The sequence below is a fragment of the Agelaius phoeniceus genome, chromosome 13 (genome assembly GCF_051311805.1).
Source record: "Agelaius phoeniceus isolate bAgePho1 chromosome 13, bAgePho1.hap1, whole genome shotgun sequence".
In the NCBI taxonomy this organism is placed as follows: domain Eukaryota; kingdom Metazoa; phylum Chordata; class Aves; order Passeriformes; family Icteridae; genus Agelaius; species Agelaius phoeniceus.
In genome coordinates, this window is record NC_135277.1 from 1,003,810 (window position 1) to 1,073,436 (window position 69,627).

Here is a 69,627-nt window from a genome sequence, read left to right on the forward strand (position 1 = left end):
CCAATAGCGTTGGAGCGGCGGCCCGCTCCGCGCCGTGATTGGCGGAGCCGCGCTGAGCGGCGCGCGGCCCCACGTGGGGCGGAGGCTCCGTCTGACGCGCGGGCGAGCGGCCATTTTGTGCGCTGGGCCGGGCCCGGCCCGCCCGTGGGACCGCCGGTGCTGCGGCCCCGCTCCCCCCGGCCCGCCGGGACCGGGGCTGCTCCCGCTCCGCTGCGGCGGGCGTGGATTCCCCCCCGGAGGCGCAGCCGGGTGTCCCGCGGGCGCGGCGGGAGGGTCTGACGTTAACGCCATTACCCGTGTTCCTCGTTAAAGCCCCTCAGGCGTGAGGGGAGGCGCGGAGGGGGAGCAGCGCGGCCCTCACGACACATCAAAGGGGCCGCGCGGCCGCCGGGGGAGGCTGGGCGGCCTTGCCGCCGCCCGCCGGTGGGGGGAACTCGTACCGAGCGCTTTCCCGGTGCGGAGCGGAGGCGCTCCGCTGCCAAAGCGCCCGTGTTTGTTTTACCGCCCGAACCGGGCCGCCGGAGCGGGGTTACGGCAGCGCCGGGCCCGAGTCACGGCCGGGCCGGGGGGCGCGGGGCGGGGCGGGGCCTGCGCGGGGCGGGGCCCGCGGTGGGCGTGGCTGGCGGCCGCCCCTCCGTCAGACACAAGCTGCCATTGTGACGTTACGCCAGCGCCGCCCAATCAGCACCCGCCGGCGGCGGCCCCACGTGGGCGCGGCGCTCTCCGATTGGCTATCGGCGGCGAGGCCGCCCGGGTTTTGTCCCCCGCCCGCCGCCCCGCTCCGCCCGGGCGCTGTGGCGGCACCGCGTGCTCGGGCGCCGCTGCCCCGCTCCGCGCCCGCTCCGCGATGGCTCCCGGAGTTACGGCGATCCCGGCTGGACGCAGCTGAACGGCCGCCCCCGGGCGGGGGACCCGCTCGCACCTCGCATGTCCGCGGCGCCCGGGAAGTCGGATGTGTACGGCCTTCCTCCCCCTCCTCCTCTCCTCCATGGCCGTCGTGCTCCGGCGTTAGTTCCTGGCTTTGCTTCCCCTTCTCCCGGCCGCAGGAATACCGCGGGACCCTCCTCCCGCCGCCGCGTTGTTGTTGTTGTCGCTGTGGCTTTTTGATCTATTTTTTTTTTCTTTTTTTTTTTTTTTCGGGGAGGGGGGGGGATTGATTTTTCGCCTTTTTTTTTTTTTTTTTTTATTTTCCGCCAGCGAGTGCCGGAAGGAGGGGGGGGGGTGAGGAAGCGGAGGCCCGCGGAGCGCGGCGGCCGGGGGGGTCGGCACCTGGCCCCGGCGCTGCTGCGGGGCTGGGCTCGGCTCCGCGGGCGCCTCCCCGGCGGTGCGGGGCCGGGCCGGGCTGGGGGGGGGGAACGTGCGGGGGGGAACCGGCCGGGCCCGCTCCCCCCCCCCCCCCCCCCCCCCCCCACCACCCCCTCCGCCCTCCCTCCTCCGCCCCCCGCACGGACTTTCCTCTCGTCCCTTTGTTCAGTTCTCGGCCTCTCCGGGAGCGCTCCGAGGCCGGCGGGCAGCAGCGGCAGCTCCGCACGTCGCGATCGCCGTAGCGAGGCTCGGCGCGGCTGCTCCCAGTGACCGCGCCCCAGCCCGGCCATGTACCCCCAGGGCCGGCACCCGGTGAGTCCCGGTACCCCCCGCCGCCCCCCCACCCCCCCGCTCCCCTCCCTCCGGCTGCCCCCCCCCTCCCCGGTAACCCCCCCCCGCCTCCCCGGTAACCCCCGCGGCCGCTTCCCGCAGGCTCCGCACCAGCCGGGCCAACCGGGCTTCAAATTCACCGTGGCCGAGTCCTGCGACCGGATCAAGGACGAGTTCCAGTTCCTGCAGGCCCAGTACCACAGGTGAGCCCGGGGGGACCCCCGGCCGCCCCCCCCCTGCCCCGAGCCCCCCCGGTTCCGCGGGGTCTCACCGTGCGCTCTCACCCCCCCCCAGCCTCAAAGTGGAGTATGACAAGCTGGCGAACGAGAAGACCGAAATGCAGCGCCATTACGTTATGGTGAGAGACTTTAATCAGATTTCGGATCAGCCTGCAAATGTCATTAGCTGCGAGCCTGCGAACGGGGGGGACCGGGGGACCACCCCCGGTACGGGCACCGCCTGCCCGGGGACCCCCGTGCCGGGGGGGCGGCGGTGCGGGGCGCTCCGAGCCCCGGCCGGCTGGAAGCGCCATCCCAAGTTTCCTGTTAACCCCTTTGGAGCGGGCCCGTGGCCGCGGGGGGGTCGGGGGGGGGCTGGAGCGGCGACCCCGAGCTCTGGGGGGGGATCCCCGGTGCTGCTGCGGGTCCCCCCCGTGCTTGCTCCGAGGCCACCCGGGAGCCATCGCAGCTCCTCCTCCCGCCCCCCCTCCCGTTCATCCTTCCCGAGGGAAATGGGCACTTTTGTTGCCACAAAACGCTCTTTTTAAAGCTAAATTAGCATGGCGGGGCCCCGGGTGGGCTCGTTGGGGGTTCTGGTGGGTTCGGCCGGGCCCTGCGCCCCCTTTCCCGGCCGCTGCCCTGGTCCCTGGGGGGAACAATCACCCCCCCCCCCGGTGAGAAGCTGGGTTTTTGGCCAGACTCCGGGCTGTACCTGTTCTGCCAGGGCTGAGCAGACGCCTGTCACCCAGCTCTGCGCCTCTTTGTTTTTCTAAGTAGCTTAGGAGGAGAAAACAGGAGTCAAAAGGAGTGTCCCCTCGTTAAGTGCCTGCCAGTTAAACCCATAAACATCTGCTTATTATAAGGTGTAATTTCCTTGGCTACCCGTGCTTTAAGCCCAGTTTTGCCCAGGATGCTTTTTGGTAATGACCTTATGCAAATGCCTTCTGTGAATTGAATTCAAATTCTCCTTGGCTCTCGTGTTTAATTGAATTTATTTCTTTTTTTTTTCCCCTCTCCTTCCCCAGTACTACGAAATGTCGTACGGTTTGAATATTGAAATGCACAAACAGGTGAGTAATTTCGAGGGGGGAAGTTGTGATTGATTGATCTCCTGTTGCCCTTTTCCTCCACCTGAGGTAAAATCGGCCCTGATTGCACTAAATAGGGAATAAGTGCTGGAGGCAGGGATGTGACTCCAGGTGGGATCCCGTGGCCCGGCTGTTAAATCGGCAGCCGCAGGTTGATGGCACTCGGTGGGGTTATTTGTCGATATTCACGGGGAATTTCGGTTTTAGGCAGAGTGTTTATGCAAAGAGGTGAGAACAGCCTCGCCTCCCGTGCTGGGAGGTCAATACCTGGAATAGCGCGTTCCCAAGGCTTGGAAAACACTGATAGGGGCTGCGCTGGCCTCTGCTCGTGTTGTGGGTACGGCAGGGCTGTTTGTAAGGTCATCCCCTGCTCCCGGCCCTGCCGGAGCGTGAGACCGAGCCGGGAATTATCTCCAGAGCTCACCGTGTGTTGCTCAATGGCACGGAGTTGTCTTTGCATCTGGGAAGTGAAGCAATGTTTGGGGCTGGTTGGGGTTTTGGTTTTGTTGGTTGGTTTTTTGTTTTTTTTTTTCCCTCCCTCCCCTCCCTTCCAGTCTTCTCTAATGTGTAACTTGCCTGAAGGAAAAAATAGAGAAGGCCCCAGCAGAATGTGGTGTGCTACCTTGATAAGATTATCGGTAAAGAGCCTAAAGGCTGCGCACATGATGGTAAAACTTAAAGGAATAAAGTTATTATTGAGATTAGACCTGATTATTTGTGCTGCTGCTGCTTACTGGTTTTAGAAGGAGTTCTAATTAAGAACTTAGGGCAGATAGAAGTTGACATCAACTTTGCCGCTCGCAAATCAGCCCCATTCAACTCCAAAGTGGTTTGGCTTAATAGCGGCATCGCCCTCCTCCTCCTCCTCCTCCTCCTCCTCCTCGGAGGCTCGCAGGGCGCTGATGAGATGCAAAGCAGCGTCTCTGAATGCGCCTCTCTCTTCCTCCCCTCGCCTTGCTGCGCCGTAGTCACGGGGCAGCGAAAATAATTCCTGCTTAGTCTTCAGTTTTTTATAAATATCTCCTTCCACGCAGATAATCCCCACTGCCCGCTCGGGGGCCGCTGCCCGGCCCCGGGGTCCTTGTGTGGGGGCTGTGGGGACCCCCGAGCTCGAGGGAGCTCGGCCAGCTTTGAGCTGGGGTGCTCGGGAACGCCCCAAAATTCGGGATTGGGGGTAGGCCCAGCCTCCTGCGAGGAGGGCATGGCTCTGGTGCGGCCAGAGGGACACGGAGCCCTCAGCAACGCCCAGGGGACTTTGGGGTCGCCTGGAGGGACCCCAGCCCAGGCTCTTGGGGCAGAGGAGACCTCTGCCCACCCTCCTCCTACCTGGGTGCTGGACGGCTCTGCTCAGTGCTGGGAGATGCTGGGTTGGTTCCCTCGCTGGGAGATGCTGGAATGACACCCCAGGATGCCCGGTTGGTTCCCTCACCAGGAGATACTGGGTTGGTTCCCTCGGTGGGAGATGCTGGAACGATGGCCTGGGATGCTAGGGGACATGCTGGGATGACACCCCAGGATGCTGGCTTGGTTCTGTCACTGGGAGATGCTGGAATGATGGCCTGGGAGATGCTGGGTTGGTTCCCTCATGAGGAGATGCTGGAATGATGGCCTGGGAGATGCTGGGTTGGTTCCCTCATGAGGAGATGCTGGAAGGACACTCTGGGATGCTGTGTCGGTTCCCTTGCTGGGAGATGCTGGAATGATGGCCTGGGAGATGCTGGAATGATGGCCTAGGAGATGCTGGGTTGGTTCCCTTGCTGGGAGATGCTGGAATGGCACTCTGGGATGCTGGCTTGGTTCTCTTGCTGGGAGATGCTGGAATGATGGCCTGGGAGATGCTGGAATGGCACTCTGGGATGCTGGCTTGGTTCTCTCTCTGGGAGATGCTGGAATGGCACTCTGGGATGCTGGGTTGGTTCCCTCACGAGGAGATGTTGGAATGGCACTCTGGGATGCTGGCTCGGTTCCCTCGCTGGGAGATGCCATTCCCAAGACGTTCCCCAGTGTTTTCCCCCGGTCCGTGGGTGCATCCCGAGGTTTGGCGGCGCTGGGAGGTGTGGATGGAGCATCCCCTGTGCCGTGTGCCGCGGGGGTCTGGGGGCTGGCCCCGGAGCCGCAGCGTTCCCGGTTCGGCTCGGTCCCCGCCTGTCCTGGCCGTTCCCGGTGCCGGCAGCCCAGGAGGCCCGGCACGGTCGCCTCCTCGCTGGGAGCCGTGCGAGCGATTCCCGCAGCATCCCGTGCCCGCCCGGGCGCTTCCCGCTGCCGGGAACCGGGGGAAGCCGGAGCCGTCTCCTCCTCTAATTGACAGGCAGCGCGGAGCAAACAAACAAAGCAGCCCGGGCTGCTGCTTCCAGGCGAAAATGGGGCGAGCGGGGAGCGCCGGACCGCAGCGGGAGCCCGGGGAGGGCTTTTCCCCCCTCTCCGGGGCCGCAGCATCCCCTGAAAGGCATGGCTGGCGCAGCATCCCCCCGGCAGGCAGGCAGGCAGGCATCCCGCAAGGCATCCCGCTAATTGCGGCGTGGTCCTGCCGGCATCTGGCTGAGGGTGGCTGGTCCTGAACAAACAAGTTTATCAGCTGACCTGTTTAGCGGTTGACTTGTGTTTATCTGCACACAATCAAGTAGACTGAAGTGCTTGAATTATTCATGCAGTGTCCTGCCCTCCAGACTTGACTGCTTGTGATTACATCTGCTCCAGACAAACATTGATGGATACTTCATCTTTAAGCAAAAGGGGATTGTCTGTCTGTGGGCTTATATAACAGATTATCTCTTCCACGCTGAATATTAAGTGTGTGCATATGTGGCTGCGTGTGGGGTTGGGGTTTTTTTTTTTTTTTTGCCTTCCCCCCCCCCTCTTTCTTCTCATTTTGTTTCTCGTTAGGAAAAAAATGGAGTTTCATAAACAACTCCATATGCAAGGAAATATTTAGGAAGTGATTCCCCAGTCGGTTGCAGTGAATTGCTCCTTACATCAGTCTTCCTGCTGAACTCCACTCCTTCCCCGGGCTCAGCTCTCCTAAACCCGGCTCCAATCAGGAGTTTTCTTTTGAAACCCCGACAAAACTTTTTTTCCCTTTTTTTCTTTTTTTCTTTTTTTTTTTTTTTCGGTCGGGTTAATTGATTTTTCCAAAAGAAACTTCCCTTCCCCTGTCGGCCGTGCATTGTTTCTGTGCAGATCTCCGTGGATAATCGCCGAGGGCAATAACCATTCCAAAAGGAAAACTCATTTTGCGTGGGGAAACGGGACACCTCGGAGGACAGAACCTTTGTGCTGCCTTTGATTCCTTGTTATGGCTGAGAACGCTCCACAGAAGCACTTCTTGTTTCCCTGCCTAATGCTTGGAACAAGCCTAAAGCCCCCAACACTTCCAGGGGAGAGAGGCAGCTTTTTGTATGTGTGTTTCTAGAATATTCTAGGAACACAATATCCTTTCTGTCGTGCTCGTTAGCAAGGAGTGCCAGGTAATAATTTGCTAAATACTTCAGAAGCCGAGTAATTTGTGAGCTGTGCTCTCAGCACTCCCAAGGCAGAAGGGAATTCTGTCTTCCCTGGCTGAGTTTTGGGGGCTCCTGGCTGAATTCTGGGGGCTCCTGGCTGAGTTTTGGGGGTCCCTGCGAGCTTTACCCCATTGCTGGTGGTAATTCCCTAATGAGGGGCTGTGTCCTGCCCCTCCACACCCCCGCCCTGAATTTAATTCTCATCAGCCAGGCTCTCCACTTTGCTAATAACGATAGCAGCCACAAATAGCTTTCAACATGCCATTGACAGCCCGCTTGGAGAGAGCACTTGAAATAGTGGTAGACAGCTGAAAGTACCCATAATTGTGCGCCCGAGTGAGAACCACACTGCTCAAGGGCCTGATTTTCATGTGCTTAAAGAGACAATATCCTGGTTTCAACAAATGCTGCTGGTGCTTCACGCCTCGTGTGATTTACTCCTCCTCCTGCCGGGGGAGGAGGGTTTGGGGGGTCTGCAGGGGGCTGTGGGGCGCAGAGCCTTCGCAGAATCACCACGGGGTGTTTGCCGTGCGGTGGAGATGAGGAGAAGGTCGGGGCTCTGCCGGGGGGGCTGTGGGGTGGTGCTGGTGCTGTGCTCCCGCAGCCCCTGCAGGGCTTTGGGGTGCCCTGTGGGTGTAGGGATGGGTTTGTTATTCCCCAGGGGATGGTTGCATTCTCCAGGCTGCCAGAGCTCCAGCAGCGTTGGGACAAATCTCTGGGCACAGGGTGGGATTGGTGGGGTGTCTGTGCAGGGCCTTGGGTAATGCTGGTGCTCCCTCCCACCTCTGGAGATTCCTGGATTTGAGGATATAAGTATGTTATAGATGTTTTGGGGTGTTTTGCAGTGTTCTGTGTTCAGCACCCACCCCTGGAGATTCCTGGATTTGAGGATATATAAGTAGGGATGTTTTGGGGTGTTTTGCAGTGTTCTGTGTTCAGCACCCACCTCTGGAGATTTCCTTATTTGAGGATATATGTATGTTATATATATTTTGGGGTGTTTTGCAGTGTTCTGTGTTCAGCAAGCACCCACCTCTGGAGATTCCTGGATTTGAGGATATAAGTATGTTACATATGTTTGGGGTGTTTTGCAGTGTTCTGTGTTCAGCACCTCCCCATCCTTCATCCCACAGCATAAACCCAGCAGCAAGGGCAGGCTGGACGTGGGGCTGGTGTGGCCCAAAATCTGTCCTGGGGCTCCACCTGCCCTGGCCTGCTGGGATTCCCTTCCCCATGGAGAACATTTTCCATTTCGTGTAGAGGTTGAGGTCTGTGTGATGTGTGCAGGGTGTTTTGGGGTGTTCTCTGCAGGTTTGGGGTTTTTTGGGATGCTGAGCAATGCCCGTGGGGCTGTTTCCTGCAGGCAGCTCCATCCTCCCAGGAGCAGGGAGCCCAGGAGGGATCTGTGTCCTGCCCTGTGCCATGGGGGGGGATGCTGGGATGTGTCTGGGGGGGTCACCCGGCTCTGGCACATCCCTGCAGCTCCCATTTGCCTCCTGGGCATCCCAAGCTGAGACAATTTGGCACCAGGAGCGTCCCCAGTGCCCAGAGCCCTGTCTGGGGTGTCCCCCCTGAGCCTGGATCCAGCCTGGAGCTCTGCACTTCCATCTTTTGGGTCAGTTTTAAGGCTGCTCTGCCTCTGCCATGACTGACATCCCGGGGGGGTTATTTTTACATTCCCTCTGCCCCATCCAGGTGTAGGGATGGCAGTGCAGGAGCTGCAGGGCAGAGCCAGCCCCAGCTATTTAACACCGAGCTGCCACCTCTCCGAGGCAGTGCCAGCAGCAGCTCCCCGTGTCCCCAAGTGCTTGGGATGCTGCTGGTGGCTCTGGCCATTTTGAGAGCAGGTGACAGGAGCCCCAGCCGGGGCCAAGTGGGCCCGGGGTGATTTATCACCGGTGCAGATGTTTTCTCTGGTTTCGCTGAAACCCCACGCCGGGAGGCTCCGGGCAGGGAGCGGGGCAGATTCCTGGCAGGGGCACACAGCGAGGGGGGATTAGCTGGGATTTCAGCTTCTCCCGACTCCTTGCCCTTTTTAACAGCCAGGAGGTGTTTGGGAGCCTCTCCCCGCGCCCCCGCCGGGCGTTTGATCCGCCCTGGTCCAGGGAGGATGCAGGGCAGCGGAAGGGGATGCGGAGCTGGGATTGCCATGGCAACCCGCGGTGGGAACGGAGGCTTTCCTTGGCAGGAGCGGCTCGAGGTGGGGCTCAGGGGCTCTGGGCAAGGTGAGGGATGAGCCCTGTGAAGGGGAAGGTGTCGGGCAGGGAGCCCTCCCCCTGTTCCCGGCGTTCCAGAGAATCCCCTTCACTCCCAGTTAAAGTTTTAATGGGGACAACTGGAGTTTAATGTGCCGGGGAATGGGAAAAGGGAAAGTGAGCAAATATTTAAAGACCATTGAATCTCGTGTTCACAGGAAACCTCACGGTTGTAAACACAATATTTTGGACATCCAATATCTCTGTGCTGGGTCCCACGTGGGAAGCCTCTTTCTGTGTGGAATGGGGAGTTTGGCTTCGCATCTCGCTTGGAAATTTTGCATTTCAAGGTGGAAGCATCACGTGTGCTGCTGGTCAGGGCTGTCTGGGGAAAACCCAGCTCCTTCCCTTCCTGCTCCATGGAATCAGCCTGGCTGGATGCTGTGTTTCTCCAGGGTGCAGCCGAGGGAGGCTGGCTGGTGTTCTCCCCTCAAATGTGGATCAGATTTGTTCTAGAACCCGGGAGCTGCCAGGGCAGAGCTCCTGGAGCAGCGGCTGTGCTCGCTGCATCCCAATCCAAGGGCTGGAGCTGGAGGAATAAATCTTTAATGTAGCTGCAGCTAAATATAATCTGATCAAAGTGCCAGTGCCAAAGAGCCTGGAAGGAGCTTTTCCCATGGCAGGGCACGGCGGTGGCACCGCGGGGGCTGGTGGCACTCGCGGTGCCAGCCTGGCTGCTCCAGCCACGGCGCCAGGGCTGGGTTGGGTTTGGCACCTGGAGCTTCCAGCCCGGCTGTTGTGGGAGTGTTGGGTGCTGAAAACCCTGTGCTGGCCAGAGCCTGGGGCTGGGGACAGGGGTCACCATGGCAAAGTGTCCCTGCAGTGATGGGACACAGGGAGTGGCTTCCCCCTGCCGAGGGCAGGGACAGGTGGGGGATACTGGCAAGGGATCCTTCCCTAAAAGGGGGCTGGGACACTGGTGCCTGTGACTGCCCCATTCCTGGAAGAGTCCAAAGCCAGGTTGGAGCAACCTGGGCTCCTAGAAGGTGCAGGGAGTGGAACTGGATGAGCTTTAAAATCCCTTCTGACCAAACTGTTCCAGGAGTCCATGATCCCCGGCTGCCTGCTGGATCCGTGCATCCTCACGCCCGGGGCCATGATGATCCCAGTGACTTGGTGGCTGTGGCCAGGGTACCTGAGTCCAAGCTGTGGTCACTTCCAGCCGTCCCTGCCTTGGCACGGTGTGCCAGCACGTTCCCTGCCTCTGGAATTGCTAAGAAAAGCATCAGGTGTAACCCAATCACCGGGAGTGCTTCTGGAGAACAGGATGGCCAGGAGTGTTCCTGTGGCTTTGCAGCCCATGGGGAGCTCTGTGGGGACCCCTGGGAGCAGGACCCAGAGCTCTGGGCTCTGTGGGGCTGTTCCCTCCATGGGGGTGACTCCAGGCTGGGGCAGGTCAGGGCTTTCCCAGTGTCTCCTTGCTCATGGTGCCACTGGAAATGTTGATGGTGCTTGTTGGGTTGTTTGTGTAGCAGGAGCAGCGTATCGCAGCCATCCCCAGCAAGGGCTGGGTGTCCCCTTTGGGGTTTCTCCCCCAAATCAGGATATTTAGGGATCCTCCTTGGGGTGCTTGAGAGCAGGTGGAGCTGAGGGCTCCTTTGGTTTGGCTGGGCTAAAAACCCAGCGGTGCTGTAGGAGCTGTTGCAGGGAGCTGAGCCGTGGGGTCAGCAGGGTGAGGCTTTGGGGTGATGTGGGGAGCAGGAGGTGCCTGTGGCTGTCCTGGGAAGCGGCTCCCTGCCAGCAGGAGGCCGGAGCTCTCCCGGGTAATCACTTGTGCTGTTGATAAGGAGCTGCCGGGGCTGGCGGAAGGAATTTCGGGGCGTTTGATTCCCTGCCAGCGCTCGGCCCCGGCCATTGTTGTGGCGCTGCATCCTCGCGGCCGCTCCGCCGTGTTTGACTTGGAGCTGGAGCTGTTTTCACAGCTGCCTCGGCCAGGAGCAGCCTGGGTTAACCCCTGGGAGCCAGGACACGGCCGTCCTGCTGGGAGCATCCCTGGAGAGGGACACAGGCAACCTGCTGGGAGCATCCCTGGAGAGGGACACGGGCATCCCTGGAGAGGGACACGGGCATCCCTGGAGAGGGACACGGGCATCCCTGGAGAGGGACACGGGCATCCTGCTGGGAGCATCCCTGGAGAGGGACACGGGCATCCCACCAGGAGCACACCTGGAGAGGGACACGGCTGTCCTGGTGGGAACATCCCTGGAGAGGGACATGGGACACGGCCATCCCACCAGGAGCATCCCTGAGAGGGACACTGCCATCCCACCTGGAGCACACCTGGATGCTGTTCCCTTGCACAGCGCTAATTCCTAAGGAAAGCATCAGGTGTACCCCAATCTCCAGGAGTGTTTCTGGGGAACAGCATGGCCAGAAGTGTTCCTGTGGCTTTGCAGCCCACGGGGAGCTCTGTGGGGACCCCTGGGAGCAGGACCCGGAGCTCTGGGCTCTGTGGGGCTGTTCCCTCCATACTGGGGCAGGTCAGGGTTTTCCCGGTGTCTCCTTGCTCATGGTGGTGCTGGGAATGTTGATGGTGCTTGTTGGGTTGTTTGTGTAGCAGGAGCAGCGTGTCCCAGCCATCCCCAGAAGGGCTGGGTGTCCCCTTTGGGGTTTCTGCCCCAGTAGAGCTCCCCCAGGGTGCAGCTGGCAGGTGTTGGTGCATCCAGGCTGTTCCAGGGCGGGATGTGAGGCTGGCAAAGGGAATCCCACCTGTAGACAGGGAGCAGAGCAGAACCCCCAGCCCTGGTGGGGACTCAGCTCCCTGCACGGGGCAGGTAGCCTTGCCAAGGAGTGTTTTGGGGAAATCAAACCCTCACTGCAGCCTTGGCAGCAGGAGGAGACAGAAGGGCCACCAAACCCTGGATTTCCTGGGATGCAGCAGCTGCTCCCAGGATGGGCCTGGCTGTTTGCTCAGAGCCAGGGCAGTCCAGGCTGGTGTGACTCTGCCAGGACACTCACCCTGTGCTGGGAGGGGCATGGAAGAGTCCCAGGGAAGCAGGGAAGTGTCTCTGGGCTGGGGAGCTTGAGAGGGCTCCCAGTGCCTCTGCTGGGAAGGGACAGGGAGAGGGGACTTTGGAAAGGGACAGGGAGAGGGGACTGGGAGGGGACTTCGGGAAGGGACAGGGAGAGGGGACAGAGAGGGGACTTTGGGAAGGGACAGGGAGAGGGGACAGAGAAGGGATTTTGGGAGGGGATTTTGGGACGGGACAGGGAGGGCATCTGTGGCAGGGGACAGAGAGGGGATTTTGGGAGGGGACGGGCAGGGGACACAGCTCTGCTGCCAGGAAGCCTCGTGCCACCCGTGGGAGGCTGCTGCCGGGTGCTGACTGCTGCTGCTTTTCCTTCTTCCCTTTTTTCAGACAGAAATTGCTAAAAGACTGAACACGATTTTAGCCCAGATCATGCCTTTTCTGTCACAAGAGGTAAGGACTTTTTCCACACCTTCTTTGAGGGGGTGCAGCCTCTCCCAGGGGTTTCCCCTCCCTCGCAGGCAGTGCTGGGCCCCTGGGTGGGGGCTGGATGTGAGAAATGGGATTTAAATCCTGCCTGAATGCTGGAGGACCCTTGGGATGGGCAGAGCTGGGCCCTGCAGGGGCTCTGCTCAGCTTGGGGGGCTGCACTGAGCCCAAAAGGCTGCGAGGGGCTTCCCCTTTTCCCCAAGGAGCTGGGAGGTGCCCCCGGGCTGCTGCACACAAAATAGGGCAAAAAATAGGGAAAAACGGGCAAAACAGGGCCCAAAAAGCAGGGGGAGCCATGGCTGGTGGGGTCCTGCACCTGGGCTGTGGCTGACCCAGGCCCTGTGTCCCTGCAGCACCAACAGCAGGTGGCCCAGGCTGTTGAACGTGCCAAGCAAGTGACAATGACGGAGTTGAATGCTATCATCGGGGTACGTGGACTTCCCAATCTGCCTCTCACCGTGTGTATTCCCCTTTTATTCCTATCATTTACCATATCCAGAGGCAACCCTGCGCTCAGGAGGGCACTCAGGGCGGCTCCCAGGCCCCAGACATCCCAAAACCCCAAAAGTGCCCCAGTCCCACAGCTCCTGGCTGTCCCAAAACCCCAAAACTGCTCCAGTCCCACAGCTCCTGGCTGTTCCAAAACCCCAAAACTGCCCCAATCTGGCCCCCATCAGGACAGGGCTGGGAGCTGCTGCCTCCCTGGCAGCTCCAGGATTCCAGTGGGGTGTTCCTGTTCCTGGGGGGATTTGGGACGGGAGCCTCCCCAGCCCCTGAGGCCAGGCTTGTCTCTGCCGGGCTGTTGGTGTGGAATGTGCTGTGCCATTGACCCTTTCCCCACACAGATTGAGGGGTTCTGATTGAAAATTAACAATTCTAATCATTTCTGTGGTTGCTGTCACTGCCTCGGTCCTGCAGCAAACCCCGGGACATCGGAATTCCCAATCCACATCCTGGGCAGCTGGCTCCAGTGCACCTCTGGCTTTGTTTCCCAGAAAATACTCATTTATAACTGTTTCTATTTTTTAATAGCTATTTACACTTTGTAGGCTTCAAGGATCTCTTATGATTCTGTGTCTAACTTGCTCTTCCATCCGTTTTCCTGTATTTTATGGGTGTCACCCGCTGTGGAATCGTGCTCTGGGCTCCTGCAGTTTTTGGGGATGAGGAAGCAGCTGGATCCCTCGTGGTGTGGGAAGTGCCCCAGGAATGGGAGCTGAGTTTTGGGGTGACACTGCACCCTCCTGCTGCTCCTCACCCGTTCGGGGTGGGCTGGGGATGGAGCAGGAGCTGCTGGAAGTGGCAGATATTGGAATTCAATTAAGGTGGATGAGGAGGCCCGTGACCCCCATTCCCTGGATAATTGCTTCCCTGGGCCACAGCAAGGCCCTGCTGTCATTAGCAGCCAGCCCAGCCCTTTAATCACCTCCCTGATGAGGAATCACAGGCATCTCCCCTGGGCTGGCCCAGCAGGGAGGGACACGCTGCTGCCCAGTGATCCCACAGCCTCCCATGGCTTGTCCAGAGATGGGGAGTGGGTTTAGGTGCTGGGTCCGTGCTCCTGCACCTGCTCCAGAGCTTCCCAGAGCAGAAAACCCAGAGGATTTTGCCTTTTTTCCTCCCCTCTGTGCAGGGAATGGTTGGTTGCTGTAGGCTTGCTGCTGGCAGGAGGGGATGGTGGCTCCATGGCTTTCAGAGATGGTTCCGGGCTCATCCCAGAGCATGGCACTGGTTTGGGTGCAGGATTTGTGCCCACAAAGACACAAAATCCACAGGATTTGGTTTTTTTTCCCTCCCCTCTGTGCATGGAGTGGTTTGTTATTATAGGGTTGCTGCTGGCAGGAGGGGATGGTTACTCCATGGCCTTCCATGGCTTGAGGGGATGGTGGTTCCTTGGCCTCCCATGGTTTTTGGAGATGGTTCCGGGCTCCTCCTGGAGCATGGGGCTGGTTTGGGTGGCAGCTCCAGCCCGAGTCCCCCAAATGCAGAGGGTTTGGTGTTTTGCCCTGCCCTCAGCAGGTTGTTTCTGTCTTTCCCTGGCTTGGTTTGCTCAGCACTGGGCTGTCCTGGTGTCCCTGGGCTCCAGCCCTGGGTGGCCCCTCTGTCCCCAGCCTGCCCCAACACCCCGGTGCAGATGCTGCAACACCCAAACTCCCCCCAAAATGGTGCAAAGCTCCTTTTTTGCCCCTTTTGAGGTCAAGATCTGTTAATTTTATGCATCTGGGCCATTGTCTCGCAGCTCCTGCGCTCGAGGCTGGGCTGAAATGGAGCCTTGATTTGGTTGTAGCCCTGGAAATGATTAAACCCCGTCACTAAATTTAACGCCGGCGCTGAACTGAAGTGCTGAACCATTAAATCGGGAACAAAGGCATGGAGCGTGATGGACATAATCCAATTAAAGCCACTCCACCAGCAGACACTCCCTGCCAGCCTTCCTCCCAAATTTGGAACCTCTTCCCATGCCCCCATGTCTGTGTGACACGGCTGGGGAGCTCCCTGGGCGCTGCCCCGGGCTGGGTGTGCAGGGATTGTTACCTGGGATTGTCATCTGGGATTGTCATCCCTCCCCAGCCCCTGTTTCCTGGGACACTGGGGACACCACTCCCTGCCGGGCTCCTGCTGCACAGGAGGAGCCCAAACTGCTGCTGGAATCCAGCTGGAGCCCCAGGGCAGCATCCTGAGGGATCTGATTGTGGATGGGCTCAGTCACTCCACCATCCTGGAATGCTGCTCCAAAGCCTTGTCCTTGTGTGTGTCACTTGTCCAGCAGGAGCTCAGTGCCTGGGCAGGGGGATCTGGGCTTCCCAAAGAGCCTCCCCATCCCTGGAATGCTGCAGGAAACCCTCACCCTGTGGTGCTGTTGGAACTCAGCATTTCCAGGGTTGGGATAAGGGATGGGAAGGGAGGGATGGGCCCTTTCCAGCAGGGGACACTGGGGGTGAGCAGGACCTCGGTGCCACCCAGTGCCAGGTGGGCTGTGTGCCCCTCCTGGGAGCCTCCAGGACGGTGTTCCTGAGGGATGTGCAAGAGGGATTGTGCACTGGGAACTCTGCAGCACCACCCTGGGCTGAGCCCCAGGCTCCCTGGCTCCTCATCCTGCTCTCCTTGCCACGGGAATGGCCTGCCTGGGACACGGATGGAGCTCTGCAGCCCCGCTTGGGGACCTTGGCTACCCCAGGACACAGGGACAAGGCTTCAGGACATCCCACACGGATTCTGCTCTCCACTGCCAGAGGGGAGGAGGCCAAACCCACCTGGAGATGTTGCTGTGGGCCACCAGGGATGCTGTGTCCTGGCCTTGGTCCCACATCCTGTGAGGGGCTGTTCCTCACCGAGCCCATGGATGGATTTACCTGTTGGCAGCCTAAAAGCCAGGAAGAAATCCCAGTTTGTTCTTTGCTGGAGCAGCTCCAGGTGCTGATTCTACTCCCCATGGTGCTGCTGCCTCACTGGTGGTGGGGCTGTGCTGTCCCCTGGGCTGTTCCAGGCTGGGAATTGCCATCCACACCCTGGGAATTGGAGTGCTGCTGTTCTCCCTTTTTTGGGTGGAAAGCTGCTGGGATGAGTTACAGCCTGCAGATGTTTCTGGAAGCTGGAGATTGCCGAGGATAAACCACTGGATCTTGGTGTGTTCCAGGGATGGGATATGGAAATACCAATGGAGAGCTCCCAGGAGAGGAATGTGGGAATGGTTGGAGGCGCTGGAAAAACACCCGGGGCCGTTCTCTGGGATGGTGCTCTGCTACAATGGCCCTGCTTCTCCCTCCAATGGGTGGAAATCCTGTGAAATGGGGATTGGGAAGAGCCCCAGGGATCTGTTCCATTTGCTTGGGTGCCAGAGGATTGATCCTGGCACTGAGGAGCTGCCAAGGGACCGACCTTGTGCCCCGCACCCCCAGCTCTGCTCCGTGCCCTGGTTTGGGGACGCTCTGGAATGTCCATCCTGAGGATGCTTCCCATCCTGCTGGCAGAACCAGCTCCTGCTTCTGGAGGGCTCAGGGATTTGTGGATTTCCTGCAGCAGAGGCCTGGTGGCCTTCTCTGTGTGGCTCCTGCTGCAGCTGGGATATCAGAGCTGCTTCCATGGATCTCCTGTGCCTGGGGCTGCCCTCAGCTCCCACCTGGAATCTTCTTCTGCATGGGGATTTCCCCCTCCATCCCACAGGGATGAGAAGGCAGCTCTGGAAGGGGTGGGTGGCCCAGCCAGGGCCTGCTCCATCTGCTGTGTCCATGGAGTGGGACAGGACGTCACCTTCTGCTGCCCAGAATGGGTCCTTCCATCAGGAGTGGGCCGGGGCTGTTCCCCCAAAACCTGGCCTTGATGTGGGGATACTTCTCATGGAATCATGGAATGGTTTGGGGTTAAAGCCCACCCAGTGCCACCCCTGCCATGGCAGGGACACCTTCTGCTGTCCCAGGCTGCTCCAACCCTGTCCAGCCTGGCCTGGGGCACTGGCAGGGATCCAGGGGCACCTGGGTGCACCTCCTGCAGCTCTGGACAAGATGTGCTGGAAATTTCCGTGATGGAACTGTTGGGAGCATGGGCAGAGCCCTCCATCCCCAGGGCTGTGGTTTTGGGGAGCCCTCCATCCCCAGGGCTGTGGTTTTGGGGAGCCCTCCATCCCCAGGGCTGTTGTTTTGGGGAGCCCTCCATTCCCAGGGCTGTTTTTGGTGTTCCTGGGGGTGTCCATTGGGTGGCCCCTGTGCCAGCAGGTCCTGCTGTCCATCCCTGCCCCTCAGAGTCCCCCGTGACAAATCCTGATCCAGGCTGGCTGTGGGGACCTGGGGGAGCTCTGCTGCAGCCCAGGTGTCCCCCCATTCGTTCCAGGTGTCCCCAGCCCATGATTCCCGTTGTGCTCAGATGCCCAAATGCGATTTCCCTGGGATGCTGCTGCAGGGGCTGTGGGTGCAGGCAGGAGGGTCCCAGGCAGCAGCTCCAGCTCCAGGACCCTCCTGGCTGCACCAGGGCAGTGGCTCCTGGGATTTCAGCTGGTTTTCTTCCAAGGTTGTGTTTGAAGCAGGGAATGTGTCTGGTTTTCCCCGTGTCTGGTTTTCCCTTCTCTCCCCAGAGCCGCAGTTCAGCTTTTTCCAGCTCAGCTGGAGCGGGCAGTGGATGAATCTCCATGGCTGGGGGAGTGCTGGCATGGCTGGGATTCACTCCCAAAAAACCCTGGGGGCCCTGTGCCATTCTGGCTGGGCTGGAGCTCCAGGGAATCTGGGGGGTTATGTCCAACCCCACGGTGGGAATGGAGGATCCCTGCAGGATGTGTGTGGTTTCAGAAGGGGCTGAGAGCAGCAGGATCCTGGGATGGGACCAGGAAAGTGATGTGGAATTTTCCTCCCGCCATGAAGCACCTGGAAGCTGCTCCTGACCCAATGAGCAGAACTTCCCTGTGCTGAGCTGGCTGGGAGGCTCCTGGGTGCTGGAATTTTCTCCCTTTGACTGGTTCAGCTGCTGCCCTCCAGCCATGGTGTGTCTCTGCCTCCTGGGTGGGATTCCTGGGGTTTTTTATTTAAATCCTTTTTACTGCTGGAAAAGCCAAACTAACCATGTCCTTGGGGATGCAGGATTGTCCTGGGGAGAGGCCTGTGTGTGCTCTGCCACGGGCTGTGCTCTGCCACGGGCTGTGCTGTGTCCTGGGGCCATCCCTGGGCACCTCTGCCCTCCTGCTAACCCCTGGGGCCATCCCTGGGTGGCTCTGTCCCCCTTTTAACCCCTGGGGCCATCCCTGGGTGGCTCTGTCCCCCTGCTAACCCCTGGGTACATCCCTGGGCACCTCTGCCCTCCTGCTAACCCCTGGGTACATCCCTTGGTGGCTCTGCCCTCCTGCTAACCCCTGGGGCCATCCCTGTGGCCATCCCTGGGCACCTCTGCCCTCCTGCTAACCCCTGGGTACATCCCTGGGCACCTCTGTCCTCCTGTTAACCCCTGGGCACCTCTGCCCTTCTGCTAACCCCTGGAACCATCCCTGGGCACCTCTGCCCTTCTGTTAACCCCTGGGTACATCCCTTGGTGGCTCTGCCCTCCTGCTAACCCCTGGGCACCTCTGCCCCCCTGTTAACCCCTGGGTACATATCCCTGGGTGGCTCTGTCCCCCTGCTAACCCCTGTGGCCATCCCTGGGCACTTCTGCCCCCCTGTTAACCCCTGGGGCCATCCCTGGGTGGCTCTGTCCCCCTGCCAACCCCTGTGGCCATCCCTGGGCACTTCTGCCCCCCTGTTAAACCCTGGGTACATCCCTGGGTGGCTCTGCCCTCCTGCTAACGGGGCTTCTCCTTCCAGGCACCCAGCGGGGCGGCTCCCGGCGCGACCGGGCCCGTCCCATGGCGGAGCGTCCCTCGCAGCCCCTGTGCCCCGTTCCCCCCTTGGCTCACTGGTGCTCTCGTTGCAGCAGCAGCAGCTCCAGGCCCAGCACCTGTCGCACGCCGCGCACGGCCCCCCGGTGCAGCTGCCTCCGCACCCCTCGGGGCTCCAGCCGCCCGGCATCCCGCCCGTCACCGGCACCAGCTCGGGGCTGCTGGCCCTGGGCGCCCTGGGCAGCCAGGCACACCTGGCCGTCAAGGACGAGAAGAACCACCACGACCTGGACCACAGAGGTGAGGGGATGCTGCTGTTGCTGCAGCCACAGCTCTGCCACGGGTTGGTTGGAAGGGAGAGGAGGGTTAAAGTGATGCTTCCCACTGTATTGGGGTGCTCCCAGCTGGATTTGGACGCTGCCAGGGATCCGGGTGTCTGGGCACCCTGTGCCCACCTGTGCCAGGGTCTCACCGCCCTCACAGGGAACAGTTCGTTCCCAGTATCCCACCCAAATCTCCACTTTTCCACTATGAAGCCATTCCCAGTCTCCTGTCCCTTGTCCCCAGTGCCTCTCCAGCTCTTCTGGAGCCACTTTAGGCCCTGCAAGGGGCTCTGAGCTCTCCATGGAGCCTTCCCTTCCCCAGGTGAACATTCCTAGCTCTCCCAGCCCAGCTCCAGCCCTTGGAGAAGCTCTGTGGTCTCCTCAGGAGTTGCTCCAGGTCCCTCAGATGTTGGTGGAACTCCCTGGTCCTGTCATGACTCATTTCCCACCACCCTATCCCTTGGGTCAGCTGCATTCAGATCATAGGATTGCCCTTTTAGGGATGCAGAATTCCCTAAAATGGTGCTCAGCCTTTGGTGGAGCCTGGCTGCAATTCCTGTGCTGTTCCTTAATGGGAAAGCAGCCTTCACCCTCCTCCTCTTCCTCCTCCTCTCCATCACCATCATGGTCAGGGATCCAGCTCTGTGCAGCAGGAACTTGGTGCTTTCCCCATTATTTGGGATCTGAGACCATCTGTTAGCAGATGGAAGGATCTATGGGTCCAGCTGCAAACCTGCGGTGTTCAGGGTTGTCCTGGCAGATCCCCCTGCCCACCAGCACAGGAGGATTTGGGATATTTCCACTCTGCCATGGGCAGGGCAGGTTCCCACAGCCCCTCTGGGTTGCTGGGCTCTGCTGGGGGATTTGGGGTGGGAAAAAAAGCAGTGAGACAAAAGTATTGGTAGCAATGCTCCTGCTCCATTCCTTCTCCTGCGTGGATTCAGATTGCCAGAGATCCCGGGGGAAATGTATAATTTGGGCACAAAGGAGGGGCTGAACCACCTCCTGGGTGTGGAGCTGTGCCCCCCGGGACAGACACCTGGGGCTGCTGCAGTTCCCTTTGGATCCAGGGCATTGCCAGCTGTGTTTGGCCAGATAAATCACATGGACAAAAAGGGGCAGGAATTGGATGGGAGAGATGGATGGAGGGAGATTCTAAAGCTGGAGAGAGCCCAGACAGGGCTTGAGTTTAAGGGTTTGAGTTAGGAGCACGAGGAGGTTCTGGGTTTATTTTTCTGGTTTAAGACTTATCCTAACTTGCTTTTTTTCCCTGTCTCTGTTTTGGCTGTGCCCTCCCCTCTGCCCTGGCATCTCCTGAAGAGCGAGACTCAAGTGCAGTAAGTCCCATTCCTTCCTTTTGCTCCCACTTTCTGGTGGCTGCACGGCTGAGTTTTATTTATCCCTTAAAAACCCACCTGGTGCCTTGGAGCTGCAGGGCTGCCTTTGGCACAGGTCTTATTAAATAATAAACCAGGCAATAAAATCCCTCATCCTGCCTGGAAGAGCTGTGCTGGGATGAGAGGAGTCACCTTCTCCATAGTGGTGGTGGTTTGGAAATGTGATTTAAATCTCTTTGCTTGTGGCAGAAGGTCAGGAAATTCCATCATTTTGGTTGAGTGAGCGTGGTCAGACCCAGATCCCCTGGGTGGTCAGGGAAGCTGGTTCATTCCTCACCGCTCCCCCATCATCTGGGCTCACCTGATCTGGGATGGGGTTGGTTAATTCTCCAAAGTATGCAGGACTCGGAAGCTCAAGCAGCTCCTAACCAGGGAAATCCCTGGATTTTGGAGCCGCCTTGGAGGCTGCCCATGGGATTGGTTCCCTGGGAGCAGGGATGGAGGGGGTCTGGAGGGTGCCAGGAGCCAGGCAGGGGCTGCCCCGCTCATGGAACGGGGCTGAGCCAGCAGCTCCCAGCCCGGTGTCCAGGGAAAATGGGACCTCAGCATGGAAAGGGCTGTGAACCATCGGCAGGGGCAGCGCAGGGAGGCACTGCAGGTGTCCAGGCGGGGCCCGGCCGCGTCCCTGAGCAGTGGGGCCGGGTCCAGGTGGGGCTGGGTGATCCCAGAGCTCGTTCCCCAGCGCAGCGTTCTGTGTGAAAAGCTGCCAGGACACAAAGGGCGGCTGAGCTGCGGCTTGGCAGCGATTTCCTGCCAGCCCCGAGCCCACAAACGGCCCTTTGGAGAGCGGGGAAGGGAAGTGCTCTGCGAGGGGGGAGAGGCAGAGGGGAATTGGGCGTCATTAACCCGCTCCTGGGGCGGGCAGGGGGCCGTCGGAGCCGGGCAGCTTCCCAATCCATAAACTGCGAGCCGGGGTATTCCCCGTGGAGGTTTAATGTGTGCGATAATCAGCGTTAGTCATTCATATTTTCCCCAGCCTTTGCCTGTGCAATAAAAAATATTTAGTTCCTTGGCGGCGGGCCAGGAGCGGGGCTGAATGGATCGATGCCTCTAAATGCCTGACATGATTCTCTGGGAGCTGCGAGGGTTTTCAGCATGACTGCCTGGGAAGAAAGAGCTCCGTGTTATCCAAAGCTGCTTAGTGGGGACCGAGGAGAAACATGAACTGCTTTGGTTCTCCCTTTCAGCTGGGGAAGAAAGGCGGGCACGGCTCAGGAGCGGCGGGGCTGGCAGGCTGGGGGAGCGGGGATGGATCAGGGAGAGAGCAGGGATGGATCCTGCTGATCCCAGGGACTGAGTGGGGAATGTGCAGGGAGAGAGCAGGGATGGATCCTGCTGATCCCAGGGATTGACTGGGGAATGTGCAGGGAGAGAGCAGGGATGGATCCTGCTGATCCCAGGGACTGAATGGGGAATGTGCAGGGAGAGAGCAGGGATGGATCCTGCTGATCCCAGGGACTGAGGAGAGGGAATGTGCTGGGAGAGAGCAGGGACGGATCCTGCTGATCGCAGGGACTGAGTGGGGAATGTGCTGGGAGAGAGCAGGGATGGATCCTGCTGATCGCAGGGATTGAGGAGAGGGAATGTGCAGGGAGAGGGCAGGGATGGATCCTGCTGATCCCAGGGATTGAGAGGGGGAATGTGCAGGGAGAGAGCAGGGATGGATCCTGCTGATCCCAGGGACTGAGGAGAGGGAATGTGCTGGGAGAGAGCAGGGATGGATCCTGCTGATCCCAGGGACTGAGAGAGGGGAATGCAGGATCAGGGCCAGGCATCCTCCTTGTTGTGCTGCTGTTTTCCTCCAGCATTCCCTGGGAATGCCAACATCTCCTGGGCTTTGCTGCTTGGAGCAAGGGCAGAATTCCCCTGTACCATGGCACTCCTGGTCACGTGGGTTTTCCAGGACATTTTGTGGATGTCCTTTGGCTCCAGGGCTGGGATGCAGCCATTCTGTTGCTCCTCCTGGCTGGAGGCTCCCAGCTCTGCCAGACGGAGAACTCCTGGGCTCTGGAGCTTTCCTGGGAATGCCAGGATGTCCTGGGCTTTGCTGCTTGAGGCAAGGACAGAATTCCCAATGAGCAGAGCTGTGACTTGGGCACTGGGCTTTGCCATTCCTGGCCATGTGCTTTTCCCAGATGTTTTTATAAACAACCTCCTGCGTTTTCCTGCTATTGCAGCAGAGGAGCTCGGGTGTCCATGGGCATCCCCACAGCATTCCCAGTGCTCCCAGTGAGGCTGTTGCTGGATCTGTCCCCTGGATCCTGTGGCATGGCGGGGACCAGGGGGTCTCATCCCTGCTAGGACAGGGCTGTGCTGCTCATGGAGCCTCGTTTCCTTCTGCTCCCCCTTCAAAGCTTCTCCCATCCCCACAGAATAATTCCGTGTCCCCCTCGGAGAGCCTGCGGGCCAGCGAGAAGCACCGGAGCTCCACGGACTACAGCATCGACTCCAAGAAGAGGAAAGCGGAGGAGAAGGACAGCATGAGCCGATATGTGAGTGACAGTGACGGCTCTGAGGCCACGGGGACACCTGGGGCAGCACCTGGGGGCAGGAAGCGGGATTGGGGTGGTGCTTTCCAGGTGTCACGTGTGTCAGCTGGGATAGAGAACCGTGGGATCATTCAGGCTGGAAAAGACCTTGGAGACTGTGGGGTCCAACCATCCCTCAGCACCGCCAAGGCCACCATAATCCATGTCCCCAAGTGCCACATCCGCTCCCCTCGCTGACTGCACCCCTGCCCTGGGCAGCCCTTTCCAACACCCGACCACCTTTTCCATGGAAGAATTTCCTCCCTGATCTCCAGCCTGAATGTCCTGCTGCTGTTGGGGGTGGTTTGGCTCCTCAGAGGGCTGATCCCCCCCCCCAGTTTTTGGGGTGTGACACATTTTGTGTTCCAGGACAGCGATGGTGACAAGAGCGATGACCTGGTGGTCGATGTCTCCAATGAGGTGAGCTCTGGGTTTGGGATGTGGCAGGTGATTCCTTAGGGACCTCCCCACACCGGCCTGAAGGGGAAGCCGGAGGGAGCCCTTCCTTCCCACTGTGGGAATTCCAAGGCTTTTCCCACCTCTCAGGACCCTGCCACCCCCCGGGTGAGCCCGGCCCATTCCCCCCCGGAGAACGGCCTGGACAAAGCCCGCGGGCTGAAGAAGGGCGACGCTCCCAACAGCCCGGCCTCGGTGGCCTCCTCCAGCAGCACTCCCTCCTCCAAGACCAAGGACCTGGGCCACGTATGTCCCCTCTGGGGGTGCCTGGGGCAGGGTGTGGGTCCCAGCAGCTGGAGCTCACCCCTCCTTCTCCATCCCTTCTCCCCCCAGAACGACAAATCCTCCACGCCCGGCCTCAAGTCCAACACTCCGACGCCCAGGAACGACGCTCCCACCCCGGGCACCAGCAGCACCCCGGGGCTGCGGCCCATGCCCGGCAAGCCCAGCGGCATGGACCCCCTGGGTGGGTACCAGTGTCACCACGGTGTCACCAGTGTCCCCAGCACAGCTTCGGCTTGTCCCTGTCCACGGGGAACAGCAGCTCTGGGGGGATTGCGTTTATGGGGAGTAAGGTTTATGGAGGATTGCATTTATGGGGGATGAGGTTTATGGGGGACCTCATCCAATGGTGTGAGGAGGGAGATCTGGTCATGGAGTGAGCGGTGTTGGGATGAGGGGACAGAGCCTCAAGCTGTGCTAGAGGAAGTTCAGGTTGGACATCAGGAGGGATTTCTTTGAGAAAAGGGTGCCCAGGGAGAGGTGGTGGAGACATCATCCCTGGAGGCGTCCAGGGAAGCGGCACTCAGTGCTTTGGGATGGGAGGAAGGTGGTGTTGGGCTAGGGGTTGGACTCCTCCATGGTGTTGGGTTTTTCTGTGGCTCTGCTCTGCTCTGCTCCCTGCCCGTGTGTCCCAGCCCTGACTCTGTCCCCGCTCTCCCAGCCTCGGCCCTGCGGACGCCCATCTCCATCGCGGGCTCGTACGCGGCGCCCTTTGCCATGATGGGGCACCACGAGATGAACGGGTCCCTGACGAGCCCCGGCGCCTACGCGGGGCTGCACAACCTCCCCCCGCAGATGAGCGCGGCTGCCGCCGCCGCTGCCGCCTACGGCCGGTCACCAATGGTGAGCTTTGGAGCTGTACGTAGCACTTTTAGCTCCTTTCTCGCTGGGGGGAGGCCTGGGGGGGCTCCTGGGGGCTGGGAGCTTGGGGCTGCTCCTCAGAGCCAGCTGGGCTTTGGAATGAAGGGGTGGGGATGGAGATGGTTCTTCGTGGGGTGACGTGCATGTGCCACTGGGTTGGGGTTTCTCCTTCCCGTTCCTTGGCCCCTTATCCCATTCCTCAATCCCCTTCCCGTTCCTCTCACTGAACTCCTGTTTTAAGGCAGAACAAGGAGTCAAACATTGCCACTGAGGGAGGGATTGGGGTCTCTGCCACTGAGGGAGGGATTGGGGTCTCTGCCCTCGGGGTGCCAGGCACAACATGGTTGATCCCATCCCTAGGGGCTTGGGAACAACACAGGGAGAGGGAGCGTGTCCCACCTGGTTCTTGCAGACCCAAAACCTTTGGCTGGTTCCCCTTCCTGCCAGGGGGAAATGCCAGTTAGCTTTGAGCAGCAGGGGAAAAGCAGGAGCTGCCCAGTGTCCCCAAGGGGTCATGGATGGGAAGCCGTGTGGCATTCCTGGCCTCACCCGTGTCCGTGCATCTCTTGGCAGGTTGGGTTTGACCCTCACCCACCCATGCGAGCCCCAGGCCTGCCCTCCAGCCTGGCATCCATCCCCGGAGGGAAACCGTAAGTCCCGCTTGGATTTTTGTGGGATCGCAGGGGACGAGTGGCCGGGAGGGAGACGAGGGAAGCCTTCCCCCAGGGCTGGCACTGTGAACGCGGCGTGACAGCCCCCAGGAGCTCCATCCCTGGAGCTGAGCCCTTTCCCACCCCGGCAGGGCGTACTCGTTCCACGTGAGCGCGGACGGGCAGATGCAGCCGGTGCCGTTCCCGCACGACGCGCTGGCGGGGCCGGGCATCCCGCGGCACGCGCGGCAGATCAACACGCTGAGCCACGGCGAGGTGGTGTGTGCTGTCACCATCAGCAACCCCACCCGCCACGTCTACACCGGCGGCAAGGGCTGCGTCAAGATCTGGGACATCAGCCAGCCCGGCAGCAAGAGCCCCATCTCACAGCTGGACTGCCTGGTGAGGGCTGGAGCGGGGCTGCTGCTGTCCCCAGAGCTGTGTCCCCTGCCCTCACCCACCTCTGATGCTGTTCATCATCCTCGCCCCGTTAACATCAACATCTCCTCCCCACATTGTCATCTGTGTTTCCTCTTTCCCCCGCCGCCCTCCTTTCTTCTTCCCCCCTTAACACCCTGTTGCTCTTCCCCGTTACCAACTCTTTGTCTTCTGTTACTGTCTTATTCCTCTTCCCGTTATCTCTTTCCCCCTTTAAATTTCTCTTTTCCTCTTCTCACCACCAATGTCCCTTTTCCTCTTCTCACCATCAAATGTCCCTTTTCCTCAAACATCCCTGTTCCTCTTCTCCCCGTCAACATCCCTTTTCCTCTTTGCCCACCAACGTCCCTTTTCCTCTTTCTCCACCAACGTCCCTCTTCCTCTTCTCCCTATCAACGTCCCTGTTCCTCTTTCCACACCAACGTCCCTGTTCCTCTTCTCCCCATCAACCTCCCTTTTCCTCTTTCCCCCACCAACATCCCTTTGCCTCTTTCCCCATCAATGTCCCTTCTTCTCCCCATCAACGTCCCTTTTACCCTTCTCCCCCATCAACGTCCCTTTTCCTCTTTCCCTATCAACATCCCTTTTACTCTTCTCCCCCATCAACGTCCCTGTTCCTCTTTTCCCACCCCCTTGCACTCCCTTTCCTCTTCCCTCTCCACATCCCTTTCCCTCTCTCACCCCCATAACCCCCTTTCCCTTCCACCACCACTCCCCCGTCCCCTGACGGTCCCGTGTGTCCCCAGAACAGGGATAACTACATCCGCTCCTGCAAGCTGCTGCCGGACGGCCGCACGCTGATCGTGGGGGGCGAGGCCAGCACGCTGACCATCTGGGACCTGGCGTCGCCCACGCCGCGCATCAAGGCCGAGCTGACGTCCTCGGCGCCCGCCTGCTACGCGCTGGCCATCAGCCCCGACGCCAAGGTGTGCTTCTCGTGCTGCAGCGACGGCAACATCGCCGTCTGGGACCTGCACAACCAGACCCTCGTCAGGTGAGCCCCGTGGGGTCCGGCTGCTCAGGGCTCCTGGGCTGGCGAGGACCTTAAAGGTCATTTTTATCCTGTCACGGTCATTTTTTGTCTTCTGCTGGTGTTCCTTTTCCTCTTCCCCCACAACGTCCCTTTTCCCCCACAATGTCCTTTTTTCTTCTCTTTTTGTCAGCGTTCCTTTACCCCTTTCCCTACGTCCCTTTTCCTCTTCCTTTTGTCAGTTTTACTTTTGTCATTGTCCCTTTTCCTCTTCTTTTGGCAACATCCCTTATCCTCTTCCTTCCATCAATGTCCCTTTTCCTCTTCTTTTGTCAACATCCCTTTTTACTTCCATCAATGTCTCTTTTCCTCTTCTTTTTGTCAGCGTCCCTTTTCCTCTTCTTTTGTCAGTGTCCCTTTTCCTCTTTCCCTTCCCCATTGCCATCTCTTTTCCCTTTCCCCCCATCATGGTCCCTTTCCTCTTCCCCCCCCATCGATGTCCCTTTCCTCTTTTCCTTGGGCAAAACACCTTCCAGTATCCCAGGTTGCTCCAAGCCCCGTCCAACCCGGCCTTAAACATTCCAGGGATGGGGAGTCCCCCATCCTGTCTGGGCTGGAGCCAGGAACACCCTCTGATGATGCTGCACCATTTCCTGGTGCTCATCCCTAAACCAGCCCAGTCCTTGGCCAGGCTGGAGCTCCTCATCTCAGGATGCTCCTGGGTGGATTTCCAGGAATATTTGGCGTGGACGAGCCACATGAACATCATCTGAGCACCTTGACCGCAGCTCCGTGCCTTTTCTAGCACTCCCCTTGCAGAATTCCATGATTTTTTCCCTGCTCCCAAGGCAATTCCAAGGGCACACAGACGGGGCCAGCTGCATAGACATTTCCCATGATGGTACGAAGCTGTGGACGGGGGGCCTGGACAACACGGTGCGCTCCTGGGACCTGCGGGAAGGGCGGCAGCTGCAGCAGCACGACTTCACCTCCCAGGTGGGCAGGGGAAGGGGACACAGGGGTACAGGGGCAGGGATCCATCCCCACGGGAAACACGGGGTCCTGCTCAGCCCCTGGCTCCTGGGAGGGGCTTTTCCTGCTGGGAAAACAGCCCTGGGAGCTCTGACCGTGGCTGTTCCCGCTGGTTTCGGGGTGGCCCAGGAGTGCTGGAGCTGCCTGGGTCTTGTGGCAGCTCCTCTTTTCCATCCTTGCAGGGTGAGGCTGCTGTTGAGGAAGCAGCTCTTCCCATGGGATGCCTGTGGATGTCACAGGGTTCTCTGGGTGCCCTGGGGGTGGGATGAGAGCAGGGGTCAGGGATCAGGATCCTGCCTCCTCCAGCAGAGCCTGCCAGAGCCCTGATCCAGAAGGGCAGAGCTCTGGGACCTTGTGTCCCATTGGCAAGGGCAGCAGTATCCATGGGGATGGAGCCATCCCAACCCAGAGATCTGCCTCTCCACACCTGCTCCATCCATCTGGGGCTGCAGCTCCAGCAGTGCCACAGATCCCACAACAGTTGGGTTGGGAGAGGCACCTTGAGGATCTCTCTTCCCACCCTTCCGTAGGGGGCCAGGAATTCCCGCTGATCTCTCCATATCCCACTTCTATCCACAGATCTTCTCCCTGGGATACTGCCCGACGGGCGAGTGGCTGGCGGTGGGCATGGAGAGCAGCAACGTGGAGGTGCTGCACCACACCAAGCCCGACAAGTACCAGCTGCACCTGCACGAGAGCTGCGTGCTCTCCCTCAAATTCGCCTACTGCGGTGAGCAGCAGGGCAGGGATGGGCACCCTGCAGTCCTGGAGTGGGCTGGGCTGGGAGAGATGGGCACCCTGCAGTCCTGGAGAGGGCTGGGTTGGGAGAGATGGGCATCCTGGAATCCTGGAGTGGGCTGGGCTGGGCTGGGTTGGGAGAGACCTTAAAGCTCATCCCTGGGGCACCTTCCACCTGACCCCACCCCAGGACATCCTCATGGATGGGGATTGTGGGATCATGGAATGTTTGGGGTTGGAAGGAACCTTAGATTGGGACTCTGCCCACTGTCCCAGGGTGCTCCAAGCCCCGTTCAGCCTGGCCATGGACACTTCCAGGGGTGGGAGACAGGGATAGCCATGAACTGCAGGAAGGGACAGTGCTCAGTGCAGCTAGGGGGGCTGAGCACGGATGTTTCCTGCAGGATCCAATCCCATGGATGCTGCATTTGGGGTTTATTCCCATAAACCCATCCTGGCTGTGGTGAGGGTTATTCCCGTAAACCCATCCTGGTTTTGGCAGTGTTTATTCCCTGGGTTATTCCCATAAACGCATCCTGGCTGTGGTGGGGGTTATTCCCATAAACCCTCCTGGTTTTGGCAGGGTTATTCCCATAAACCCATCCTGGTTTTGGCAGGGTTATTCCCATAAACCCATCCAGGTTTTGGCTGCAAACGGCCACAGAGCACCACTGGAGGTGGGAAGCAGCACTTGGATTGTCCCAGCAGAGTAGGGCTGGACAGGACTCCCCAGGGAACCTCCAGGTTTTCCTGTTTCTCCCAAATCTCTGGGCTCAGACAGGGAAGGGTTGGGGAGGTGGCACCGGCAGGGTTCAGCTGCTGATCCCAAATTCCCAATGCAGGGAAGTGGTTTGTGAGCACTGGGAAGGACAACCTGCTCAACGCCTGGAGGACGCCCTACGGAGCCAGCATCTTCCAGGTGGGAGAGCTTGGGAAGGGCACGGGGTGGGGGCTGCTCCCACATTCCCATTCCCAGTTATCCTGGACAGAGGGGAGACCCTTCAGGACGGCTGGGTTGGTGTCAGAGGTGGGATGTGGTGCTGACCCCACCATGGATGCTGCGGGGAGCACGGAGCGTCCATCCCGGCCCGCTGGGTTCTGTCTGTCCCACCCTGCTGGGTTCTGTCTGTCCCACCCTGCTGGGTTCTGTCTGTCCCACCCTGCTGGGTTCTGTCCGTCCCGGCCCGCTGGGTTCTGTCTGTCCATCCCGGCCCGCTGGGTTCTGTCTGTCCATCCCGGCCCGCTGGGTTCTGTCTGTCCATCCCACCCTGCTGGGTTCTGTCTGTCCCACCCTGCTGGGTTCTGTCTGTCCCACCCTGCTGGGTTCTCTCTGTCCCACCCTGCTGGGTTCTCTCTGTCCCCCACCCTGATGAGTTCTATCTCTCACCTTAATGGGTTTTCTCTCCCACCCTGCTGGGTTCTCTCTGTGCCATCCTGATGGGTTTTTGCTCCCACCCTGATGAGTTCTCTCCCCTCCTGCTTTTCCCAGTCCAAGGAGTCCTCGTCCGTGCTGAGCTGTGACATCTCAGCGGATGACAAGTACATCGTCACGGGCTCTGGGGACAAGAAGGCCACGGTCTACGAGGTCATCTACTGATCCTGGGATGTGCAGCCCTCGGGAATGCTCCGGGAATGCCCAGGGGAGGCCCCGGGCCCGGCCCAGCTCCACCCGGCACCCACCACACTCGGATTTATTTGGAGATCTGCAACTCTGGCACACATGGAAGCCCTAAACGGATTTTTATTTGGTTTTAAGGTTTTGGGGTTCCTTTTGATTTTTTTTTTTTTTGGTTTTTTTTTTTTTTTTTTTTGGTTTTTTTTTTTTTGGTTTTCCGGTTCTTTCCGTCTGGCTTTGGTGGCACTATAAAGGACTCCTTTTTTTATTGGGACTTTTTTTTTTGTGCATCCTGCATAAGACTTGTGAAAAATGTAAATACTGGACTAGGAAATAGCGTGGGAAGGGGGGGACCCCTCCCAGTACACTTAGCTGTGTATTTTTGTCTGCTGTAATTGTATTCCACTGATGGTTTTGGTGGTGGCAATTTTATTCTGGGGGTTTTTTTGGTTGGTTTTTTTTTTTTTTCCCCTTTTTTGTTTTTTGGGGTTTTTTTCCCCCTCCTTTTCCTTCCCCCCCCTCCGGAAGTGTCCGTGGGGACTTTGCCATCCAGGCTGAGCAGAGATGTCCACTGGTGAAAAGTTGTTCCTCCTGTCGTGCGTCGTGTGTTAGTGATGGTGGGGAATCGCTCGGATCCTCAGCTACTGACGGGACATCAACACAATCACCTTGGGGTTTGTTTTTTATAGATGGATTTATGGATTTATCCTTATTTTTCCTTTTCCGTGCTTGGATGTTTGAAGAAAAGGGGAAGCCCACGCAAGCCCTTCTTGGTCTTCGGACAGAAGCAAATGAGGAGTGATTTCAAAGAAAGCTTAGAAAATTCAGCTCAGGGAGCCACGAAAGATAATAGCAAACTTATGTGTTTTGTATTCAAATGAAAGTAAAGAATTAGAATTGATAACCTTGGAAAAAAAAAAAAGACAAAAAAAATACAGTTTTTTTTAAAAGCGAAAAGTTTACTAACAAGTAGGGTTTGTGTGTGGTGGGGGGCTGTTTGTGGTCCTTGTGGGCTTTATGGTCTTGTGTCTTCTGGTTTTATGGAGCAACTCCCTCCCCCCACAGGCCTTTTGTACTAAAGGGTTCCAAAAAGGACAAAAAAAAAAAAAAAAAAGAGACAAAAAAAAGAAAAACGAAGACCTAACGGGAAAAAAATAAAAGTATTTGTGTAGCAGAAGTGCTCACCTGTATCGTAGCACACGGCAGAGGATTTTTATACCACATTTTTATGGATTATTTTTGGCGAGTTGGATCTGGTCCAAAAGGTAAAAAAACAAATGTTTGGTTTTTTTTTTTTTTGTTGAGGGGTTGAGGGGAGATCGGTTTGGAGAGGAGGATGGAGAGGTGGGGCCTGGAACTGCAGCCCTCCCAGGAGCCTCCATCCCATCCCTCTGAGGGCTCCATCCCATCCCTCCCGCTGCTCCCAGGGCGGGCAGAGGAGCTGGGGAGGAGGGGAGAGCTCTCCTGGTGTTCCCAGGGCCATGAGAGGGATCTGAGCTGGGCTGGGGGGAATGTTCCAGGCCAGGGGTGGCTCTGTGGGAGGGTGGGATCAGTTTGGGGCGCTGATGATCCAAGGAGGGAAACGTTCTCTAAAGCTGCTTTTAGGGAAAGGCATTTTAGGGTGGTTTGGCTCAGATCAACCACTGCCCCTGGGGCCGGCAGAGCCTTGGAGGGGGCCAGGGCTGTCCCAGGGGTGTTTTGGGCTCTGTTTTTGGGATCTGAGGGGGCAGCTCTGCTCCTGCCTGCACCCTGACCCTGGGCACGGCATTCCCGGCTCCGTGGCCTTCGGAGCGCCGGCTCCGCACGGATGGGGCTGTGCTGGGAAGGGCTGGGGGGCTCGTCCCTGTCCCCAGGGCCCCCCTGGCAGTGGGGCCACCCCCAGCTCGTGTCCCTCAGGCTCCCAGGGCCCTACAGCTCGGCTGCTGGGCTTTCCCCCCGGAATGGCAGGAGTGAAATGCAGGAATTACGCGTTCCGGAGCCGCCCGGAGCCAGGCTCTCAACTTCACACCAAAGTATGTAGCAGAATCTGTACAGCTGTTAATAACTACCACTGGTTTTTGTAAAAAAGGGCCAAAAAGAGAAAAAAAAAAAAAAAAAAGAATAAAAAGTCAATGTACTGAAGCTCAACCGCAAGCAAAGTGTCTCTAAACCATGGAATTTCAGTGAGGGGTGGGAAAGGCAGGAGAAGGGAGGGTTGGGGGACACAGGACAGCCCTGACAGGGACCCCCGAGTTTGGGAGTGATGCTGGAGGTGGGATGGAGCCCAGGATCGATGGGAGCAATTCCCAGCCCTCCCCTGAGCTGTGCTGCCGAGGGCTGGGCTCCTCCGGGCATCCCAAACCCCTTCCCTCCCTTTCAGCACCCTGGCGCTTCGCTCCTGCCGGGATTCGGGGATGCAGGAGAGGGCTGGGGCCAGGGCATCCTGCCCCGGGCAGTGCCCATCGGCTGCTCCCAGGGCCCGGGATTGCAGCAGCGCCATTCCCAGCGGCATTCCCGAGCTCCCGGCCCCGCACCCTGCTGCACACAAAGCCCTTCCCTGAGCGGGGCCAGCTGGAGCGTCCAGCGGGGCTCCGTGATGGATCCGAGGTGACAGGACCTGCTGCGAGGGAGGCAGGGAGGGATGGAGGGATGGAGGCAGGAGCAGCGCGCTGCCCGCCCCGCTAATGGGCAGGCAAGTGCTCGGGAGTGCATTTCCATCCCCTCGGAGGCTGGGGCTGGCACGGGGACCATTAAAAGGTCGGAATGGCAAGGAATCCTTTGTTGGGAGATGGGGAGAGCCGGGGCAGGGGAGGGGAAGGGACCCCGAGTGGCTCTGGCTGCGCTTCCAGCCCTGGGGTTCCCTTCCCTCCCCAGCTGCCCTCGGCGCTCCATGGGGGTGGATTCTGCTTTTCCCAATGCTGGGGAGGAGCTGCTGGGCTCTCCCATTCCCATTTGTGCTGTCAGATTTTATAATTCAGTTATTCCCACCCCCCTGCTGCCATGCTGGAATTTTAAATTCTAAATCCATGAGGGCTTTTTAAAGGTGCTCTCAGGTCAGGCTAGGCCCACGCTGCCAGAAAGGCAGAGCTGGAAATGGCCAGAAAAGCGAGTGGGAATGGATTCCCCAGGATCCTGAGGATGTGCAGGTGGAGGCAGGCAGGGATTTGGTCCTGGAGTATCAAAGCTGCTTTTCCCAGGCTGGGGCTGTGTCCCTGAAGGGGAGCACTGGGAAAGGGGTTGGGGGCAGCAGAGCCGTGCTGGGCCACGCCACATTCTGTGTCCCATGCCATGTTCTGTGTCCCATGCCATGTTCTGTGTCCGTGCTACGTTCCATGTCCTGTGTCACATTCCGTGTCCCGTGCCGTGTTCTGCATCCCGTGCCGTGTTCTGCATCCCATGCCATGTTCTGTGTTCCATTCCATGTTCTTTGTCCCATGCCATGTTCTGTGTGCCATGCCATGTTCCATGTTTCATGCCACATTCATGCCCTTGTGTCCCGTGCCACGTTCTGTGTCCCAATCCAGGTTCTGTGTCCCGTGCCACGTTCCGTGTCCCATGTCATGTTGTGTGTCCCGTGCCATGTTGTGTGTCCCGTGCCATGTTGTGTGTCCCATGCCATGTCTTGTGTCCTGTGCCATCCCCAGCCCAGCAGCAAGGCAGAGCACACACCCAGCTGTGCCCAGGCACCTCCACACAATCTGCCCACCAGGGAATCCGGGATAACGGGATCCCTTTCCCATCCCTTCCATCCCTTTCCCCTCCCTCCCCAGCCCCGTTTCCCGGGTGCCACCCCCGGCTTGGGGACAGATGGTGGCGGCTCTCGGGGACACCCTCAGCTGCTGCCGCCGCCTCCGAGCGCGGATTCTGCTGGCACCGCTCCCTTGGGCGGCTCTGCCTCTGCAGCGCAGCAGTTTTAATTACAGTAATTGAGCCATAATGAACGATTGTGCGGGGCCGCGGCGCTTTGTTCGGGCTCCGGGGGTGGCATCGCCCCGGCCGCGCCTGCCCTCCCATCCTCATCGTGCTCCTCTTCCCGGAGCTGGGGCTTCCCGGGATCCCGCTGGAAAACGGCAGGGACGGCTCAAAACCCCTTTGGCTTAATCCGAAACAAAAACAGAAAAATATCAACAAGCAGAGCCGAGGCGGAAAGCAAAACAGCCCGGCAGGAAAAATCCCAGCCCTGCTGGAAAAATCCGCCCTGGGGCTGGCACGGGGGGCTGGTGGCACTGGGGACAAGGGACGGGACACGGGGAACAGCTTCCCACTCCAGAGGGCAGGGATGGATGGGATTTTGGGAAAGAATTGTTCCCTGGGAGGGTGACGGGCTGGGATGGGATTCCCAGAGCAGCCGTGGCTGCCCCTGGATCCCTGGCAGTGCCCAAGGAACACCCTGGGACGGTGGGAGGTGTCCCTGCCATGGGCCTGCATGTCCCTCCATGTCCCTTCCAACCCAAACCATTCCAGGATTCCATGATCCACCCCAAAACCCCCCTTTTCCCTGGATTCCTGTCCCTGGCATTGCCACTCCTGTCCCCAGGGCTGTCCCCTGACATTCCAGGCTCCTGTCCCATGGCCCACCCTGCTCAGGGTCTTTGGATTTGCCCTAAATCCTCTCCTCTGTCCCCACCGATGTGGGATGGGCCTCCCTCATCCTGCTGAGCCTGGAGCATCCCAGGTTTCTGCCTGGCATTGCCCATCCAGGGTTTGGGAATGCTGGGAGGATCAGGATGGGTTTGGGGGCACCTCTTGGAGAGCCCTGAGAGAGCCCCAGGTGCAGCCCCGCTCTCACCCCTGGGGGATTTTGGGGTTTTTTGGCTTTTCTGGGCAACAATAAAAACTTTCATTGGAGCAGAACCTCGGCTGGCCAAGAGGAGCCTCGTTAATTCCAGGGAATTGTTTCATCTCGGCTCAACAGGAATAATGAATTTTTTTTTTTTTTACTATTTTTTTTTTTTTTTTTTTTTACAAGATGAGTTGGTGAGCAGCCAACTTCCTCCGGGGGAATTCCTGGGGAGTGTTGATCCCAGCTGGAATTTACCTCAGGGCGGGGGGGGGGGGGGGGAAATATTAAAAAAAAGGAGAAAAAGAGAGGGGAAAAAAAAATAAAAAGAGAAGGTTTTAAAGGCTCAAATGCTGCTATTCATAACAACGTGTGATTGAGCTCAGCCTTTTCCTGACAGCTCCCAGATGGAGCCAAGGCTTTTCCACAACACCCTCACACAACACTTCCCTCCAGAGCCAGCTCCAGCCCCAAACAAAAACTGGGAGCACACAGAGGCCTCGTTGTCCTCGGGAAAGCCACGGAGCCCCAGAGGCTGCAGGGACCCCCCTGAGCTGGGAAACCCAGCCCAGGGCTGGGGGGGCCTCTGCACCAGGGTGTCCCCAGGGCTTTGGGGTGTCCCCAGGGTTTTGGGGTGTCCCCAGGGCTGAGCAGTTCAGTGTTAATCAAAAAGATAAAAAACGGCATTAAAGCACTGCTGGGGCAGCTGGGCCTTAATGAGATCTGGGAGATTTTTTTGATTTAATAAACTCTGTGCGTTTCCAGGCCGGGAGAGCACCCAGAGGGCTCCCGGCTGCAGGGGCTGGTGGCGCTTGGCTGGCACCGTGTCCCCTCTGCTTCCCCCGGCACGTGCAGGGACGGACATGGAATATTCCAGCAAAGGGCCAGGACCCAAGGGAGCAGCAGATCCATGGGTTTGGGGAGGCTGGGAATGCAGGCTGGAAGGGCAGAGCTTCCCGGCACGGCATTCCCGGTATGGCATTCCCAGTATGGCATTCCCGGCACGGCATTCCCGGCATGGCATTCCCAGTATGGCATTCCTGGCACGGCATTCCTGGCACGGCATTCCCGGTATGGCATTCCCAGTATGGCATTCCTGGCACGGCATTCCCGGCATGGCATTCCCAGTACGGCATTCCCGGTATGGAATTCCCGGCATGGCATTCCCAGCATGGCATTCCCGGTATGGCATTCCCGGTATGGCATTCCCGGCACGGCATTCCCTGCTCGGCATTCCCGGCACGGCATTCCTGGTATGGCATTCCCAGTATGGCATTCCCGGTATGGCATTCCCAGCATGGCATTCCTGGCACGGCATTCCCAATATGGCATTCCGGTATGGCATTCCCGGTATGACATTCCTGGTATGGAATTCCCTGCTCGGCATTCCCAGCATGGCATTCCCGGCATGGAATTCCCGGTATGGGGTTCCCGGTATGGCGTTCCCGGTACGGCATTCCCGGCACGGAATTCCCAGTATGGCATTCCCGGTATGGCATTCCCAGCATGGCATTCCTGGCACGGCATTCCCAGCACGGCATTCCCGGCACGGCATTCCCGGTATGGCATCCCCGGCATGGCATTCCCGGCACAGAATTCCCAGCATGGCATTCCCGGTATGGCATTCCCAGCACGGCATTCCCAGCACGACATTCCCAGTATGGCATTCCCGGTACGGCATTCCTGGCACAGAATTCCTGGTATGGCATTCCCGGCACGGAATTCCCGGTCCGGCATTCCCGGTGCGGAATTCCCGGCGGGATTGGGAGCACAGGGCAGGGTTTGGGGACAATCCCGGGAGCGGATCCCCGGCAGCCCAGGGACCTCCCCTGTTTACATCACTTGTGGGAAGATTTCACTGTGAGCATCTGATGTGAAAAGCTGCGATAAATTATGTATTTTTGAATAAAGGAATAAAATAAGAAATAAATAAGAAATAAAATGCTGTGAGGTTCAGAGTAAAAACCTGTAGGTTTGGCCATTAAAAAAAAACAAACCAAACAAACGAAAAAAAAAAAAACACCAACAAACCAAAAACCCCCCAAAAAACCCCAAAAATCCCACTAAATAACTATTTAGTGCAATAGAACGCCCTCCCTGCGCTCTCCGGCCCTCCCTGAATCCGCTGCTCTCCCCTCCCCTTTCCCAAGGCTTCACCCCGGGATCCTCCCTCTGGAAGGCGGCGGCTCTGGCACGCACTCCCCGGACCACCCTGGGAAGCAAATCCCGGTAATTTATGGGGAGGCTCAGCTGGAGCCTGGGTTGGTTTGGTTTTTTTGTTGGTTTCTTTTTTTTACCTTCCCCCTCTTTTCCTTTCTGTCCCGACCATAAATTTTTCATGGAATTTACGGAGCACCAACAAATCGCCAGGGAAGCTGGTGGCACCAGGGACGCTCCTGGAACCTCGCTGGGACTCGGAATCCAAGGATGTCCCCGGAGGTGCAGCAGGGGACAGCAGCATTCCCCTGGGAATTCTCCTGGAGCTGGGAATGCAGCATCCCCCTGCCGCACCAGGGGCACATCAGGAGTGTCCGGGAGGACACAGGATCCCACAGCCAGCCCAGGTTTGGGGATACACGGAGACAGAGCAGCTCCAGGCTGGGACGAGCCAGGCCCTGCCTGTCCCCATCCTAAACATCCCCAAATCCCCATTTCCAAGATCCTCCTGGCCCGGGAAAAAGAACGGAGCAGAGAGAAAAAAAAAAACAAAACAAAACAACAAAACAACCAAAAGCCCACCCCAAATCTTATTTTTGATTCGGGGAAATGAAGGGGAGAGCTCGGGGCTTTGCCCTGCCTGCCTGGCTGGCTCAGCCCGTGCTCCAGGAGCCAGGGATGCTCCATTTCCAGCTGGGTGTGGCAGCTGGGATTGCCCGGGGGGATGGGGCTGGAGAGCAGGGACAGCGCCCGGGGTGCACCCGCTGAGGCCGAGGGGATGCCAGGATTGCCAGGGAGGCGGCCAGGGCTGCTGGGGAAGGTGCCAGGGGCGCTGGGAGGATGCTGGAGCAGCTGGGGAAGATGCTGGGATACCTGGAGGAGGCGCCAGGGCACCCAGGGAGTGTCGGGGGACAAGGGCAGGGCACCTGGAGGGGATGCCAGGGTACCAGGGGCAGGCGCTGGGGCTGCAGGGGAGGATGCCAGGGCTCGAGAGGATGCCAGGGGAGGATGCCAGGGCTGCCAGGAGGGTGCTGGGCTGCCTGGAGGAGATGCTGGGGCTGCTGAAGAGGATTTGGAGTACGCAGGGAAGGCGCTGGCAGCGCTGGGGCGGATGCTGGGGTACCCAGGGAGGGTCTGGGGAGGATGCTGAGGTACCCGGGGCAGATCCGGGGCCGGTGCCAGGATTTTTTGGGGCTGCTGGGCCGGCTGCCGGGGCTCCAGGAACGCTGCCAGCTCCGGCGGGGAGGATGCCGGGGCTGCGGCTCGGAGCCATCCATTGTGGCTGCCGAAATGTTTCGGAATCAGTCGTTTAATGAGAACAAAAGAAATTAATTGGTGGTTTAGGCCTAATGAGACCGCTGTGCAAATTAACAGCCCTCATCAGCAGAAACAAACAGACTCCTTAAACGAATCGCGGCCCTTCCCGAGGGGCGGGGGGGGCTCGGCGGCACCATCTGCGCGGGCAGAGCCCCCGGCCCCCGGGCAGCGGCGATCGCGGCGCTTTCAGGCGGGCGCAGCTTGACACCGGCAGCTCGGAGCGGGATAAAGGCGAGGCCCCGGGATTTGCATCTGAAAGGGGCGAGACGCGGCCCCGGGCTCGCGTTTAGCCCCCATTGAGGCCGCACAAAGGGGGCCCCCCCCGGGCCGGCTGCCGGACCCCGCGGATCCTCACACTGCCCGTTTGTTCCCGCTGTTTACTTAAGACGTTCCTCAATTCCCAGCGAGGATTTGGATTTCGGGGCTTGGTTTACTTTCTGCCGGCAGGAGAAAAAAAAAAAAAAAAAAAGAAGAGGAGGAGGAGGAGGGGAGGAAAAAAAAATATCTGTCTGATCTTTAATAATCAAAGTAATTAGAATAATCCTTTCAGGGCTGAATGGGGGATTATTTCTTCGTGTCATTTTAGTTTCATCCTCATTTTGGGCTCCTAAAACGTGGAAAAAGCACTTCAAAAGCCCCACTGTAGTCGCGGGCCCTCTCGACGCTCCTGGAAATTCCCACCCAGGCGCCCGCCGAGCCCCCGTTCTCAGGGAAAAGCGCCTGTTTGGCTGCAGCCGATTTATTTATTTCGGGCCTGGTCAAATAAACAGCGGGGCCGGCGAGATTTGGGGCTCGTTTGTTGTTTGGCTGTCTCGGGCAGATAAGGAAGCCTTTGATGGAGAGCAGGGACTTTGTGTGTCTAATCTGAGCCCGGCAGCGCCGCTGAAACGCGGCCGAGCCTGCGGGGAGCAGTAATTACATCGGGGGATTAAAAGGTCCGAAACCTCACCTATATTTCACTTTTGTAAACCAGCGAGGAACAAAGAATCCTTGGCTCGCCCCGAGGAAAGAATAATTGACACAATTCGCAGGCTCGGGATGATTATAATGTAAATAAACGCGGCGAGGAGGAGGAGGAGGAGGAGGAGGACGGGGCTCGTTTAGCCCTGGAAGTTTTCAGCTGGGTTTTAACGAGGGGATAAACACGGCTTCAAAAAACAGCGCTAAGAAAAGCCCCCAAATCCCTGTTTTTTTACCCCAATTTCCCGCTCGGGGTGCAGCAGGGGGAAGGATCCCACGGGGAGCATCGCCCGTGGCCCTGCCGGGAGGGAAATGGCCGGGAATGGCGGCAGGCAGCGAGCAGCAGGTACCCGGCGCTGTGAAGGATGGTTAAAATCATGGAATTCGGGAATTGTTCCTCCAGGGAAAGGCCTCCGAGAGCCTCGGTTCCGACCGTTCCCGCAGCACTGTCAAGGCACGTCCCCAAGTGCCACATCCACGGGGCTGCTGCTGGAATTAGACAGCAACAGGGCCGGGAAAATCCCTAAAATAGAAAAATTAATTATAAATTTTTTTTTTTTTTTTTTTTATTTTTTGGGCCAGCTTGGCTTCTGATTTCAGGTAAGAAAAGGGAGCAAGCTGCCATTGGAAGCTGAAAGGCAGGAAGGGTTTAAGGAGTGCAGGGATGATCCCAAATCCAACCCAGGACGGGTTTAAGGGGTGCAGGGATGATCCCAAATGCATCCCAGGAAATTTTTAAGGAGTGCAGGGATGATCCCAAACGCATCCCAGGAAGTTTTTAAGGGGTGCAGGGTTGATCCTGACTCCTCTGGGTTCTCAGAGCCCGGGATGAATTTCCCAGGCTCTGATCTCCCTCCATGGAGCTCGGGCTCTTTCCCCATGGAAAAGCAGGGGGGTGTGAGGAGCCGGGTGCTTCTCCCGGGTTTTTCCAGGCACGGGGACACACTCCGGGTTCGGGGCTTGGAACGATCCCCAATTATCAGAGGGAAAAGGGCAGGAACGGGAGATGGAGGCGGGAGCCGGGCGCGGGGGCTAAATGCCGGCCATAAATGCATTCCCATTAGGAAGTCAATACCCGGCTGGCAGCTCCTGTCTGTGCCGATCCCTCATTAGACAAAGCCTTGACCTTGACCTCATTGTCCCGTTCGCCGGGAGCCAGAATCCCGGGACAACTCGTATTGGCGCGCTAATCCATAAATATTGATTCATTGTTTGCAGTGTAATTTAAATGTCAGTTAGAAGCCCGGGGCAGATAAAGATCTGTATCAACAATAAACTGGAGAGGCCATAAATCCCTCGGGCTTCCAATGGAGCGGCAGCGCCGGCGGCCCGCGAAGGGAAAAGCAAAAACAAAGGGAAAAGCCTCCCCAAAGCCCCGTTTCCTGCGGGTCGGAAGGAGGGAGGAGATCGATTATCCGGGGGCAGCCCCGAGCTGGGTGGCCCCGGGACAGCGGCGGCTCCGTGGCCACTCCCGGTGTCCGAGGGGAGGTTCCAGAGCCCGAATTCTGCTGGGCCCGAATTCTGCTGGGCCCGAATTCTGCTGAGCCCGAATTCTGCTGAGCCCGAATTCTGCTGGGCCCGAATTCTGCTGAGCCCTTGTCACTCCCCCTCTTCCCCCTCTCTCTTCCCCCTCTCTCTTCCCCCTCTTCCCCCTCTTCTCCTCATCCTCCTCCAAGTCCTTCTTCTCCCACAAACGCCCTAAATTTCATTTATTTTCTGTCCCCTCTCAGGAGGAGGGGGAAAAATCTCCACCCATGATTTGGGGTCAGCCCCCAGCCCGGAGAACCCCGAGGTTTTGCCAGCAGTGCAGTTTTTGGGGTTATTTTCCCTTTCAGTAACAAGCACTGGGATGTTTTTTCTTCTCCCGTATCTCCTGGAAGCAGCCCCGCAGCTCGTTGTGTATTGAGCTCTATCGGTGACTTTAAAGGGAATCTTTTCCATCAGATTTGCAGCGGGATAATCTCCTTACTCTGCTTGACAGCAGGAAAAACCACAGCTCAGAGACTCCACCGCTGCTGTGGAATACGGGGCCAAAAATTGACATTTTTCCAGGGCTGGAGGGGAAAATCCTGGAGATTGGAGGGAATGGTGGGGCCAGGGGTTTATTCCCACCTTCCCAAGGGCGGGGATAGCCGAGATATTGGGAAGGAATCCTTCCCTGGGAGAGGCTGGGATGGAATTCTCAGAGAAACCATGTCTGCTCCATCCCTGGGATGGTGGGAGGTGTCCCTGCATCCATGGGCAGATTCCAGCCACATTTTATGGGAAATCTGAAAGGATTTGGGTCCTGGCAGGGCAAAACCAGCCCCAAGTCCAACCCCAACTCCGTGTGAGTGCTTTGGTGGGATCAGGGAATCCAGGAGGGGTTTGCTGATCCCGTTGGGGTTTGGAATCCCAAAATTGCTCCAAGCACCTGGGGATAGGCCTGGCTGGTGGGAATTCCCCCTCTGGAATGGCCACAGGAAAAGTTTCCAGTTCCCAGAGTTTTAACCCTGATTCCCAGGGGAAAATCAGATTTGGGCAGGAATTTGTGTCTCGTGATTTCATTTAATCCTCACAGGATTAAAGTTATCTCAGGGTCCTCAGGATCTGCTATTCCCCCCTCCAGCAAATCCCAGCCCTGGAATTAATCCCCTTCCTGCCCTATCCCATCACCAGGGCAGGATGAGGAGGGTGCAGCTCCAGCCCTGCTGGATCCTCCCAAACCCCCTGGAGCAGAGGGAATCCCTAGGATTCGAGCCCTTTCCTTGCTTTCTGGCCTATCCCAAATCCATTGGGAATTTCACCCCCTCCTGAAGGACATTCCCAAGGATGTGCTCGGCTCCCTGTGCCTTCCAGGATGGATCAATCCCAAAATTCCCTCGGAGCAGGGAAGCCAGGCAGGGCTCTTTGTCCATTAGTGGAGCATTCCCAAGGCCTCAAGGCTCCCTGCTGGATGTGTCCCTGTAATTGTGGAGAAAACTCCTCCTTTGTAACGATCGGATCCAGATCAATCCATGACCTATTTTCCAATCAGCCCTCCACAAAAAAAACCAAAAAAAAAAAAAAACCAAAAAACCACCCCAAACCAAATCCACAAAAACACTTTAAAAATGATTTGTTGTGATCGCCCAGCTCCCCCAAATCCCCCCAAGTATTCCAATCCCTCCTTCCCAATCCTTTATCCCTTAAGGTTCTTTCTGTTTCCATGACCAGGATTCCCAGTCCCGGATCAGCCAGGGGGGGAATTCCAGCGCCGCCGTTCCCAAAGCCCCCCCCTGGTTAAGCCGTGTGGGATTACAGCCCTGTAATCTTTGGGAACACATGTTGGGAAGGATAAAAGCAATTTTGTTGGGAAAACCGAAGGCCACGTTCAGCCGGAATCAGCTCCGGCTGCACGGAGCTCTCACCCCTCGCAGGCCCCGTGGGAGGAGGGAATTAAGGGAAATAAAACCCAAAAAAAAGCTGAATTTTGGCTGTTTTCCTCCGGATTGGTCCAATTTGCCGATGTGTGCCCGGGCAATAACTCCAGCCTGGGGTTTTCTCGGGCTCGGAGCTAATCTGGATGTAATTCCCGAGCCCCTGGCGAGGCCCAGCCGGGGATTAGGGGTTATATAAATGTAATTTCCTAATTAATCAGCACGGGGCCAGCCCCACACGGGGTTTGTCACCAGCGGCGGCACCCGGAGCTCGGCGAGAGCCAGGGAGGGGTTACATAACCGGGAAAGATCCGGAAAATCCACGGCCCTTCCCACTGCTCCAAACCCCCAAAGCGACACCAGAGAAACCCCAAACGGACCAGGATGCCCCAAATTACTGGGATTTGAGCCTTTTCTGGAGATCCCAACATCTGAAAGAAGGAGGATTTTGTTTTCTTCCCCAATATCCCATGGAAAAACTCATTCCACTGGCTCCCGGAAAATAAACCGGAGCGTTCCTTGGCTGCCCTATTTTTCCAGGTGTGTTCCACCAGCACTAATTAACTAATTAACTCTCAGGTAGATTGGAGCACTCCAGCCTGCAAATGCCAAAACAAATCCTGCCATAATTCCCAGGAATCCTTTTCATTAGCAGCTGCCTAATTATCCCATTAATAGCACATCCCGGGAGACGGCGTTCGCTTGGCAGGCAAATATTTGGGATGAAATGAGCAAACACGGAGACAAACAGCTCTGTTTACCCAGGGATCTGGGAATGCCAAAGGGGTCAATTCCCAGAAAAAAAAATGGTCATCCATGGAAAAACCAATGTTTGGTCCGGGAGGGCCACGAGGACAAAGAGGGGGCACAGCTGGGCAGGGGCTCCCGTGCTGGTGTCCCTTGGGGAAGGGATGTGATTCCCAGAAAATGGGGGGTGGGAAAGCAAGGATGATGTCATGGCAGGATGACGATGTCACAGATAGATGATGTCACGGAAGGATGATGTCATGGTGGGGAGATTACATCATGGCGGGAGGGTGATGTGGTTGCACTAAGATGGTGCTGTGGTGGGATGATGTCATGGCAGAAAGATGACGTCACAGGAGGAGAATGATGTCAGAGAGGCAGGATGGTGTGTAGGGTTACGTCATGGCGGGAGGATGATGTCATGGCAGAAGAATGATGTAATGGTGGGGGATGATGTCATGATGGAATGATGACATCACGGCTGGGCGGTGGTGGGAGATGATGTCATGGTACAAGGATGTTGTTGGGATGATGCCACAGCAGGAAGATGATTTCATGGCAGGATGATGGTGATGATGTCATGGCAGGGTTATGATGACGTCACAGCAAGAGGATGATGACAATGATGATAATGATGATAATGATGTCACAGCATGATGATGACGATAATGATGATGATGTCACAGCAGGATGATGATGATGATTACAATGATGACAATGATGATAATGTCACCGCAGGATGGTGATGACATCATGGCAGGAGGATGACGTTCGTTCCTGGGATAACAAAGCAGGAATGTCGCCTCAGCTCGGGACCCTCGGAGGAGGAGAGGAACAGGCAGCACCTCGGGAATTCCCGTGATCCCAGCGGGCACAGAGAGGAAATCCCGCACTTCCCATTCCCACACTTCCCATTCCCAGCCCCTTCCCGGCGGGCCGAGGGTGCCGGGACCCCGCCGGGAGGGAGAATGAGGCCGTGCCTGGGAAAGCAAAGGTTAATCGGAGCTTTGCCAGGCTGGCCTTGAATGAGCCGAGCCTAAAATGCAGCTCGGCCGCAGCCGGAGCACAAAGGGGCTTTGAGCCCATTGTGAGCCCGGGCTGGGACCACACAAGGGACGGCGACAGCGGGGACGGGACTGGCCCGGCGGTGAGCTCCTCCTTCCCTCCCTCCTTCCCTCCCTCCTTCCCTTCTTCCCTCCCTTGGAGCTCCTGGAATCCCTGCCCAGAGCATCCCCTGGATTTCCTGGAGCCTCCGGGCAGAGCATCCCCTGGAGTCCCTGTTTCTCCTGGAGGCCCTTCCAAGAGCATTCCCTGGAGTTCCTGGATCTCCAGCCAGAGCTTTCCCTGGCGCCTCTGCCCAGAGCATCCTCTGGAGCTTCTGGATCCCATCCCACCCCATCCCAGCCCCATCCATTATTCATGGCCCAGGCTTTGATTAAAAATCCGAGCAGTGATGAATATGCAAAAGCTCCCAGGAACAGATTTGTCAGATTGTCCATCCTTCATCCTCAGAAAGGAAAATCTCCAGAGGTCCTGGAATTGGAGAACTTCCCCCCCAAATCCCAGCATTATGGTCGGGATGAAACTCCTCTCTTCCCGCATCCAAATGGGAAAGTATTTGTGTTGGGAATCCAGAGCAAGGGCAGCGAGGAGAGGGGCGAGCACATGAGAGGAAATGTGATTTTCATTCACATTGTGACTCGGCAGCCATTTAATTATTTTAATTAGGCTTAATTAGTGGTAAATTTACAATGATATGCTTGATACCTGGCATTAAATCTTCCATGCATAAATGTTTTGTTAAAACGGGAAAATAGGCGCGTGGCACCCTGCCAGCAATTAGTGCTGAATGCGCTAATGACAGATTAGGGCTGGGCCCTGATTCCCGGTGACAGCAGCGCCGGGAGCCGGAGCTTCCATCGGGAGCACGGAGCTTCCAACAGGAACAGGGAGCTTCCAACAGGAGCATCCATTGGGAATAGGAGCTTCCAACAGGAGCTTCCATCGGCAACAGGGAGCTTCCAACAGGAGCTACCATTGGGAACAGGGAGCTTCCAACAGGAGCTTCCAACAGGAGCATCCATTGGGAGCCAGGAGCTTCCAATGGGAGCTTCCATCAGGAACAGGGAGCTTCCAACAGGAGCTTCCACCAGGAACAGAGAGCTTCCATCAGGAACAGGGAGCTTCCATCAGGAGCTTCCATTGGGTACAGGGAGTTTCCATTGGGAAAAGGGAGCTTCCAACAGGAGCTTCCAACAGGAGCTTCCAACAGGAGCTTCCAACAGGAACTTCCATTGGGAGCAGGGAGCTTCCATCAGGAGCTTCCATTGGGAACAGGGAGCTTCCACCAGGAGCTGGGAGCTTTCAACAGGAACAGGGAGATTCCATGGGGAGCCAGGAGCTTCCATTGGGAGCCGGGAGTGCCACCGGCCCCTGTGGCACTGCCACCAACCAGAGGAGCTCCCAGGGGAGCGCAATTCCCAGGGAAATGCCGGTGGCTGGGATGGGACCAACTCAGTGGTCGCCACCTGGTCCCCACACCAAAATCACTGAGAACATTCCCAAACTCAGCAGTTCCCTGTGGGAAAATCCAGCTCCATCCCCAGGCCTCTCTCCAGGACATCATTCCCACATCCTCTCCTGTGTCTTGGTGTGTCAGCGCTCTCCTCATTCAACTGATCCATCCCTTCTTTCCTGGGGAGTTCCAGCTGCCAGAATCCTCCTGCTCCTTTGGAATTCCACCCAAATTTGGGTCTCCTGGGTTTCTAAGGCAGCAGGGAAGGGCGGCTGGAGAGCCACGAGGCTGCTCCAAACACTGGGACCAGGCAAGGAGTGGGACTGGGGAAGGAATTAATGCTCTGCATGGAATCCAGCACATGGAGCAATCCCAATGTTCCAATTACCACTGGAAATCCCGGGAAGATGAATTCCAGTGGTTCCTAACTACAGTGAAGTGCACCAGGAGGGTTTTAAGTCTCTCCAATTCCTATTGATCTTCCTGTCTCCCGCTCCTACTGGAAACAATTAGAGGTCAATAAGCGACAGGAGCTGGAATTCCCAGCTGCCAGAGAAACCATTTGGAAATATTTCCTTGTCCTTTTACACCCGGAGCTCTGTCAATGCCCCCATCCAATATTTTTTTACGGAAAAGAAAGGATCTTAGAAAATCTACCCGTGCTGTCTCCTGGCCTGGGAGCAGAGGGGATGAATCCAGAGGAGGAAAATCCGGAGGATAAATGGCAGAGAAGCTCTGCTCCAACAGTCCCATCCATCCTGGAAAAACTGGAATGTCGTTACCCTCGGTGTGACCCTGCTGAGAGGTGGGAAATCCTTCTGCAGAGCAGCCAGGGAGGAAATCTGGACACGGAAAGGTGGAAGGCAAGTTGGAAATGGCAGGAGGGCAGTGATTCCCTGCCTGTGGATGAGGAAGGGGGAATGCTGCGGGACCCCATGCTGGGGAACGCTCCTGGTGGGATTCAGGGCTTGGATTCTGGGCTGGAACACGAGCGGGATGCACATGTTGGACACACAGGTGGGATACACATGTTGAATGTGCAGACTGGGGACAGGCACTGGATGCACGTGTTGGATACAAGTGTTGGATGCACGTGTCGGACGCACATTTTGGATGCATCAGCTGGTTGCATTCAGTGGTTCTATGGACGAGATGGGCATGTTGGATACGACATGGATACAGCATGTTGGACACGCATGGATACACGTGTTGGACACGGGTATTGGATGCATCCATTGGTTCCATGCACTGGATGCACATGTTGGATATTTCCCTTGGATGCATCCATTGGATGGACATGTTGGATACATCCATTGGATAGAAATGTTGGATGAATCAATTGGATGGACATATTGGATACATCCCTTGGATGGAAATGTTGGATGAATCAATTGGAAGCAAACGTTGGACTCATCCATTGGATGCACATGTTGGATGAATCCATTGGATGGACATGTTGGATGCATCCATTGGATGGACGTGTTGGATGAATCCATTGGATGCATGCACTGGGACCTTGCATTGGATTCCCATGGATGAACAGTCAGACACACATTGGATGCAAACTCCAGGAACACAAACAGGATTCCCAGGGCTGCACATGCTGGACACAATTGTTGGATGCCCCCACTGGAATGAGCACACGTGTGGGATGCACACTCCAGATCCATGTTGGATCCAAACTCTAGATCCATGTTGGATGCACCAGGACACCCCAGGAGCAGAAGAAGCACCAGGACAATGCCCTGGGATCTGTCTCCTGCCAGGAGTGATCCAGCCTGAGGAGAGGCACCATTCCCATATGGAAATCTGGGATGCTGGGCAGATATGACCAATTTCCCAAGGCATGGATGGGTGCAGAGCCATGGAGCACAGCTCAATTCCCAGCTCAATCCCATCAGGAATCATCCATGGTACATTGAGAGTGCCTGAGGATGAACAGGCTGGAGCATTCCAGAGCCATTTATCTCCTCTTTTCCCAGCTTAACTCCTCCTCCTGAACCCTGCTGTCATTCCCAGCCCAGATCCGATGGAGAACGGGAAGGATCCCTCTCCAGATCCCGGAGCGCCGACAGGAGAAACGCAAACTGCGGGATCTGCTGGATCCCAAGGAGCTGGGGGAGCTGGGAGTCATCCAGCCCCTTCTCCCGGGGATTCCCCAGGCACTGCCACGTGCCCCGAATCCCAGAATAACCCCCAGGGCACCTGAGCGCTCCTGAGCCGCCCCAGGCACGCTCGGGAATGTGACCCGATCCCAGAGCAGCCCTAAATCAACGCCGGGCTCAGGGCCTGTGCCAGGGGTGGAACCGAGCCACAGCCTTTGGATGAGCCTTTGGATGCGCCTCTGGACAGCCCCTGATTTAGGAGAGGCTTGGATTTCACTCGGATCCCATCAGGCACATGGGCACTGGCGGGGGGAGATTTTCCAGGAGCTGGGAAAAAATAGCAGCAGCTCCAAAGGAAGGAGGAGAAGTTCCTTCCTGGGCCTCTGAAGGAGGAACCACTCCAGAGATCATTAAGCCGAGCTTAGCTGATAATTGGAGCTTATAATTAAAAAATGATTTATTGACACAAGCTTTAGTGGGAAATTATGTTGGAGCTTCCTGTTAAATCCATAAAAGTCCTCGCTCACATCCTTAAACTCCAGGATTATTTCTTAACAACCCTTCTCCCTTGGAGGGGAGGGAGGAGCAGCTCTGTACCTGCTCCATTCCCCCTGGGAAAATCCTCCCTCGTTAATTCTGGGATGGGATAGGCCTGGAGGAGCCACTTCGGCTCCACAGAGCCCTTCAGCTCAAGAAGAACCTGCTCCAAATCAAGCTAAACCTACCTAAAATCAATAGAAACCTGCCCAAAATGAAGATAAACCTGCCCAAAATCAAGATAACCCCCCCAAATTCCCAATCCAGAGGATTCCCTGTTCATCCCACAGCAGCGTCTTCCTTCCCCATCGTCCTGGCTGGAAAAGCCCAGAGAAGGTTTAATTAGGATTTAATTTCAATCTGATAACGACAAAGTGTTTAGTAAATACCAGTTATTATCCAGGATATTTTTCTCAATTATTTTCCAGGATCCCAACGATGCCAGGGATGTGTATCCCACATCCCTAAACCTCCAGAAATCCTGGGATTTTTAACGAGCAATCAGCTTTTAAAACATAACAGCGCTTCCAGGAGAGGAAATTAAAGGATTAACCGGAGCCAGGCCGGGATTTAGGAGCTGGAGGAGCAGTGGGAAGGCCGGGAAGTGACATCCCAGCCTTGCTCCTGGTTTTCCAGCCGGATCCAGGGATGATGGCCTGAGCATCCTCCTCATCGCTGAGCTCTCCTGAGCCAGGGGAAGATGGGAATGGAACCTGGATCAGCAGGACGGGGACCAGAGGGGACTTTGGGGGCCTCAGGAATGAGGAACATCACCAGGCTGCTCCTGGAAAGAAGGAGCTCATTCCCGATGGATTCTAGGGGGGCGATCCGGGGGGCCAGCGGCGGGGCCAGCAGGAATTTCTCCTCGCAGGTGACCGAGCAGCTCCGATTTGTCTCTGCCCGCAGCAGAAAAAGCAGAAAAAGCCCCACGGGAGCTCCTCCAGCTCCATCCCAAACAAAGCCTCCCTTTATCCCGCGGCGTTTTGTTCCCATGGCACGGAGGTCAGCGGGAAAGGAGATTTATTAAGGCATAAACAAACCTCGGGAATGCTGCCGGTAATTCCACTTCCGTCCAAAAGCGCGGTGGTTTTTAAAGCTCCTTTAAATGATCTCTTCCCAAAGAAAACTCCCGTGTAATCTGCCGGCGAGGGAGGGAGGGCTGTTGAGCCATGAATTATTCAGGGAAGGCTCTCGGGAGCCTCTGGAGATTATTCCCACCATTGTCCGCCCTGATGGGTCATTATGCGCTCCCCGGATTTAATCTTTGGGGCTATCCAGCGGCACAGAAAAAATGGATGAATAACAATTTTCCTGTAATAACCTTCAACTAACCTTTCAACCGGAGTGAGTAATTCCAATCCTATTTTCACATCAATGCCGCAGTCAAAGCCAGGCAATTATCCCTTATCTCTTCCAGAACCCTCCTCCTTTAATTTTTAAAGGGATGTTCAAGCACTTACTGGAGGCAGGGAGAAGAAAGGAGCCTGGGATGGAGTTCGGGAATGTTTTGATGAGCAGCGATAGGGATGAGCTGTGGATAATTATTAATTTCTTCCCCCATTTTGCCGCATTCCTCAGTTCCCAATTTCCTCACCCAGCTGGGACAGGGAAGGGATCATTCCCCAATTCCCTGAGTCCCCTCTTTTTGTCCCCAATTCCTGAGTGTCCCCAAGCGTCACCTCGGGGTGGCTCTGGTGTGCCCTGGGTGGTGGCAGGTGACTCTTCCAGAGTCACCCACCAGCATTCCCAAAATCCCAGCGCTGCTTCCTGGGACAGCAAGGCAGAGGAGAACCATTGCCCTCGTTCCTACACGGTGTCCCCAAAGGGGGACATCACCCACAGTGTCCCAAAGGGGGGACATCACCCTCGGTGTCCCCAAAGTGGGGACATCACCCTCGGTGTCCCCAGGGAGTCCCGGGCAGGGACAGGAACCCACAGGGGGAGCCAGGGATGCGCTGCAGAATTCCCGGGACTCGGATCCCGCTGGGCCTGGCCATGGGAATTCGGATGGACAGAACACCGGGAAAAAACCTCGGGAAGGGATTTTGGATCAGCCGAGGCTGGGAGCCGAGTTTGGGGAGCAGGACCGGCCCCATTGCAGCCCTGATCCCTGAGCTCTCCCAGCTCTTCACCTGCTCCAAGATCCTTTCCCACCCGGGCTGGTGTGGGAGGAAGGAAAAACCTCCAGCACATCCTTGGCAGAAAACAACATCCATAATTATATTTATAAAAATATTTATATAAATAATAATATATTATTTATATAAATAATTTATATAAATGATATAAATATATATTATTTATATAAATAATATTTATATAAATTTTTATATTATACATATATATAAATGTATTTTATAAAGTTATTAGCATATACAAAATAAATCTATAAATCTAGAATATAACATATAGCATAAAAATAATATAACATAACATAATATAATATAATATAATATAATATAATATAATATAATATAATATAATATAATATATAAAATGAATATATATCAATATATATAACATATAAGTATACATATATAACATATAAGTGTATATATATATATATAAATATAAAAATATTTTTACACATAAACACACTTATCTATAAATTATATTTCTATATTTAGGAGACAGAAGCTGCCATGTCCATGCCCAGGCCCAGCTGCCCCTTCCCCCCAGTCCCCTAAATGTCCAGAACTGCCCCTTTTGTCCTCTCTCTTCCAGGGAATATTGCCGGGATCATCGGCTGCATTTAAAGTCCAGCGCAGGGCAGATCCCTCCTGGTGAGAGCAGGAATTCCATGGGCGAAGGAGCCCATTGTTCCCGGAGAATGGCACCGGGAATCGGGAATGCTCCGCTCCCATCCCCTGTCCCCGCGGATTTAAGAGCGCAGGGATCCATCAGAGCATCCCAAATGGCAGGATCGGGGCCGGGCGGCTTTAAGAGCCCTGGAATGCGATGGGAAGCGGGAGCCGCCGCCAGCTGGCACAGCCGGGAGCTCCGGATCAATGCTGGGATTGTTCGGGATCACGGGAACGAGAAAGGAGAGGAACTGAGAGGAAAAATCAGCTGGAGGTGAGGTCAGGGCATGGAGTGGGCAGGGCAGGAGCAGGGATGGGGCAGGAATGGGATTGGGATGGGCAGGAAGGGATCAGGAATGGGCAGAACATGGATTGGGATCAGGAATAGGCAGAATTGGGATTGGGATGGGCAGGGAAGGATCAGGAATGGGCAGAACTGCAATTGGGATGGGCAGAAAAGAACAGGGGTGCTCCAAGATGAGCAAAGCATAGACAGGGATGGAATAGGAATTCCCAGTGAAGGATTAGGTAAATCCAGGTGGGAATCCCTGCCTGGCCTGCTGGGAAAGGTGCACAACCAGACCTTGTTTGGGGGAAATTCCTTCACCATGAGCTTCCCATGGAAATCAGGGCACCCCAGCATCTAGGGCATGGCCTTGTTTGTCCTCCCAGTTCTCCCAGTCTGGGCCCAGTAGGGCTGGGCTGGTGTTGCCCAAGGCCTCTGTCCCGACGCTGTCTGGCTGGAGAAATCTTGGAGCCAAGGCTCCATAAATTCCTTATTGGTCACCCCGAGCTGCATCCCACGGCTCTGGAATAGCTGCAGGCTGAGAACAGGCCTCTGAAAAGGCATTAAAAATCCCGGGAAATAAACAGAGAGGGGGAGAAGCTGGAGCTGGGTCTGCTCTGAAATGCTGGGAGGTTTCCTATGGAGGGGGCTGGGAATAAATCCGGCACTTGTGGAATTCTCTGGAAGGTGACTTTGTGCTGCCTGGGCTGGCTGTTCCTGGGCTGTCCGCAGGAAAACAGGCAGGAATTCAGGGATTGCTCCATGCCTGCCAGGGCAGGAATTCAGGGATTGCTCCATCCCTGCCAGGGCAGGAATTCAGGGATTGCTCCATCCCTGCCAGGGCAGGGCCTGGATGGGCCTCTGGAGCAGGAGATGTTGTCCAGGCCTTGTCCTTTGCTCCTTCCCTGTGTTCAGCCCTCAGTTACAAATCCCGGGAATGTGGGAGCCTGCGGATGATTCCAGAGGCTCTGGAACTGCCCTGTCCCTGCTGTGTCCCCCGTCCTGGGGACAATCCACTGTCCTCAGCAGGGGCCCCACACAGGGAGCCCACCCAGCTGATGACCCAGAGGAGGAAGCGTCACTTCCCAAAGATCCAAGGAGTCTCCCAGGGATCTCGGGGGCAGGTCTGCGCCCCAAGCAGCTGTGCCACATCTGCCCTGTCCCCAGGGTGGGCACTGGGCTTTCCCTACATCCCTGGCTGCTTCCCAAGAATCCCTTTGCAGTTCCAGTGAGTGAGGAACCCCTTTCTCATGGAATTGTCCCTCAGGATCCTTGGTTTTGTTTCCTGACTCCTGTGAGAGGAAATCCAGCCCTGGCACAGGGAGTCCCCATCCCTGGGGGGTGTAAATCAGGGGTGGCACTTGGGGACATGGTTGGGGTGGCCTGGCGGTGCTGGGAATGGTTGGACTCGATGGCCTTAGGGGGCTTTTCCAACCCAAATGATTCCATGATCCTACAGAGAGGTGCCCACCCTGCTGGTGCCCCCTCAGTGTCACCCAGAGCCAGCCCCTGTCCCCAGTGCCACCCTCCCAGTGACCTGCAAAACGCCCCAATCCTGGCATTCCCAGATCCAGGAGTGGACATTTCCCACCCCGGAGCTCCATCCCGACCAGGCAGCAGAGACAAACATTTTGTCAGCGCTGACAAAGCTGAGCTTTTAGGAAAGGTAGGGGGAAAAAAGGGAAAACAGAAAAAAAAAAATTAATTGGGACAACTTCCAGCAGGGAGCCCGGTGTGCTGGAGGCAGGAGAGCCATCCGGAGCAGGGAATGATTTAGAGGGAAGCAGGGAGAGGATTTGGGAAACCATGGCACCGGGTCCCCACGGTGCTCATTAAGGTTGTACAGATTGCAGCTCCCAGCTCTCCAAAGTGCCCGTTATTAATCCATAAAAACATCGCCCGAGTGATTGAATCCGATGATTACTGGAGCAGGCAAACACGGGGGAGATGGGAAAATATCCTGGCGCTCTCCTGCAAGGCTCCAGGAGCAGGGAAAGAAAAAATAGATGGGAAAGAAAAAAAAAAAAAAAGGAAAATGATGTGAAATATTAATGAGAGCTGTTTGCCCCCGGGCACGGAGCGCAATCCAGGCTTTCCCGGGGACATCCAGTGGAAGAGCTGATTACCAGGGATGAACATCCCCAAATATTCGGGATCTTTGGATTTCACCTCTGGTGTGGCCGCCAAAGCCGATTCCCTTATCAGCCCTCTGCAGGCGCGGCCCCGGGGGATCCGGAGCGCCGGGAACGATGGAATTAGCACCGGGATGAGCCTCTGGAAGGTGCTGCGGGGGCCTCAGGCAGAGCAGGGGATTTATTGCCGGCTCCGATCCCTGGGAGTGCAACCAATGGATTGAGGACACCTCGGGAGTGCCAACGATGAATGGGGAACTGGGGAAGGAGCAGTGCCCACGGTGCCAGGCAGGGCTGGAAGCGCCATCCTGCGGGTCCCAGGGATGTGGGAATGTCCTGGGAATGAGGGCAGGGCCCTGGAGCGCTTGGGTGGTGCTAACTGGGATCGAGTCTGGCTGTCCCAGGTGTAGTTGGGAATAGGACACCCACGGCACTGGTTTTCCATGGCTGTTGGACAGGGATGAGCTCCCGGTGCTGCCGGGCAGGGGACACCGAGGGTGACATCGCACGGTGACACCTGGGCACGGGTGGGGAGATGCCACACCCGCACACCTCACCTTTCCCGCCTTTATCCCAGGATTTCCTTCCCATTTTTGTGCTGGTTCTCCCTGAATCCCAGAATCCAGAGGCTGGAAAAGCCCTCCAAGGCCATCGAGTCAAAGCTGTGCCCAATCCCCGCCTGTAGCCAGCCCACAGCACTGAGTGCCACATCCAGGAACTCCTTGGGCATTCCTTGAGTGATTCCTTGGGAATTACTCAGGGATGTGTACTCCAAACCTCCCTGGGTAATTCCAATGCCTGGCCACCTTTTCCATGAAGAAATTCCCGCCTGGAATGGTTTTGAGGAAACAAATGGTGCTGCTGATGGGAGAACAGCCCCATTCCCATTGGGATTTAATGGGAGAGAACAGCCCCATTCCCACTGGGATTTAATGGGAGAACAGCCCCATTCCCACTGGGATCCAATGGGAGAGAACAGCCCCATTCCCACTGGGATCCAATGGGAGAGAACAGCCCCATTCCCACTGGGATTTAATGGGAGAACAGCCCCATTCCCACTGGGAGTTAATGGGAAAACTCCCGCCGAGGAGGGAGCTGAGATCCACAATCCCCAGGAACAACGGAGCTGGGATGCAGCGGAAGAGCTAAAATTAACCCGAGAGCTCGTTAGCGAGACGAGGGAACATCCAATAAAGTGACATTTTCCTTGTAACACGTTGCACTTGGAGGGTTTTCTGTCCTTGGCAATGGATTTGCCGCTCGGAGGTGCTTCCCTTCTGCTCAGCCACCGAGCCCGGGCTCATTAGGGAATTTTTAATTAGCTTTTCTTTTACAGGGAGACTGGGATTGAAGTTTCCACGTGAGCTGTGATTTGTAGATATACCCATTAAAATCCCAGTTTGTCTCTGGCCTCTCCTCAGCTTGTCTCCATCCAGCACTGGAGGTTTATTTGTTCAAATCCCAGCGAATCCCAAAAGGTTTGTGGAATCCAGCCCGTCTGGATCCTCGCTCAAGGAGACAGGTTACTCATTCCTTGGGCTTTTCCCATATAAAAGGTTCCATCCAGCCAATCCATGAGTAAAACCAGGACAAGGAGCACCAAGCCCAGCCAAGCCAAATTCCCAGACTACAGTGAAGCTCATTCATTCATCCCGAGGGATGAGGCAGGGAAAGGAACCCCGATGGTTTTGGGAGAGAATTCCAGGGAAAACAAAGGCCTGACCTCAGCAGATAACGATTTTGGAATTACTGGCCCATTCCAGGCCCGATGGAAGGGAGGAGAAAGGGGAAAAAGCCTCCCTCTTTCCTGACACCCTGCTCCAGGTTTTAATGGAAAAATTAAATCCTGGAATTGTTGCTGGCCCAGAAAGGAAATCACTTGGAGCTGTGGTGTTCCAGAGGCACCGTGGTGGAAGGGGAGAGGGAGAATACGATGGAGAGGAGAGGGATGTCAGGATGGAGAGGGCAGGAATGTCACCATGAAGGGAAGAGGGATGACATGACGTCATGGCTGTGCCAGCCCTGGCTGAGCTTCCTTCATTATTCCCCTTTTTTTTCCCCAAAAAGAAGGGGGAAATTGAAGAAACAGGAGCACAGTCTTCCCAGATTAAAGCATTCAGGTATCATTTGAATCTTAAATCTTTGAATTTGCCAAAATAAGGAGATGCTCACCTTGGAAATCTCCTGGGAATCAAGAGCGGGGGAGAGCCAAGCCAGGCTGCAAATTCCATGAGAAACAGGCACAAACCCTGGAGAGGTTTGGCTCCAGCTAGATCCAACCCTATTCCAGCGCCATCCCAAACATCTGGGGCTCACTCAGATAAACAGCTCCACTTTTGGGTGGCGATAAATAAATAAAATAAATAAATAATTAAATGAATCTGTTTGGAAGCCGATAAAGCCATTAAAAAATTTATTACAGAGCCAGAACCTGGCCGAGATTGCAGCCTGAAAGCCTCTTCCAGCACCAGCTCCTGCTCTGATTTCCCGGGAAGCGAAGGCCGAGCTCTCCTCGCAAACCCCAGCGGGCAGCGCCGATCCAGGGAAAATTTCAAGGGACGTAATTAATGAGAATTAATTAACCTGAAGGAGCGGACTTGCTGCCGGTGGCCTGGCGCGTTGGGCGAGCGAGCCCCGCGCCAGGCGCTTCTCCTCCCTCTCCCTGTTTTCCGCACGGATGAGGAGGCGGAGGCAGCTCCGGCGCTTTGGGGAGGGCGAGGGGATGGAGCCGACAAGGCACTTCCATGGTCCACTTCACCTTTAATGTACGGAATGGAGTTAAAACAGGAGACAAATTCCTCGGCAGGCAGCTCCGCGCTCGGCGCAGCCAGCCCGGATTTCCTTATGCATGGATGGGCTGACGCGCGGATCCGCCATAAAACCGGCATTAAAAATTAGTCGGAGCTGTTAGGCCGGCGCAGCCGAGCAGATGGTTCGTGCTCGGAAGTGTTTCGGGAGTCTCCTTTTATTATCCGTGGATGCCTCGTGGCCGGGGATTTTCATTATCCACACTCCGCGGAGCAGCGCGGTTCCGCTGCCGCCGCCTTCAGCGCGGAGGAGTTCTTGTGGCGTGGGGTGGGATGGGATGGGATGGGATGGGATGGGATGGGATGGGATGGGATGGGATGGGATGGGCTGGGACAGCATGGAATGGCATGGAATGGCTGGAGAAAGGCACAGCTTGGCACCATGGCCACCCCTCAGGCATTTTCCCGCTACAGCTGCCCAAAACCCCCATGGAGCAGAGCTGTTGGCACCACAGGGGGTCTGCTGGGATTTTGGGAATTGTTCTTAATTCACAGAACCCTGGGATGGGATGGGTTGGGAGCTTAAAACCCATCCCATCCAACCCCTGCCAGGGCAGGGACACCTTCCACTATCCCAGGGTGCTCCAAGCCCTGCCCAGCCTGGCCTGGGACAATTCCAGGGATGGAAGCACTCCCAGAAACGTCTGAGGAGGATTTGAACTCTCCTTGGAGAGCCCCACTCCATATCCCAAATCCTGCATTCCCTGCTCAGGTGGGTGGGAGCAGAGCCCCCATCCAGGTGCTCCTGCCCCCCCTCCTGGGATGCTCTACAGCTCCATCCCCTCCAGGAGCTCCCCTGGGACTCTCCAGAATGCCCCAAACCATCCCAAAGCAAACATTGGGATGAGGAATCTTCAGGGATGGGGAGGGAATCGCGTGTGAGCTCACCCCAAGTTGGGGCTTCTGCGGTGACAAAAGCCACCCCTAATTAGCATAATTAATGACTTCGTGGCCTCTGCAGGCTACAGCTCCTCGTTATCTCTAATTAGGCTCCCCAGCACTGGAGGAGCCATCCGTTATTCCTTAATGATCTCCCCATTCCCAGGAACGGCTCCGAGGGATGCAGAGTGCAGGGACACAAAGGGCAGCTCCTTTCTCCAACACATCCCTTCATCTCCTGGGGGAAAAAAACAAAAAAAAAAACAAAAAAGGAAAATCCTGGGATCAGGATGGCACACGGGAATTGCTGTTGTCCCACTGCAGCTCCTCCTGGAGCAGTTTATTCCCTCCTGGAACAGGAATCCTCCTGGGATCCTGCGTGGGTAGGGTCGGGATGGGGAAGGAATATCCCATTTTTCAGGAGACAAAATATCAGTGCTTTGTTCCCCTTTAGGGCTGCACATCCTGGGCCTGAAAGGTTTGCTTAAAGCCCCACAATCCTCCATCCAATGGCTTAAATCCCGGGATCTCTCCTTCATCCATCGGCACGGATCCAGCCGCCATCAGCACCACAGCTCCTGCACCATCCGTGGGCTCTTCCCAGTTCCAGACCTGCCCAGTTTGGATGAATTGTGAAATTCTGGAATGGTTTGCGTTGGAAAGGAGCTTAGATCTCATCCCATTCCACCCCATTCCATGGGCAGGGACAGTTCCCACTATCCCAGGCTGCTCCAAGCCTCATCCAACCTGGCCTTGGACATTCCAGGGATCCAGGGGCAGCCACAGCTTCTGTGTGCCAGGCGATATTCCCGATATCCCACCCACCCCTGCCCTCTGGCAGTGGGAATTACAGCCCTGCCATGAGGCAATGCTAGCAATGAGCATTCCAATGGTTCTCCAAGATTCCAAGTCCCCTCTCCGTGTCCATCCCAGCCTGGGCTTCGCATCCATCTCCGCTTTTTCCGCGAGCCCTCGAAGCCTGGGTGGGATTGGATTCAAATGTGCCAAACAATCCTCATTTATCCCTGCCAGCTCCCAGCCTCCTCCCTCTCCACTCCTGTTTTCCTCAATCGCTACCTTTATTTTTGCAATGTGTCTATAATTACCAAATGTTCCGAGATTCCACCCAAAATGCCTCCCCTTGGAATCCGGGGATGTCTCCTCGCTGCTGTCAATTTGGGTTCTAAATGTTGTGATTGATAAAATTAAACTGTGAAGCGAGGCACGAAATCTGTCTCGTAGACACCACTTCTTTTTAGGGTTGGCATGAGGAGAAAACAACACCAGGCAGGGGGAGAAAAAAATAAAAATCACCAAATGATTTCCTGGAGAACGGGGGGAATTTGTGAGTTTTTCCTTGAGGAGCTTAATAAGACATCCCGAGCTGGAATTTTTATTCAGCTCCTTGCGAGATCCCAAATTTCCCCACTTTAATTGCTCCAAGCAGGGAAGCTTTAGTCACAGTGTAATGTACCCAGGCATGTTCCGGCTTTAATGAATCATCCCAACTCTGCATTCCAAGCAATTAAGGGAAATCTGGCTGTTCGTTAGTGAGGCGGAAAATAAATTTAATCTCTCTTCTAAAAAATCAATTATCCTGCTGTAATGGAGAATTCAATTTGGGTCATGCTCCATAAATTTCCCGGGTTTAGGATGTTTGGCGAGTGCTCGTTATTAGGTTGTGCACGTGGGGGAGATCTGGGAGCGGGGAGGGGTTGGGAAACATCCTGGAAGTTTCCTTGGGAACTGGGGTGGGTTCAGAGTGAAAGAGGGGAAGTTTAGGATGGAAATAGGGAAGGAATTCCTCCCTGCAAGGGTGGAGAGGCTCTGGAGAAGGGGAAGGATCCAGGGAGAGCTCAGAGCCCCTTCCAGGGCCCAAAGGGGCTCCAGGAGAGCTGGAGAGGGGCTGGGGACAAGGGAGGCAGGGACAGGACACAGGGAATGGCTCCCACTGCTGGAGGGCAGGGATGGATGGGATATTGGGAATTGGGAATTGTTCCTTGGGAGAGTGGCAGGGGCTGGGCTGGAATTCCCAGAGCAGCTGTGGCTGCCCCTGGATCCCTGGCAGTGCCCAAGGCCGGGTTGGATGGGGCTTGGAGCAGCCTGGGACAGTGGAAGGTGTCCCTGCCATGGCAGGGGTGGAACCAGATCGGCTTTGAGGTCCCTTCCCACCCAAACCATCCCAGGATTCCATAATTCCTTGCTTCAAAGAACTGGGAAATTGTGGTCCGGGATGTTGTGGCCACAAAAATCCATCCCTCCACCACTGAGAGGAACCTGGGAGAAGGAGCTGCTGGAGCCCATGGATCCACAGGGACATCCAGGCCCTGCTCCTCCCTCCCAGGCTGTGGAACCCCAGATGCTGATGGAGCCCCCACAGGCACTGGGATCTCACCCCAGGGCCTGGAATGATGCTGAGGATGGAGCCAGGATGGGCTCGCACAGGCAGAGAATCCCTGAGAATGCCGGAAATGTGGAAATCCAGCAGGGAACCCAAGGCAAGCCCTTCTCCAGATCATTCCCGTTTCCCAGCCTCATTCCTGGTCACCCGGGAAGGGACATGGAATTCCTGGAGGAGCTGGGCCAGGTTCTGGTGGGCACAGCCTCCTTCTGCATCCCGGAGAATCCACGGCAGGGAATCCAGCGGCGATCCCGGCACACCTCGGGAGCGGCTTGAGCTCCTAATTGAGCTCGGCTTTCAGCAGCTCCTAATTAATCTCGGCTCTCCGTGGGTGATCAAGGCTTCGCAGCTCATTAAAGCTTTTTCTCCTTGGAGAGTCTTTTCCTCTGCTTCCCTTTCCTTGGGAGGAGGATTCCATCCAAAGCTGCCTCCAGCTGCCCAGCTCTCAGGAACAAATCGCCCCGGCCATTTTTAGGATCGGGAATTTTTCCACCCCCACACCTCCTCTCTAAATGGAAAAAAAAAAAAAAAAAAAATTCTCATCAACTGCATTTCCCAATCCCGATCCTAAGTTTTCCTGCAGCTTCCAAGGCTCCTTCCCTATTTATTTAAAGATTTTTTTTTTTTTTGATTGAGAACACTCAAAACTCCTTTGGCTGCCACCTGTATCTGCTTTGGGGTTTCAAGGCTGGCTTAAACCCCCCCGCCAAAATCGGAGGTAGGAATAACCCCGGGGAATCCATGCCCCTGGAATGTGGCTGACACAAGTCTGGCTCCATCCATGAGATAAGTGTTATTCCCGATCCATGAGCCAAGTGCAGCTTTTATGAGGAATGAAACCTCCCAGCTCCTTCTAAGGTCCCATCAATAATTCCACAAAGAATACACACGGTGGATTCTCGGGGATGGTTCCGATCCTGTGCTCCTTCCATGGTGGAATTCCCTCCTCTCAGGTTTTATGGGAATGCATTCCCTTCTCCTCTTCTCCTGCTGTCAGCTGGGGGGGTTAATCAGGCCAATAACCACCCCTAAACAAGGGGTGAATTAGTGCCAAATAATCATTAAGCTCTCCAAATTCCCAAACTCCGGGAGCCCTTTCCCATCCTTTGATGTTCCCGGAGTTCACTGAACCCTGGAGAAGTGCCAGGGACGCTCCAGATAAATTTATCCCCCAACACGTGCCCGAGGACGGGACACACACCGAGACCGGGGGCTCATCCCCATGGATCCAGCCTGTCCCGGGATCCCATTTTCCCACCCGGAGCTGAGCTGACCTTTGGCTGGAATTCTGACAGATGCAAGCACATTTCTGGGAAGCCGTGTCCAGCCGGTGGCCGCAGATCCCGGGCCCTGCCGGGCGTTCGGGAGATTGATGGGCCCCGGAGAATCCTGATCCCAGCCCCGCCTGGGAATAGGCTTCCCACGGAGAGGCGTTAATGACTTTGATATCAACCATCTAAATATGTCAACCTGCGCCTCGCGCTGGGATCAGGGAGCACTATATTTATCCAGGACTGCCATTAGCAGAATGCTAATTAACGGGATTCGGTTTCCAAGTAAACGCCGGCCCTTCCAAGTGCTGTAACGCAAAACTCGACTCTAATCTCCCCGGAGCTGCTGCTGTTCCCGCTCATTCCTCGGGATTAGGCAGATTTATTTTCGCTGATGGCACCCCCAGGTCGGGTCGTGGCACTGGGACCTGGAGCTGCTCCCAAAGGATCCCGAGACAACTCAATCCCGGCACCCGAGCCCTGCCTCCCGCCCGAGCACGGCCTCAGGTACATGGAGCGTGGGATTCTGGAATCCTGGGATGGTTTTGGGTGGGAAGGGACCTTAAATCCCACCCCTGCCATGGGCAGGGACACCTTTTCCTATCCCAGGGTGCTCCAATCCCTTGGACACTTCCAGGGATCCAGGGGCAGCCACAGCTGCTCTGGGAATTCCAGCCCAGCCTCTCCCCAATCTCCCAGGGAACAATTCCCAATTCCCAATATCCCATCCAGCCCTGCCCTCTGGCAGTACGAGCCATTCCCTGTGTCCTGTCCCTGCCTCCCTTGTCCCCAGTCCCTTTCCAGCTCTCCTGGAGCCCCTTCAGGCCCTGGAAGGGCTCTGAGCTCTCCCTGGATCTTTCCCTTCTCCAGGGGAACATTCCCAGCTCTCCCAGCCTGGCTCCAGAGGGGCTCCAGCCCTGGAGCAGCTCCGTGGCCTCCTCTGGAATTGCTCCAGCAGCTCCAGGTCCTGCTGGTGTTGGGATCCAGGGCTGGAGCAGCTCTGCAGGTGAGGCCTCACCTGAGGGGGACAGAGAGGGGACAATCCCCCTTTTCCTGCTGGGAATGAGCCCGGAATGAGTTGCTCAAGGCACTCCACACCCCCACCTCCTGGAGGAGCTGGGATTTGGGAGGCGCAGGACAATTTTTGGAGGTGGGAATGGCTCAGGGCTGTCACAGCACCAGGGGAAGCTCTGGAAGCAGCAGCCCCATCTCATCCCTGCTCCCAGCCCAAGGCGCATCCAAGGGATAACCCAGATCTCTCTCCCTCAGCGCCTCCACGTTGAAAATATCAGCGTCAGCCTCTGGAATTTTCCAGTGACAGCTCGAAAGGAAACAGCTGAGGCACGGAGCTGCAGCTCCACATTCCAGCTATTCCCACTGTCAGCTCCAGGGAGATCTTCATCAGAAGGGCTCTGGAGCTGGTTCCTTCCTGAAGCTGGAGCAGGGAGAGGGCTGGAGGCAGCACTGAGGGATCCAGTGCTCCCTGCCGGGAAGGGGAGTGAAGGGAAGGGGCTGGAATGCCGGGAATGGCTCCCAAGCTCCAGCTCCCAGGAATAACAAAGAGTTTGGCTTGACGTTGCTGGAGCAAGGTGGAAACTGCCGCTGGAATGGGCAGGGAAGGGGAGATTTCCTTGGAACTGAGGTTTCCTTGGCTGCAGAGGCAGCAGGGATTGGCTCTTCCAGCTGGGAATGGGGATGGGATCCACCTCTCTGTCACCCCTCGGGCAGCTCAGGTGGGGACTCCTCCCCTCAGCTCTGCCCGTGGGAAGGCAAATTCCAGCCAGGGCAAAAACTTCCTATGGATGTTTGGGATTTCTGTGACCCAAAAGAGCCCAAAAACAAATCCAGGGGGACCCATGGGATTGCATCCCCTCACTCCCACGGGCAATGAGCCTCACATGGGAAAACACAGGAAAAATCTCACTGAAGTCCATTCCCAAATATATTCGTCCTCTTTTCCCAGACAAACAGCAACAGGAAGAGAGGGAATAGCCTCAGCCTGCTCCAGAGGAGGTTCAGGCTGGACATCAGCAGGGATTTCCTCATGGAAAGGGTTGTTAAACATTGGAATTGCCCAGGAAGGTTTGGAGTCCCCGTCCCTGGAGGTTTCCAAGGAATTCCTGGATGTGGCACTCAGTGCTCTGGGCTGGGTGAAATGGTGTTGAACCATCACAGGCTGGACTCAAAGATTTTGGAAATCTTTTCCAGCCTCAGGAAGTTTGGGATTCAAATATAAAACCCACTTCAAAAAAGACATCTGGAAAGGGCTGCAGAGAAAATCCATCCCATTTTCCCTGAGCTGCTCTTTTCCATCTCCCAGCACAGTTTGCCATTGCTCCTGATTTTTAGCCCATCCCAGCTTTCCATTTGGCCATCCAGAAAACCCAAAGGTCCGGATTTTAAGAGGACAATGAGTGCAGGGAGTGGGATTTGCTCTGTTTTCCATCGGGGTTTGGGAGGTGCTTGTCCCATGCCAGGGCCTTTTTCTTACCTCCCTCAGCACTAAAAGGATTTCCAAAGTCTCCAGAAGCTCCCAAAACTGATGGATGTGCTCCTCTGCTGGGCCCCCAGTCACTGCTAGGGATGCAGTGATTCCAGCTGGGAATCACTGCATCCTCCCAAAAAAAACAAAATCAGGAAAAATTCAAGTAACTCTATGACCCTCCCACTGATATTCCCAGAGCTCTGCTGAGCCAAACCTGCTCATCCCAAATTATCCCAAATCCATCCTCAGCGCTCCCAGTCCCCCCTCTGGACACATCCTGAATTCCTGAAGGGATTGTTCCAGGAAGATGTCCCTGCTCATCCAGGTGCCCTGGGAAGGACAGGACGAGGCAGCTTCAGCCTCTTCCCGAGCCGGTCACAGCCGACTGGAGCAATTTTCCAGCTGAAAGGAAAGCTGTGAAAACTCCTCACGGATCACGGGAGCCACGGCTGCAATTCCCGCTCCAGGGCTCCAGGGATTTATCTCTTGTTTAAAAAGGGAATAAAAAAAAAAAAAAAAAAGGGAAAGGCAACGCTCCGTGTCCCTCCGGAGTTCCAAAGTCAGGAGAGCGCGGACTCAAGGTCGGATCCAGCCCCAGCCCATCCAACCAAAGACTCCCATTATTCCCCTGTGCTATTTAAAATCCAGCAGAGCACAAAGCCCCGGAATTCAGCAGGGAAGAGTTATCCTCTCCCTCAGCCAGGAAAAATCACGGGATATAAATAAAGTGGGTGCAAAGTGTCCCTGTTCTCAGCCCCCGGGAATGTCGTTGGGATTGGGTGGGAAAATCTCAGCAGCAGCTCCCAAGGATCCATCGGGAATGTGGCAGGCGTGGATGGCTCTGGCCGTGGCCCTGGGACAGCTCCAGGAGGATCCTGTCCCCCCTCTCAAGGACACCAGGAAGGGCCCTGTCCCCAGGAGCGCTCCCATCCCTGCGGGAAGGGCCACGGATGGCACGGATCAGCCACATCCATGTGTCCCCTTCCAGCCTGGAATCTGCTTCTTCCCAAAACCTCCTCCGAGCTGGGAGTTCCCTCAGCACAGGGACAACCCGTGGCACAGCCAATGTCCCATTTTCCTGTGGGATGGGATTGCAGAGAACCCTGGAGTGGTTTGGGTTGGGATTTTAAGGCTGATCCCGTCCCACCCCTGCCAGGACAGGGACACCTCCCACTATTCCAGGTTGCTCCAAGCCCCATCCAATCTGGAAATTTCCAGGGAGGGAATATTCCAGGGAGCCAAAGTTGATTCACTGCTGCATTTCCAGCAGCTTTGGGATGCTCCCAATGGGATTCACATCCCTGCTTTTCCCTTTTTTTCATTGGCCCTCTAGGATTTCATGGATCATCCTGGATTCCTCATCCTCCCAGAATTTCCATCAAGGCCCTGTTGCTGTTCTTGGCTCCATGAACTTTTCCAGCTCCTCACCTTCCAGGAGAAACCCTGGTGCTCCTGGATTTACAGATCCTGGACGGCTCCACAATCCTGGAAAAATCCTAAAAAAGTTTTTAAAAAAACAAAATAAAAGCTGGAATTTGCTTTAAAAATCCAGCCTGGATTTTTAGGAAAAAATACCAAACAATTCTATTTCCTTAAAATCCCATTTTAAATTACTTTTTCAGCCTATTCACTGAATGCTCCAATCCCAGTCCTGGAAAACTGCGCTCCACCCTTTGGAGCCAGATCAATCCCTTCCCCAAGCCCGGAATTCCTGCCTCCAGCAGCATTCCAAGCCTGGGATCCAGTACTCCAAACACAACACATGCAACCACTTAGGAGCCAATTAATCCCAGCGGAAGCGCCCTTGTCGTTACATTTCCGGAATAATGCCGGAAAATTCCCGTTGCGTGTCATCGGGAATCATTTAGGGACGTTTGGATCCCAGGTTTTGCTGTCAGAGCTTTAAGGAATGAACAGATGACGGATTCCTGGAATGAGGCTCTGCTTGGAAGACGAGGCCGCGTTGTTTTCCTGCTGTCCCGCCCGGATAATTTGGGATGTTCCAAAATAATTAGGGTGGGTGATTAATCCCTTACAAGCTCTCCGACATGGAAGAGATCCCAGGCTGTCTTAGGGACATGGGGCAACACTTTTAGATCCCAAAAATTGTCATTATATCCCAAAAATTGTCATTATATCCCAAAAAAATCCATTGTGCTCCTCAGTGTGTCCCCAAAATGACATCGTGGTACCCCAAAAAATCATTGGACCCCAAAAGGAACTTTATGCTCTGAAAGTCCTAAAATGCATCATTACACTCAAAAAAATTATTAGACCCTCCCCAAAAAAAATCATTGCTGCACTCCAAAATATTGGAGTGCAAAAAAGTATCATTGTACCCTAAAGAATATCATTATACCCTAAACCCCATAATTTCAGTCTAAAAATCATCATCACATCCTAAACTCATCCTTATACCCCAAAAGACCACCATTACATCCCAAAAAAGTCATTATATCCCCAAATAATAATTATATCCCAAACCCCACCATTATACACTCAAAAGCATCATTATAACTTAACACCCCAGCTTCATACACTTAAAAATCACCATTAAATCCCCAAAAACATCCTTATATCCCAAAAAACACTGTTATACCCCAAACACTGAAATCTGGGCTTGGAAAGAAATTAAAAAATCGGAATTCCTCTCCTGTGCTCCCAAGGAAAATGGTTTCCCCTCCAAAACCTCTCTGGTTCTTTGGGATAAATCCTGGTGTGGGCCGTGGGGTCCAGGGCACCAAATCCGTGTGCGGGACACGGGGTGAAATCCAAGGAAAAAGGGATTACTGGATCCCCTTTTTCCAAGGGCCCACAAAGGAATCTTTTCCGTTAAACTCTGGGAAGCGGCCTTTAATTGATTCCATGTGGTTTCCCCTCCCCTTTTCCCCGATTCCCGTGGAAGTATCCCAGGGACTGGAAAACCACCTCGCTTCCGCCGCGGTTCCCGGCGCAGGAAAGCGGCGGAGTCGCGGATAAACGTTGGAGGCCCCGTCGGTTTTCCCATCTGGCAGCCAGGCTGTGCTGTGAAAACGAAGGATATGCATATGCAAATATTCCCGGGCCGCTTCCAGGACCCGAGGAATTTTTATGATGTAACCACAAGAAGAGGTCGGATAATGGCGGCAATACGGAGCCCCGGAATGCCGCGCGTGGAAGCGGAGCGCCGGGAAGCGGAGCCGCGGAACGCCGCTCCAAAGGAACAGAGAGCAGGTTGGACCTTGGAGGTCTCAGAGTGGGCTGGGTTGGGAAAAACCAGCACAAATCCCAAAAAATACCAGTGGGGGAGTGCCAGGCACTGGTGGGGTGTGGCAGCAGCTCTGGGGATGGCATTGTCCCACCAGGGACATTCCATTGTCCCACCAGGGACATTCCAATGTCCCACCAAGGGCATTCCATTGTCCCACCAGGAATGTGCCACCGCCCCACCAAAATCCCACCAGGGACATGCCATTGTCCCTCCAAGGAGATGCCACCATCCCACAAGGGACATGCAATTATCCCACTGGGGACACGTCATTGTCGCACCAAGGCCATGCCATTGTCCCACCAAGGTTGTGCCATTGTCCTACCCAGGCCATGCCCTTTTCCCCCTCTCCAGAGCCATTCCAAACCCCCCTGGATGTGTCTCCCTGTGTCACCTGCCCTGGGTGACCCTGCCTGGGCAGAGGTCGCTTCCAACCCCACCTATTCCAGGATTTTGGGATCCTATCCCTCCCAGGAATGAGGAACTGCTCAGCTGAGAGTCACTGGTGTCCCCTGGTCTGAGGGGGTGGCACTGCCACCTTCAGCCAGGGACACGTGGGGTGACTTCCCACCACCCCATCCCGATCCAACATTCCCTCTCCAAGCCCTGGAGAAGATTCCCAGCCAGCCTCGTGTCCCCAAAGCCACCCTGGGGGTGACAGTGGCATTGCTCCTGCTCCAATTAATGACGAGCCCCTCCCTTAACGAGCACCTTTGGAAATGATGGGAGCGCTTTGCCCGTCACCGACGCTCGGAGAGAGATCTTGGAATGAACAAAATATTCCTGTGATCTTCTCCCTGACAGGCTGGAAGCAAAAATATTTAGTGAGGAACTCCGATATCCTGAATAATTCAGGAGGCTGCAAACCCCTTGATCATCCCGCTGACTCTGGGAACAAAATAGTCGGGATTTGTGCATCCAAAGCGGAGATAAAAACGCCAGGAGAAGAAAGAGGAGAAGAAAGAGGTTGAAAATTAAATTAAAAAAAGCTGATTAAAAACGCAGCCGTGCCGGAAGGAGGCCTGGGGAGCTGCTCCTTGAAGCCACAGGTGTCCCACTATCACAGTTTTATCCATGGGAATACAGAGGAGGGATCCTGGGGAGCAGCTTCCCTGCCAGTTCTCTGGGATGCAGCGGGAGATGAAGCTGGAGGGACCCCTGGAGTGGCTGTGCCTAGGACAGGGCTCTGAGGCAGCACCTCCTCAGAGAAAGCCCAGGTGCTTTGGTGGCATCTGAGGGGACAAGGGACAGGACACAGGGAATGGCTTCCACTGCCAGAGGGCAAGCATGGATGGGATATTGGGAAGGAATTGTTCCCTGGCAGGGTGGCGAGGAGCTGGGATGGAATTCCCAGAGCAGCTGTGGCTGCCCCTGGATCTCTGGAATGTCCCAGGCCAGGTTGGACAGGGCTTGGAGCACCCCGGGACAGTGGATGATGTCCCTGTCATGGCAGGTGTAGCGTGGGATGGGATAATGGGATGGGATGGGATGGGATGGATGGGATGGGATGGGATGGGATGGGATGGGATGGGATGGGATGGGATGGGATGGGATGGGATGGGATGGGATGGGATGGGATGGGATTTGAGGTCCTTTCCCACCCAAACCATTCCAGGATTTTCTGCGTCCATGCTCGTGGGTGCGCACCAGGAACGCGCCAGCAGGGGGCGCCCGAGAGCGCCGAGCCGAACCCGGCCGAGAGCAGCCGAGAGGAGCCGAACTCGGCCGAACCCGGCCGAGAGGAGCCGAGCTCAGACGAACCCAGAGGGATGGAGGGATGGAGGATGGAGGATGAAGGGATGAAGAGTTGGAGGGATGGAATTTGGAGGAATGGGAGGTAGGAGGGATGGAAAGATGGAGGGATGGAAGTTTGGAGGGATGGGAGAATGGGAGGCTGGAAGCATGGGGGGTTGAAGGGACGGAGGATGAAGCGGTGCTAGAGGAGCCCTGGCTGCACCTCCCACCTTCCACTGATTCACTTCCACACTAAATCCCTGCATCCCATTGGGCAGGGAATGCCAGTGCCACCATCCCACGGAGAGCATGGCCCAACCCAAGCGCACAGCTTCCCATCCCCACAGCCCAAACTGGGATCAGCACAGGGATCTTTGGACACCAATCCCTGTCCCTGGGAGCTCCAGCAGCCCCGGAGCCACTGGCACTGCTTTATTTTTAATATTTAATGGGATAAAAGGCTGGAATTGCTTTTAAGCTTAAATTGCTTTCCCCTTTTTATCTTTAAAAACCACAGCGTGCAGTTTTTGGAGGTTATTTTTTTTGGGGGGGGGAAGTTTGTCCTAATGATCCCTGGTAGCCATTAGGTCGGGAATCAGGCACTTTCAAAGGGATCCATTAAATATTTCATTCCTCGCTCCCATTCCTTTGGTTTTGATCTCCATTCCCATTGATTAAAGACACTGACGGCTCCATTTTGATTAAATCCTAAATCAAAACTCACCCGAAAAATCTGCCAGAGCCGACGTTTATGGAGTTCAGTAAACTTGGTGGAAGAACAGGAGTGCGAGCTGGAAAAAATCCATAAAATCCCTTTCCAAACAAACATCAGTTGACAGCAAACAGATGGATCCGAGGCTCTTATTCCAAACTGGAAAAATTAAGAGTTGGCAGGTCCTGGGGAAAAAAAAAAAAAAAGAAAAAGAAAAAAAAAAAAGAGTTACAAAACATCTTAAAGTTTTCCCCTTCATATCCTGGTGTTGCTCTGGGCACGGGTTCAATATTTTCCTAGGCTACTGCACGGAAAAGGGGCTGGATACAGGGAAGCAGCTGGCACAGGAGGCCTTGGAATTCCTGGGAAGATTGATGGGAAGCAGAGCTGGCAGCATCCCGAGGATCCGGCCCCGCTCTCAGCCCAGCCCCGCGGCACAGCCATCTCCAAAGGGGCAGGAAAAGTGTGGAAATGCAGGGATTTTCCTGGATTTGTTGGCTTGCCCCGGGATAATGTTAAGGGAATGTTCTTGGGAAGGTGCAGCCATGGAAAACTCAACCTCTGGCTCTGCTCCAGGAGGGGAATGTGAGGGGCACCAGTCCCGTCCATCCTGGAACATTCCAGGGATCCAGGGGCAG

General features: G+C 56.2%; 1 protein-coding gene across 11 annotated transcripts; it reads left to right on the forward strand.

Moving 5' to 3' along the window:
• Positions 1–766: 766 nt before the first annotated feature.
• Positions 767–31,017, forward strand: TLE3 (TLE family member 3, transcriptional corepressor). 11 transcript variants are annotated; one of them, XM_054642253.2, is made up of 21 exons: positions 768–1,007; positions 1,475–1,617; positions 1,738–1,838; positions 1,930–1,993; positions 2,879–2,923; positions 12,056–12,118; positions 12,508–12,612; positions 18,545–18,749; positions 20,093–20,109; positions 22,542–22,661; positions 23,067–23,117; positions 23,244–23,399; positions 23,487–23,619; positions 24,097–24,293; positions 24,870–24,946; positions 25,099–25,348; positions 26,131–26,378; positions 27,203–27,350; positions 27,966–28,116; positions 28,967–29,043; positions 29,614–31,017. In XM_054642253.2, the coding sequence occupies exons 2-21, from the start codon at positions 1,594–1,596 to the stop codon at positions 29,719–29,721; spliced, it is 2,340 nt and encodes a 779-aa protein (XP_054498228.1). In that variant the 5' UTR covers positions 768–1,007; positions 1,475–1,593; the 3' UTR covers positions 29,722–31,017. The 11 variants fall into 11 exon arrangements, with proteins under 11 accessions (XP_054498224.2, XP_054498226.2, XP_054498227.2 ...); XM_054642255.2 differs by having other exon boundaries at positions 24,097–24,278; XM_054642254.2 differs by having other exon boundaries at positions 18,548–18,749.
• Positions 31,018–69,627: the final 38,610 nt, after the last annotated feature.

Coding starts and splice junctions, on each gene's coding strand:
- TLE3 (XM_054642249.2), top strand. CDS start 1,594: ATGTACCCCCAGGGCCGGCACCCG. Junction 2,924..12,055: donor ATATTGAAATGCACAAACAG/GTGAGTAATTTC, acceptor CCCTTTTTTCAG/ACAGAAATTGCTAAAAGACT. Junction 27,351..27,965: donor AGCACGACTTCACCTCCCAG/GTGGGCAGGGGA, acceptor TTCTATCCACAG/ATCTTCTCCCTGGGATACTG.